This window comes from Lucilia cuprina, chromosome 4 (genome assembly GCF_022045245.1).
Source record: "Lucilia cuprina isolate Lc7/37 chromosome 4, ASM2204524v1, whole genome shotgun sequence".
Taxonomy (NCBI): domain Eukaryota; kingdom Metazoa; phylum Arthropoda; class Insecta; order Diptera; family Calliphoridae; genus Lucilia; species Lucilia cuprina.
In genome coordinates this window covers 40,035,822-40,107,719 of record NC_060952.1, presented here as the reverse complement: position 1 = coordinate 40,107,719, position 71,898 = coordinate 40,035,822, and the positions used below count along the sequence as shown (strand labels likewise).

At 29.7% G+C, this 71,898-nt stretch overlaps 10 protein-coding genes across 12 annotated transcripts in view; 2 read left to right on the top strand and 8 right to left on the bottom strand.

The window, feature by feature from the left end:
* Positions 1-415: 415 nt before the first annotated feature.
* On the bottom strand, positions 416-1,685 carry LOC111684544. The gene is made up of 3 exons (XM_023446732.2): positions 1,528-1,685; positions 978-1,466; positions 416-909 (listed from the first exon to the last, which is right to left on the bottom strand). Exons 1-3 carry the CDS (start codon positions 1,579-1,581, stop codon positions 589-591), a joined length of 864 nt encoding a protein of 287 aa, XP_023302500.2. The 5' UTR covers positions 1,582-1,685; the 3' UTR covers positions 416-588.
* A 7,047-nt stretch (positions 1,686-8,732) lies between these two features.
* On the bottom strand, positions 8,733-9,706 carry LOC111684541. The gene is made up of 2 exons (XM_023446730.2): positions 9,194-9,706; positions 8,733-9,131 (listed from the first exon to the last, which is right to left on the bottom strand). The coding sequence occupies exons 1-2, from the start codon at positions 9,677-9,679 to the stop codon at positions 8,790-8,792; spliced, it is 828 nt and encodes a 275-aa protein (XP_023302498.2). The 5' UTR covers positions 9,680-9,706; the 3' UTR covers positions 8,733-8,789.
* Positions 9,707-13,752: 4,046 nt separating this feature from the next.
* Positions 13,753-14,874, bottom strand: LOC111684546. Its single transcript, XM_023446735.2, has 3 exons — positions 14,750-14,874; positions 14,184-14,642; positions 13,753-14,114 (listed from the first exon to the last, which is right to left on the bottom strand). The coding sequence occupies exons 1-3, from the start codon at positions 14,810-14,812 to the stop codon at positions 13,770-13,772; spliced, it is 867 nt and encodes a 288-aa protein (XP_023302503.2). The 5' UTR covers positions 14,813-14,874; the 3' UTR covers positions 13,753-13,769.
* A 3,538-nt stretch (positions 14,875-18,412) lies between these two features.
* Positions 18,413-19,615, bottom strand: LOC111684545. Its single transcript, XM_023446733.2, has 3 exons — positions 19,497-19,615; positions 18,927-19,412; positions 18,413-18,869 (listed from the first exon to the last, which is right to left on the bottom strand). The coding sequence occupies exons 1-3, from the start codon at positions 19,578-19,580 to the stop codon at positions 18,534-18,536; spliced, it is 906 nt and encodes a 301-aa protein (XP_023302501.2). The 5' UTR covers positions 19,581-19,615; the 3' UTR covers positions 18,413-18,533.
* Positions 19,616-23,323: 3,708 nt separating this feature from the next.
* On the top strand, positions 23,324-24,548 carry LOC111684547. Its single transcript, XM_046950054.1, has 3 exons — positions 23,324-23,444; positions 23,529-24,014; positions 24,082-24,548. Exons 1-3 carry the CDS (start codon positions 23,382-23,384, stop codon positions 24,415-24,417), a joined length of 885 nt encoding a protein of 294 aa, XP_046806010.1. The 5' UTR covers positions 23,324-23,381; the 3' UTR covers positions 24,418-24,548.
* A 4,807-nt stretch (positions 24,549-29,355) lies between these two features.
* LOC111683419 lies at positions 29,356-30,490 on the bottom strand. Its single transcript, XM_023445488.2, has 3 exons — positions 30,376-30,490; positions 29,821-30,306; positions 29,356-29,750 (listed from the first exon to the last, which is right to left on the bottom strand). Exons 1-3 carry the CDS (start codon positions 30,433-30,435, stop codon positions 29,415-29,417), a joined length of 882 nt encoding a protein of 293 aa, XP_023301256.2. The 5' UTR covers positions 30,436-30,490; the 3' UTR covers positions 29,356-29,414.
* Positions 30,491-36,817: 6,327 nt separating this feature from the next.
* Positions 36,818-37,793, bottom strand: LOC111683414. Its single transcript, XM_023445483.2, has 3 exons — positions 37,677-37,793; positions 37,135-37,611; positions 36,818-37,075 (listed from the first exon to the last, which is right to left on the bottom strand). The coding sequence occupies exons 1-3, from the start codon at positions 37,728-37,730 to the stop codon at positions 36,890-36,892; spliced, it is 717 nt and encodes a 238-aa protein (XP_023301251.2). The 5' UTR covers positions 37,731-37,793; the 3' UTR covers positions 36,818-36,889.
* A 3,151-nt stretch (positions 37,794-40,944) lies between these two features.
* LOC111683418 lies at positions 40,945-42,131 on the bottom strand. Its single transcript, XM_023445487.2, has 3 exons — positions 41,971-42,131; positions 41,415-41,903; positions 40,945-41,354 (listed from the first exon to the last, which is right to left on the bottom strand). Exons 1-3 carry the CDS (start codon positions 42,022-42,024, stop codon positions 41,010-41,012), a joined length of 888 nt encoding a protein of 295 aa, XP_023301255.2. The 5' UTR covers positions 42,025-42,131; the 3' UTR covers positions 40,945-41,009.
* Positions 42,132-52,707: 10,576 nt separating this feature from the next.
* LOC111683420 lies at positions 52,708-53,459 on the bottom strand. The gene has a single exon (XM_023445489.2). The coding sequence runs from the start codon at positions 53,338-53,340 to the stop codon at positions 52,936-52,938; it is 405 nt and encodes a 134-aa protein (XP_023301257.2). The 5' UTR covers positions 53,341-53,459; the 3' UTR covers positions 52,708-52,935.
* A 5,720-nt stretch (positions 53,460-59,179) lies between these two features.
* LOC111683416 (autophagy-related protein 16) overlaps positions 59,180-71,898 on the top strand; it is a 203,784-nt gene continuing 191,065 nt past the window's right edge. For 2 of the 3 annotated variants that reach the window (XM_046949855.1, XM_046949853.1), the window contains exons 1-4: positions 59,180-59,745; positions 60,056-60,338; positions 60,471-60,633; positions 69,476-69,564. In XM_046949855.1, the coding sequence (XP_046805811.1) occupies positions 59,646-59,745; positions 60,056-60,338; positions 60,471-60,633; positions 69,476-69,564 (635 nt within the window). In that variant the 5' untranslated portion in view covers positions 59,180-59,645. The remainder of the gene's footprint in view (positions 59,746-60,055; positions 60,339-60,470; positions 60,634-69,475; positions 69,565-71,898) is intronic. The other variant, XM_046949854.1, reaches the window with a different exon arrangement.

Below are 71,898 nucleotides of genomic sequence, written 5' to 3'. Positions count from 1 at the left end.
CCTCTGAATCTTATAAAAGTAGGACGTAGTTATAATTTAAGCATTATACGCGTCAAAGCATTTTAAGCTTTTGTGCTTGTAACTTTTAGCATACAAATACATTGATTCTACTTTTTTGAAAGACGCAAAGAATGCGATAATGCGTTTTATCCAGCCTTACATGTAACGATTTCACCATACAATAACTCGAATCCTTTATTGAACTTTATCAAAGTTCAATCCTTTGATAAAGTGTCAGTTGATCTCTGGATTAAAAATTGATTATCCTATTAGCTGTCTTTTGCAATTAAACTAGAATTTTGTGGATTTTTTTTACAACTGCTCTCTTTTGATAAGTTCAGTTCGATACGGAAATTAGACATTTTTGGTCTATAGTTTCCCACGAACACTAATAAATAAATTGAAACCACCCAAAACAAGTTGTATAAAAATTTAAAATAAAAATTTTATTTAAAAACTCAAGCCTAAAAACTGATTAAAATAGCGCACATGTAAAATCACCAGTAATTAATAAATTCCATATACACATAATCTATAATTATCTAATATTATTTAAACATAATACCAAACAGACTTAATAACACTAAACTAATACAGTTTTATTAATAAGCAATTAATTGACTCATTGCGACCATAAAATGGATTTGTCATCGAGAAATTTTTATGATCGACATGAGCTTGACGCATATAGAAAACATCGGAACAAAAATCTTCACTATTATTTAAATTCTCCAAACATTTATTAATTAAAGTATTGGCCTCCGCCACCAAAGATAAAGTACGATTTTGAGCCAAAAAACTGCAATCTATGGCCTTTTTTATAAAAGTATTGGCGCTACATTGAGCAGACTCGATTTGTGTGTTAAAGGTTTTCTGATTACTGAGTGTTACAACATTAACCGATGAAATCTGGAGAACAAATAAATATATAGTTTAATGGACATAATTAAATTAATTCGTAAAACTATAAAACTTACCAAACCCGTTAAGCAATTGGTATAATTAAAAGTCATCATATTGGCATGTTTTGTGGCACAATTTTTAATTTCCTTCTCAAAATTATTTCTATAATAATTTTGTAAATTATTTCTAGTTGTTAGGGGTGGGTTCAATAAATTATTCAATTGATTTTTGGCCGTGGTAACGCAAGCTTGCATTGAAGTTTTGGTGGCTTCAATTGTGGGTATTCTAGGACGATATTTAGTTACACAATGTTTACTAAAATCGCTTAAGATTTCCATGGGATTAAGTAGTTCATCATTGATTTTCAAACTATCTACTAACATTTCCAATTGAATATCGAGAGTGTTGAGGCGTCCATTAAAAAGTTGCTTAAAAATTTCCATTTGATGATCAAATTCTTTAATCGTTCTGTCATATTGTCTTTTATTAATGCTTATATAATCATCACTGCGAAATGAGGAGTTATAAGAGGTATTGCTACTGAATACTTCACAGTTATTAAGCTACGAAAATATATTTATCTGTTAACAATTGATTTTTTTACAATATTCTTTTTTATTTCACCTTTAAAATTGCAAATAGTCCACAACACACCAAAATTAGTTTATAGTGCAGCATTTTTTATTTTAAATGTGACTTTATGTCTTGAAATATTCAATTAAAACTGAATGCTTTCTCAAAAATAATTCATTAAATACTGTAAATAATAAATTATAAAAAAAAACATAAAAATCCCCTTAATGTCTTGTGTTATCTGTTTCATGAGCCAACGAGAGTAATCTTGAGAAAGCTTATTTCTCCCCAAATTGTATTCTTATCAGTTTCTTAATGAAAGCGAAAACTTTCAATTTATTTAGAATTTGGAATTTTATTACAAATGCTATTTAGAGGACGTAGGTCGATTTGTAAGTTAATTTTGAATGTTTTAATACATATATCAATAAAGAAAGATTAATGGAGTCGGTTTTACCGACCTATCACATTCTTAAATTTACATTATTTAAGTCATTACTTTAAAACGATAATGATTTTATGAGTAAGTACTTACCACGCTCGCTTACAAATAAGTAGTCAGTTAAGTACTAAGATATATAAATCTTTTCGTTTTTGTTTAGAAGTAAGCACTTATGTACATGGTAAGCTATTAAGTAATGACAAGCAAAAAATCGACAATACTTGCAATTTTAACATACCTATTAGCATACTTATAAATGATTGAGGCGAGGATCCACGGGGGGAATGAAATTTCCAACGTGACCTATTTCAAGCTATCACATTCTTAAAGTAAATGATTCAATTATTATTAAACAAATTTATTTCATAGTAAAATCAACAACCAAATACAATAAATATAATATTGTAGTTTGAAACGCCATCTATACGTGATATTTACGATTAGTGTATATAGTAACGAAACTCCAATAGTCAATCAATTATTCAATAAATAATTAATTTTATTATTGTACATTTTAAGCCCATTATTAGAATTTTTATCAAAAGCGTATTTACCTGTTCATTTGGGTGGACCGAAGAACAGCGTTTTTAGGAATCCCATAGAATCTCTATATTAAACACTACAAACACCTTTTAGATTAAAAGGTATTCATTAGAATATTCAATTATTCTAGGTTTTGTTTTATTCGGTTTATTCGACAAATAATTATTTGGGGTTTTTTAGTTGGCCGGTTAATAATTGGATAATTCAAAATTATTCGGTTAATCGAATAAAAGGCAAATTAATGTATGTTGTTCTAATAATTATTTCTTTTCTACAATATTTTTCTTCCAATAACAAACAAAATTATAATTTTCTACTACTTTCAATTCAATTCTATTAATTTTTATCTCAAATATTAAAAACTAGCATACCCTGTGTGCTTCGCTACCCTTAAATTAAATACATTCAAAATTTTGTTTACTTTTATAGAAAATTAAAATTTCTTAAACATTTTTTAATGTTTCAGTTTTATACGTTCAGTATCATCGGAAAAACGAAAAAGTACAATAATCTCCTCAATAAATTCTCATTTAATAAGGACCGTGTGTTCCGGTTAACCATTATAAAGAATCTAAAAGCTACTATTTGAAGAATAGAAAAGTACCAAATAGTTCCCACTTACAGAATACTATTCAGTCAAGACCATGTATGTTAAAATTAATGTTCCTAGGTTGAATATTTTAGAAAATTAAAAAAGAACAATTTATGAGATAAAAAGTACTAAAAAGTTGTCTCTTAAAGAATCTTATTCAATGAGAACTGTGTATGTTTAATAATCATGTATTTTGAGTTCATATTAAAGAACATACAAAGAGTATCATTTGAAGGAAAAAAAGTACCAATATACCAATAAATTTTATCTAAGTGGAAAGTACTAATAAAAAGAGTACAATTTTTACCCTTTTTGTTTAGAAATATACTTTTTCGAGAATTAAGTTTACAAAATATTTCGTATTTAAATCTATATATCACAGAAAAAACTCAAACGCTTCAAATCTGCATTCATTTGTTACAGAAAATAGTGCTTTCAAAAAGTACCAACCAATAATGAAAAATTTCCCGTTTTTTCTTTTTGGTACTTTTTCCCCCAGTGAAATAGCAAACATTTTATTACAATAAATATTACAGAGTTAGTCCCTAATTTAATAAGAATAATTCAATAAACCGAAAAAGTTTTCTTAATGTGATAAAAAAGTACCATAAATACAGTTTTCTCCCTTTTACACACAAAAAGGAGTAAATTTTAAAAAAGTACGAAACAAGTGTCTCATAATTTTAAAGGTTGTATCCAAAATATTTAGAAAAATAAGATTATGTTAATTAGTTCAATAGTTATAAAGGTCCAAAAAATGTACCAAAATCACCTTTGTTACACATTTTGACCCCTTAAAAATACGAATTTCAAAAAAGTACCAGACACCCATCTGCTCATTTTAAGAGTAGATACAAGTGCATTTAAAATTTTTCTTGTATTACTAATATTGTGTAAGATAATTAAGAAAACCTGTTTTACCCGTTTTCCCCTTTTTACCCGTAAATGTTCAAATTTTCAAAAATCCCTCCTTAGTGGTTCTACATAAATAAAAACACATTTACTGTTAAAATTTCATGATTCTAGGTTCAGCAGTTTGGGCTGTACGATGATGAATCAATCAGTCAGTAACGCTACTCTTTTATATATATAGATTATTTATTTTCATTTGAAATCCTCTCTTATATAAAGAAATTATGTTTATTAAACTTATGTTTTGGAGATTTATCAACGAGTTCCAGAATTTATACGTTTCAATGAACTAGTATTGCTGAAGAACTTATTAGAAATACTTTAGAAACAAAAGCCTGTTCCTATTTCAATTAGCCCCTATACAACTGAACCCGCCAAATAGGGTTTTTAAGTTCATAATTATGTTTAATATACTCGTATCTCAACAAAAAGCAGCAAAACCAAATTCTATAATTAATTAAAGGCCTCATTTGACCCTTGCCCCTATAAAAAGCCCCTTTCAAAATTTAACTTAAATGACCATATTTTTATTCAACAATTCAATGACTTACATAAGTATATCTGAGGCAAGGTACAATTCAACTTAAATGCTTTATTATAAAAACTAAATCACGTTTTATTCGTATACAGATGTTTTTTTAATTCGATGATTCTCTACATAATTGGCTGCAAACCCATTGGAAAAAAATAAAATAATGTTATTGATAACGACCACACATTACCAGATAACTTACTACCAAAATTTTAAGATTTTTTGTTGGGTATTTATTTGCATACATTAATAGATAACAAATTACCTAGAAAACTACCGATTTAGGTCACAATTTTTAAATAATTTCCTTGAAATTGTATAATTTTTTTTCAACTTTTAATACCTTAATGCCACAATTGTGCGAATGGTATTATGTGTTTGTGCAGATGTTTGCGACACCCAAAAATGCTGGTTTTACGTTTTTAACTACTCCCGACGAAAAAAAATCATTACTCACAAAAAAGACTGTAATGCCAAGAAAATTTGACATAAATGAGTCTTGCTTAATTCTCCCTACCAAATTTTATGAGGATCGGCCCATAATTGACCCTCAGTTATAGTCCCTCCAAAAAATAATTAAAATAAATAAATAAAAATAATTAATAACATTAGAGGACCCAAGATATCGGCGAGATCCGAATAATTCTGTTAGACATGTTTTCGAGAAGAAAATCAGCAAAATCGGTCCATAAATACCGGAGATATGAGCAAAAATCCGAGACAACCTCTGAAAATTTCATAAAAAAATTTAGATTTTTTCATGCTCAGACAGAAATTGCAAAAAACAAAAACAAAATATTTAATAATACAGTAAATTTTGTTATTGTGCGCATGTTTATAAAAACAAGACAAGGTATTTTTCTATATTAATGAACCCGGAAACATGAAATTAAGTATGTAGCGCCCGGATTGGACAAGAAAAAATCAAAGGATATTTTTATACCCACCATCAAAAAAGATGGGGGGTATATTGTTTTTGTCATTCCGTTTGTAACACATTGAAATATTCGTCTAAGACCCATAAAAGTATATATATTCTGGGTCCTTATTAGATTCTAAGACGATCTAGCCATGTCCGTCCGTCTGTCCGTCTGTCTGTCTGTCTGTTGAAAACACGATAGAGTCCAAACAGAAGTAGCTAGCGAGCTGAAATTTTGCACAGTTACTTATAGTTGACTCAGTTCGTTTGGTATTGAAAATGGGCAATATCGGTCCACGATTTCGCCTAGCCCCCATATAAGGCCCCTCTTAGAAAATGACATTATCGCCCATAACTTACTAACAAAAGCATCAATAGCGGTATAATTCGGCACAAACATGTTTTATGGGGACATAAATCTTTTCGTAGAATTTTATAAGGATCGGTCAATAATTGACCCTACCCCCCATATAAAGTACCCTTCGGAAAATGACTTTATCGCTCACAACTGACTAACAGAAGCAGCAATAGCGGTGTAATTCGACAAAAACATGTTTTATGGTGACATAAATCTCTTCGTAGAATTTTATAAGGATCGGTCCATAATTGACCCTACCCCCCATATAAAGTCCCCTTCAGAAAATGACTTTATCGCCCATAACTGGCTAAGAGAAGCATCAATAGCAATGAAATTCGGCACAAACATGTTCTACGGGAACATAAATCTCTTCGTAGAATTTTATAAGGATCGGTCCATAATTGACCCTACCCCCCATACAAAGTCCCCTTCAGAAAATGACTTTATCGCCCATAATTGACTAACAGAAGCATCAATAGCGGTATAATTCGGCACAAACATGTTTTATGAGGACATAAATCTCTTCGTAGAATTTTATAAGGATCGGTCAATAATTGACCCTACCCCCCATATAAAGTCCCCTTCAGAAAATGACTTTATCGCTCACAACTGACTAACAGAAGCATCAATAGCGGTGTAATTCGGAACAAACATGTTTTATGGTGACATAAATCTCTTCGTAGAATTTTATAAGGATCGGTCCATAATTGACCCTACCCCCCATATAAAGTCCCCTTCAGAAAATGACTTTATCGCCCATAACTGGCTAAGAGAAGCATCAATAGCAGTGAAATTCAGCACAAACATGTTCTACGGGAACATAAATCTCTTCGTAGAATTCTATAAGGATCGGTCCACAATTGACCCAACCCCCCATACAAAGTCCCCTTCAGAAAATGACTTTATCGCCCATAACTGCCTAACAGAAGCATCAAGAGAGGTTTTATTTCGCACAAACATGCTTTATGAGGACATAAATCTCTCCGTAGAATTCTATAAGGATCGGTCCATAATTGACCCTAACCCCCATATAAAGTCCCCTTCGGAAAATTACTTTATCGCCCATAACTGGTTAAGAGAAGCATCGATAGCAGTGAAATTCGGCACAAATATGTTTTACGGAAACTTAAATCTCTTTTTAGAATTTTATAAGGATTAGTCTATAATTGACCCTATCCCACCTATAAGGTCCCTTTCAGAAAACGACTTTAATGCTCATATCTACCTTAAGAAGCATATATATAACAATAATATTCGACATACAAAAGTTTTATAGCAACTAAAATCATTTTCATAAATTTTATAAGGATGGGTCCATTATTGTCTGACCCCCCAAATAAGGTCCCCTTTAGGAAATGAATTCATCGCTCATTACTACAAAATTCTACATAAACAAGTTTCGTGCGAGCCAAAATCTCCCTATCAATTTTTATAAGGATCGATCCTTAAAATCCTTTTCTCCCATATTAGGTCGCCTTGACTTTAATGCTCATATCTGCTCATAACATATATATAAAGCAATAAAATTCGACATAAAAAGTTTTATAGGAACTAAAATCATTTTCTTGAATTTAATGAGAATGGGTCCATAATTGAACCTACCAAGGTCCCCTTCTGAAAATGATTTTAAGACTTATTACTGACTCAAAAATGTGAGTACATCAGTAAAATTCTACATAAACATGAATGATTTGATGGTGGGTATATAAGATTCGGCATGGCCGAATTTAACACTCTTACTTGTTCGTTCTGCAAAATGAACTTTTAGAATTTTCTGTAATATTGAACCTAAAAACATAAAAATAAGTATGTAGAGTTGGAATTAGGTGTGAACCGGGAAAAGTGATTTTTTCTACTATTGAACCTAGAAATATGAAATTAAGTATGTGTAGTCTTAATTATGTGAGAACCCATAAAAGGGAACTTTTTGGTATTTTTTCGTTTTTCAAAGAGTACTTTTTGAACATGGATTAGACGAGAACAAATCGATGGGGATTTTTTGGTACTTTTTCGTTCTGCAAAAGGTACTTTCTGATTTTTTAATAATATTGAACCTGGAAACATGAAATTAAATATGTAGAGACGGAATTTGGTGAGAACCGGAAAAAGTGAACTTTTTGGTAATTTTTTGTTTTTTAAAAGTTCCTTTTTGAATTTTTTATAATATTGAACCTAGAAATATGAAATTGGGTATGTGGAGTCTTAATTAGGTAAGAACCCCAAAAAGGGAACTTTTGGGTTCTTTTTCGTTTTTCAAAAGTATCTCTTTTGAATTTTCTATGATATTGAATCTAGAAACAATAATTAAAGCATGTTGAGCTCATAGAAAGTGGTGTAATAGCGGACTTTTTAGTACTGACTGTTTTTAACACACCATGGTGAAGGGTATATAAAATTCGGCACAACCGAATATAGAACTCTTACTTGCTTTTTTAATTTTCTTTGAATTTTTTTAATCCTGTTATAAGCAAACACTAATGTCACTAGGTTCCTGTCTTATTGTGAGTATCGGGCGGTGTAAAAGATCAATCAATTAAAAATTAAATTACTAACGAATAAAAATATATTATATTGTCTTCTTGACATCTTCTATGTAACGCAATACTTTATTATGTTTTAGGTCCTTTTGAGACGGTAACACGTAATGTACCGCGAAATACAACTTTCTGATAGTTATATCACATCGAATCACGTCTTATTCACGTATACATTAGTATATAGTTAATACTGTCACTATCCATCTGGAATTTGTTTAAAGATTGAATATTTTGTTATCAACTCGGTTTCCACCGATCTACCATTGACATAAACATGTTCTTTATGCCTAGTTTATGGACTAGGTTATAGACATGAAAATTCCAGTTTATACTGTATTAAAGTTTTAACAGATAGATAAATTGAAGGTCGTCTTAGAAAATCTCATGGCCAATACCCAAAAAAAAATCTTTTTATGCAATTATAATTTATTTTTATAAAAAAATTATTTTTATTACAAACACAACTTGATATATTTATCTAATTTAATGTCTTCAACAACAAACAATCAGTCACATCATAACGTCCATAGAAAACATTACTCATTAATGGATTGTTATAATCGATCTCAGAACGTTCCAAAAATTTAACAGCAGAACATGAATAACCTTGATTTGTGCAAGGTTTGCAATTGTCAAGGCCCTGTAAGCATCTATCTGTCAAGATATTGATCTCAGCTATGGCAGAGGTTGCTTGATTTTGTGTGGAATAACTGCACTGGAAAGCTGTATCGGTATTGGTATAAGCTTTAATTTGGGCGGTTTGCATTTGTTTGTCAAATGTCTTACGATTGTTGGCTGTATAAGCATTAGCATTGGATACCTTAAAGAGAATTTAAACTTATATTATATGTATATATGAAAAATGTATTTTTTTCAACTTACTGCATTCATTACACATGTATTGTAATCGCCAATTTGTATCTTACAACTTTGTAAGTTACCTTCGAATTTGTATTTATAATAGTTATCTAAGGATGTTCTAGTATCAAAAGCTGGTACCACCAAATAATCAGTTTGGCTATTAGCGGTAGTATAACACAAATTGATTTTTTGTTTGGTAATAATCACATTGGGTAACTTTGAACGATACTTTTGAACACATTGTTGACTTAAGATTTCAAGGCTATTTAAACGTTTCTCTGTCTGACCAATACTATCGACTAGCATGTCCAGACGTTTCGGAATCACCTGTAGACTAGCCTTATATGTTTGTTTAAATACTTCTAATCGCTGATCATAATCTCGTATATTTTGAGCATATTGCTGTTTATTTTGATAAATATATTCTTCAATATTGTTGTTCACTTGTTGAGCATGTACACTTGCCACAGCTCCAATAAGCAATGCTATAGCCACAATCTTATACATACTATTTTAATACCTTATAGTGCGTGTTCTTCACAAAGGGTTTTTAATTACTGAATTAAAAATAATATAGTTTGTTTACTTTATAGCCGAATAAATTTTAAAAACTATGCCTTTTTATCAGTAATACTTTGTTGATTTCTTTATCTTCATAGTGACGTTTTCCAATGAAAATTTTTTACTTATTAGCCATTGGCCAGTTTCTACTTTTATCATATCAGTAAGAAAAATATTAATTTAATACATATTAGTAACACATGTTGGACAATTTTTAATTAACAACACCGTCCTTTACTCAAAGTAACGAACTAGATATTAGTCTAAAACTATAGATTTAATGAGATTTTTGTAAGAATCAGCAAACATCAGAAAAACACTTTTGACATTGTTTGAGCTGTAAAAGTAATTTAAAATATTTAAAAAAAAATGTAGCCAAACTGTGTTCACAGTTTTTGTAATTTCGTGATTCTGAATTATTTTATTCTATTTCGTAAGGATCAGAAGACATCAAAAACGCATATTAAACATTGTTTGAATAGTAAAATAATTTTAAAATATATTTCGAAAAATAAACTTCTCTAAAATGTTAAAGATCTATAAAAAGGACACAGAATCACCAAATGAAAAACTTAAAACGCAGTTCTGCACTATTAGATTTATAGTTTCAGACGTATGTCAACCGCTACAAGGAAAAAGGTTGTAAGCAGTTTCCTTATTTCCATGTGGTTGTAACTGCTAGGGTCCATTAATTTTTTAGTTTCAGACGTACATCATCCGCTTCAACGTGAAAGGTTGAAAACCGTTTCTTATTTCCCGTTTTTCGCAACAGCAATGACCCATTATTAACCCATATATACTCTACATAACATATTTTTATTATACGTTTGTGCTGCACTCTACGGGTTGCAATTTTCAGAAGAGTTGGTCCATACTCTTCTTTTGGACCAACGCTATTGAAAATTATTGAAGTCGGTACATTATTTCTCCTAGTCCCCATACAGCCTTAACTCCCGAATGGAGCCTTTGAGCTCATAACTAAGTTAAATATTCTATTATGTCAACAAAAATCTACAATACTTAGTTTTATAGAACTTTAAATGAATCTACCGATTTTTATAATGATCGGGACTCATTTGACCCTAGCCCATATACAAACTACCCTTCTGAAAATTACTTAAAGGTTAAAGTTCACTTTTAAACACTAATAACACGATTAAATTATACATAAATAACTTAAATTACATTACCAAAATTTATAAGGATTGGCCCATATTTACTCCTACTTCCTTATGAGCCCTCTTGTAGAAAATCTCTTTTTTGTTAACAAAATAGACAACAAGTAAAAAATATTCCAGAATAAAGTTAAAAAAATAAAATTAAATGCATTTTTAACAAAAATAATCAACATTTTTAACATACTGACTTGTGTAGGGTATCATATGGTCAGCCATGCCTCACTATACATTCATTATATTTTAGCTATGACTAATTGTAAACCGATACAGATCTAGGTTATTTAGTTTCTTTTGAGTGGTGGGAAGCACCGCACAGTACGTTGTCCTATAGACCAAAATCAAAAAATTTGTTGTTAAGAATATTAATAAAATATATTACATTAATATTGAAAACAAATTGAAACATTATTTTAAATTATAAATAAATATATAAATATTACATCTTGTATAGACAGATATTATAAATGGTTACAAACAAGACGAATATAAAACTATGATGTGTTAAAAAACAGTCAGTACGAAATTTATTATAAAAAATAAAAAAACCGAAATGCAATACGGTAAGGTACTAAAAAGTCCCCTTTTATGGGTTCTTACTTAATCCAGACTCAACATACTTAATTTCATGTTTCTACGTTCAATATTATAGTTATTTCAAAAAGTACCTTTTGAAGAACGAAAAAGTACCAAAAAGTCCCTATTTATGGAGTACCTTTTGTAAAACGAAAAAATACTAAAAAGTCTCCTTTTATATCTTCTCGTTTAATCGGGACTCTATAAACTTTATTTCACGTTTCTATGTTCAATATTATAGAAAATTCAAAAAGTACCATTTGTAAACGAAAAAGTACTAAAAAGTCCATTTTTGTAGGATTTTACCTAGTCAATCCCCTACATGCTAAATTTCATGTTTCTATGTTCAATATTATAGAAAATTCAAAAAGTGCCTTTGTAGAACGAAAAAGTACCAAAAAAGTCCTCTATTATGTGTTCTCGCCTAATCCGGACTCTACATACTTAATTTCATATTTCTAGGTTCAATATTATAGAAAATTCAAAAAGTATTTTTTGTAGAACGAAAAAGTACCAACAAGTAAAAGTGTTATATTCGGCTATGCCGAATCTTATATAACCATCATCAAACCTCGTTTGACTCGAATGAAACTTAATTATGTCGGATATCATCTATATACTCGTATATTTAGGCCAGTTATAAGCGTTAAACTAATTTTCTGAAGGGAACCTTATATAGGGGGTTAGGGTCAATTATAGGTCGATCTTCATACAATTTCGTAGACAGAATTTGGTTAGTATTAAATTTACTTGTATCGAATTTCATCACTACACTTGTATTTTGAAGCCATTAATGACAATTGCAGTCATTTTCTGAAGGGGACCTTATATAAGGGGTAGGGTCTCTAGACCAGACGTCGGCGCTAGTATTGTTCTGACAACGAAGATTTTCGGCAAATTACATGTACACAACACGATCGCATACGAACCTCTAAACAAGAGTATCAAAAATACAAATATTTTATTTACTTAGTTGCTTGACAGCATTCAACAAAGCAATTTGATGTCGCTTTGTTAAAGAAATTGCAAACACAACTTAAAAAAAAAACAAAAACAACTTGCAAAAGCAAGAGCATAATTTACAAAAACAACGTACACTCTAAATAATTTTCTAGAATGCATAACAATAATAAAAGTAAAAGTAAATAAGTTAATCTTGTTTCATAATTTTTTTGTACATTTTAATTTGAAATGTTGTTTCTATGTGAAGAAATTATCATTCTTAAGTACATTGATTACACATTGTTTATAAATATTCGCATTTTACAATAATGCAATTTAATCTTCAAAATTAAAAATAACCAAATATTTTTTTCAGTGCAATTTCAATGAAAAAATGCCAATAGTGTGTGTGTAGTGGTGATTTTTTTATCCGTCTCTCTATCCGCCGGTATATGCTCTAGGCCCTCTAGCTCTTTTTATTCGGACTCTATCGTGCTTTCAACAGACAGACAGAGAGACGGACAGACATGGCTAGATCGGCCATGTGTTACAAACGGAATGACAAAAGATGGGGGTATCTTTTTGATGGTGGGTATAAAAAAGCACCAGACACCTATTGCCTATGATTTCAAACATATGACGACATAAATATTCTTTTTTTGATATCTACATTTGTTTAAAAGATTTTATAATACCAAATTTATCTTCGCTCCGATTTTTCTGAAAAATTGAATTATTATTAACTTGGTAAAGGCGTACTTGTGTACTAAAATTTATTTTTCTACGATGACTCCTTCTTTTGTCCATTAATGGTATGGAGGACAACGTACTGTGAGCCGGGACTTTTAAAAATAAATTAATGAGTAACGACTATTCGTGTGCATAGAAAATTTATTTACTGGCCATTTTGTAATGACTTATATAACTTATTATTTGTAAGCAAACGTGGAAAGTAGTTGTCAATTCAATCGCAAAATTTAATAATCAAAATGTTGGAATAATGTTAAAATCTAACATGAGAGAACGTGACTGATCTGAGCCTCTATAAGTGTAGAATTATTCTCCGAAAATCTTTACAATCGTTATACATATAAAGGAAACTGTCGCCTACATAAAAACTCTTAAGGTTTTGTCTGGTCTAGTGCCGGTCTTTCCCGTTATTAGTATTAACACATACATACATATATATTGCTGTTTTTACATATTGTGCATTATATAGAACCCAAAATATACTTCTAATATGTTTCTAATAAAAATATGGTGCTTTGTAATAGTTCCACAATGCAAATTATATTTAAATATAAACAAATGTTACAATTTATTTAATTACAATTTTAAATTTTCTAATTATTTATAATTTTCAACATTAAACAATTTGTAACATCATAACGTCTATAAAATGGATTATTCATAACATGACTAGTATAACTTATATCCGAGCGATGGATATAGTCGACATCTGAACATGTATAAACAGATTGATTGCATGATTTACATTCATCTTGTCCATCTATACACTTGTTGACCAATATATTAGTTTCTGCGAGAGCAACGATTGTACGAGTTTCAGTCGTATAACTGCAATCCAAAGTTTGCTTTATATTATCATTTCCCGAACACTGAGCAGCATCCATTTGATTAGAGAATGTCTTTTGTTTTTCAATAGTATATTTATCGGTATCGGTTACCTAAAATTTAAAGGTTTATTTTTAAATTAAATAAAATATATTTTTTAAAACTTTACTTATAGTACACACCACTTTTATAACACATGTGGTGTAGTTCAAGGGCTGGGTGTTATATGTCCTTCTGCAAATATTAACATCTCTTTCGAAGGAATTTTTATAATAGTTTTGTAGAGAATTTCTAGTATTAAGAGGTTTAGCCAATAAGTTAGAAACATTGTTTTTGTAGGAGTTTTTACAGTCCATCATGTTCCTTTGAATACTACTAGTAGTTGGTAGTAAAAGTCGATATTTATTAACACATTTCTTACCCTGTGGACTTACAACTTCTAGAGATTTTAATTTATTTTCAGTTTGCACAATACTATCGCTCAGCATACTCATTTGTCTGTTAAGGGTATCAAGACTTGCTGCATAGGTTTGTTTAAATAAATCCATTTGTATATCGAAATTTTGAATATTTAAGGCATATTGTTGTCTTATCATATTGACATAGTCATCGGGTCGTAGAGTTGTATTGTTGTTGTTTAGCTTTAAGAACATAAATATCAAGAAAGTTAATTATTCATTGGTTTAATCAAGATTTCATTGAGGAAGGTAAATTTTTTATATACATAATAAACAGTTCCAAAATTTACCTGTCCATTTGTAGCAGCTATCAGCAACACCATTAACAAGATTAGCGATTTCAGTTGAAACATATTTTACGAAGTTTGCTTTTCAATATTTCGTTTGTTTCTTTCAAATGTCTTTAAATAACTGATTAGTTTTTAAATATTTCAATACTTTTATATTAAGTTTTTTTTATAAAATATTGACCAAACATTTTTTGCTTACTATATTACTTATCATAACTATGAATGTTTCAAACTGTCTTTGATTATTATTTTTTTTTAAGTTTTCCAGTGTAAACTTGTATTAATTTGATGGTTTTTCTTGGACTTATCAATAATTGTTATAATTTGCACATGTTTGATTATGATTTATTAATCTATTAATAATTAGTATTATTATTGTAAACTTTAAGTACATTTTGGGAATTTGTTTATCTATAGCAAAGTTTAATGTACTCTAGTGCAAAACTAAAAACTATATTTCTAAACATTGATAGAAATATGTTTTATTTTTTCTTTGAAATGACTAAGTGCTGTTTTTAACAGTTATTAATCTGATAATTCTCCTATGGAATATAATCAAATCAGTTCTTTTTTCTGTGAATTTTTAATTGATATAGACATTGATAAATTTATTTTAAATAACATAAGCGTGACAGTAAAAACCTGGTACAACAACATACTTATAAGTGGCAGCTACTTACCGTCTGCATTACTTAAAAGTATTCTAGTAATGACTTTATTTTAATCTGACATAATTATTAATAGTAATTGCTTATCGACTGCATTACTTAGAAGTACATTACTAATAAGTTTTTTATAACTTACCGTAATTCATGTTTGGGTTTTTAATTTTATTTGCAAATTTGCTATTGAAAATGGCTGAAATCGGTCCAATATTTCGCATAGCCCTCATACAACCGTGTCCCCCTAATTATCGTTAATTGGTGGTTTGTTATGTCAACTAAATTCGGCAAAACTCATTTTTATAGAACTTTAAATTATATAAACTCCCCTTCAGCAAATGACTTAAAAGTCAAAAATATACATAAATATTTTTGAAGTAGCTGTAAATTCCTCTACCAACATTTATAAGCATTTATAAGGAAGATTTTTTGAAAAGTTCAGATTTAAGTATTCATCAATGTTGTTATTGTTATTTAGCCGCTGAAATATGTATAAGAAATACCGTTAATTACCTTAAAAGAAACATTTAGAACTATTTGCTGGTCAACAATTTATACATGTTTGAAATCATAAATAAGTTTATGACAATTTTGTCATTAGCAAAAAAATGAGCAAAATTGTTAAAATTATATATTTTTAGATTAATTGCTCATGTTTGCTCATATTTTTTTTTTTTTTCACATTAGTTTATTATTGCACTAGGGGAAGAACGATTTGAATATATGACTATAATTGATTTTCAAGTTCTTCTTTGGAAAATAGATTAGGACGTAATGAATTTGTCCATGCTTTTTTTCCGAAATTCACTTTGATTAGAAAACTAATCAGTAATGACATAATTTTAAAATACATTAATATATAAATAGGTTCGCGTAAAATTAAATTCTCAATATGAGGCGTATACTTTATTTGTATTTTATTCTAAATTTTATAAAACTCCATAAAATATACAGTTTAATCAATTTCTTATTATACCCTACACCACCATCAGTGGTGATAGAGGGTATATATAACTTCGTCATTCCGTGTGTAACACCAAGAAATATTCATCTGAGACCCAACAAAGTATATATATTCTGGGTCCTTATGAAATTTTGAGTCGATTTAGCTCTGTCCGTCTGTCTGTCTGCCTAAAACACGCTCACGGTAAAACAACAAAATTCACCGAAAATATTTATTGTTATCCTAAGCAGTTTGGTATTGAAAATCAGTAAAATTGGTTCAAATATGAGAAAAAATTTCAGACTACCTTGAAAAAAATTACGTTTTTTTGTAATTCTTAAGTGCGTTTCTCAGAAACTACAAAAGATATTTCGATGATATTTGTCACACATATTTTTTTCTGTTAAAAATCACAATAATTGATTCACAATTTCTCATAGCCCCCATACAAAGATATATATTCCCGGAAATTAGTTTATCGTTAATAAATCCCTCATATATCAGCAAAAAATTTTGTATATATGTATATAATGTGAATAGAAATCATACTACTGATGAAGATCTCAATCGGTCCACAATTGGTCATAGCCACTATATAAGGCCCATTTCCGAAAATCACTTAAAAACTCATATTTTATTGAATTATAAAGCTATCGGTATAAAATTTGACTTCAATATGTTTCGTATATATATAAACTATTGTACCATATTTTTTGGTATCGGTCCATAATTGGTCATAGCTATTGGAATAAAATTCCATTTAAATATATTTCCCATATAAGTTCCACCTCCGAAAATCACTTAAATGAACATATTTAATGGATTAATTAAGCTATTTTAATAAAATTAGACACAACAACGTTTTGTCTAAATATGAATCACCCTACGAAATTTTTCCGGACCAAACCATTTTTGGTCATAGCTCCCATATAAGATTCAATTCCGAAAATCGCTTTAACGCATATATTACATAGAATTTTAAATTTATATTGATAAAATTCCACTTGCATATGTCTTGTGTACTTTTAAACCATTCTACTAAATTTTTTTCCGGTTTCGGTTCATTATAGGTTATAGCTGCCATTTCATTAATTAATAAAGAATTGGGGTGAAATTTGACTTAAATTTATTATGTATGCACATAAATCATTATACGAAATTTTTCCATTTGGTCACAACTCCGATATATGAAACATTTCCGAGAAATACTTAAACGCAAATTGATAATCAACGTTTTCGCGATAAAATTTTACATAACTGATTATGAATACCACATAATTCACTATTAAATGATAATATTTCTCTAGAATTCGATATGAGTATGTTCTGTGTATATATAGATATTTCAGCTAAAATGTTTTCGAACTGATCATACTTCATACGTTTTAAAAATCACTTAAACGAATTTAGTTCATTATAAACTCAATATAAATTTTTCTGGACCTAATCAAAATTAGTTTCACACATACATAAATGTTAGTACCCTCATTACGAAAACAAAACTTTTGTCGAGTTATCTATGAACTAGATACTTAAATGGGTTTTAGTAAAATGAAGTTTGCTATTGGAGGGTATTTAAGATTCGGCACAGCCGAGTATAGCACTCTGCTATGAACAATTATGGATTGATCCAGAAAATTTCATCAAATTATTTAAATGTATAAAACATATTTAGTTTTAACTTTATTCCGATATCTTTTCATATCAATGAAATACTTATGTGCGTTAATTTTACTTTCAGAAGTAGTTCATATACGAGGAATATGACCAATTATCCACCGATATCGATGTTTGATTTTGATCACAACGGAACATTTCAACCAATAACTATGAAGGAATTTTTAAAAATTGAATTTTTTTTAATTGAGAAATTACAAATAGTTTTGCTAGTAGGAACAGGATATCAGTTTAAATTTAATGAAAAATGGAATTATTTGAAAATTATTGAAAAAATATATCAAGTTTGATTGTGTAAGTTTCAACAAGTAGTCAAGGTAATTATGTGGAAAATTTTATTAACAAACATTTTGCTACAGTTAGAACAGTTCAAATCATTTTATTATGCTTAATTCTAAATGAAGAGTTTTAAATTTCTCCTAAACTGGTTATGATTAATTTTTTTGTAAACTTTTTTCAGATTTATAGCCTTTTAGTCACAAAATCGATAATAAGATTTTGTTTATTTGATTTTTATCATTAGACAATTTTTGACATCATTGCGTGCAAAGAATGGATTTCCCATAACTTTAGAGCTAAAATCAACTTCACTACGATCCATTAAGTAAACATCTTCACATGAGTTACCGGTACATGTCTGTTTACAATTATCTAGACCCGCCAGACACCTATTAATTAATGTGACAGCCTCAGCAATGGCTGAAATTGTTTCACTTTCAACAGCAAAACTACAATCCAATGTCTGTTTTAATATTAGATTACAGCCACACAGAAGAGTGTCTATTTTATAAGCAAACTGTTTTTGATTGACGATCGTATAAGTGTTAGTGTCAGCGACCTAAAGGAAAATATGTTAGATTGGTTCCAAGTAAAATAAATAAAAAAAAAAACTTACCACTTGTGTTATACAAAGCGTAATGTTATGGGGACTTTTTGCATTTAACCTTTGACAGCTTAATATATTAGTTTCAAATGTATTCTTGTAATAGTTATCCAAGTAATTTCTAATCTGAATTACATCAACCAACAAATTGGGCAATTTGTGAACAGCCTGATTTATACAATTAACCATTCTTGATCTGGTATTAACAATTTGAGGTATAATATGACGATATTTATTAACACATTCCTTGCTAAATTCACTAATAACTACTAATGGATCTAATTTTTCATCAGCCTGTTGCAGCTCAAAGATCAACAGTTCAAGTTGTTTATTCATTATTTCAAGACTTGCCGCATAAGTTTGATTGAAAATTTCAATTTTTATATCGAATTCACGAATAGTTTGTTCATGTTGTTGTCTATTCAAATTGATGTAGGCATCAATGTCCATTGTTGTATTCTGAACATAATTATCCGGAAAAATTGGTAAAAACGTAAACTAGAAAATAAAAATTACAAAAAAAAATACACAATCGTAATGATATTGAAACATAAAATATTTTAAGATCAAGACAATAATTACGTTTCTGTCCTGGTCATAATCTGGATTTCCTTTTGCTAAAGGTGCAGTAAAAATAAAACATACTACCGCAACTATTTTATGCATCTGAAATTTTTTCTCAAGAAGTTTGTTATACCCAAATGTCTTTTAATAACTAAACGATTTTTGAATTAGATTGGTACTCTTTTAAAATTATTTAACAATTTATTTAGTATTCGTTTCGTTAAACGTGAATCATTTTAAATTTTCTATAAAAATTTAATTTTACGCTTAATGTTTTGGTTTAAAATTACAACGTGTAGTTGAATTTAACCCAGGAAAAACTTACATTGAAAAGCTAAAAATATCGCTTTACACTACTTCTTCATTAGCATTTTAAGTCATTATTTTAACACGTGCAAAAAATAACACATCTTTAAAATTTAGTTATTACCAGGGCAAGGACCTCTATGCAATTTCATGTAAGTAGTCCGTAGTTCAAAATAACTTTTAATTAGTTTTCTTTTCGAATTAAAGAATTTGCTACAAAATGGCTTCGATTTGTTGTTGCATATTTTTGCATATTTTTTTTATAAATACATAAATTGCATATTTTGCTTTAAATTGCATACATTTTGCATATTTCTAACATTTTTATAGCATATTTTGCACATTATTTTAATTTTTCTAAATCAAATTGTTTTGTTTTCTCTGTATTTCATATTTTTACAACAAATTTGACATTGCATACTTAGATTTTTTTTAATTAATATCAAAAAATTTAGATTTAATCACAAAATACTAGGTTTTTTAAAAGCAAATTGTGCGGAAGGTATTTTAAGTTTGTGCTACTATTTGTAACGTCCAAAATATTGGTCCTTAAAGTATCTGTCCATCTGTGTGTCCATAAAAAAGATAACTTGATACAATTTTGTTCTTACATCTCTCTTACGTCCATAACTCATTAAAAAACATTAAGTGGGATTATAGTACATAAAGCTGTCCTTTTAAGCTTGTATGTATATATGTTGCAAAAACTTAAGATCTGAATATTTTTTGGTGCATATTTTTCACATTTTTAGTGCATATTTTTCCATTTTATAGTACATATTATAAGCGCATATTTTTAATTTTTTAGTGCATGAAAATCTTTGCCCTGGTTATTACATAGGCTTGTGATCATTTAAAATTCAATCATTTTGATATGATCTATTTTGGTGATATGTCTCAAATTTTATCCACTAGAAGTAATAAACTTATTAAAAAAAAGTAAAACTGTGCTAAAAATTCTGCCGATCAGTATAGTTTGTACTTAATTCGATAATAACTGTTGCAACAATATGTTGTGATTAATATTCGTACTAATAATTTCAATTGAAGTGTTTATTATCAAAAATCTAAGGTTGTGAAATGAAATATTGAATAAAAATTACGTAATAAATGGTTTAATTAAACCGGTATTGTAATTTTATCAACACAAACATGTATGATATTTGGTGGAATCCCATATTGATAAAAGTTTAAATTTCAAGAAATTTGCAATGAAATAAATTAGAAAATTCTAAAAATAGTTCAATAATATTTTTTTAATACAAAAAACAAAAATATCAGAAAATACAGGAAGTAGTAGGTTCGAAAGTTAACCCCTTTTAAAAGAAAAATCTATAAAAAAATATGTTATAGAAAAAGTTTATTATTACACCAATTTATTGGGGTTTTTGTGAGTTTGTGCTGATGTTTCTAATGCACAATAATATTGGTCATATGCCCACCTTAAAGCAATTTTGAAGATAATTCACATGATCTTCTATTGTCCTAGGGACGAAACTTATTGAAAATGGTTAAGATTGGTCCATTTTTCAACTAGCCCCCATACAACTGAACCTCTGAATAGGGTTTGTAAACCTTTTAATGAAACTACAGGTCACAATTTTGGATATAATTCAATAAAATTTGACATATGATATTCAAAGAGTAAGCCCACTGAAAATGGTTAATATCGGTCCATTATGGCCTTTAATTCCAAAAGGGTTCATAATTATGTTTAAAATATTCGTATCTCAACAAAATACTGCAAAACCAAGTTCCATACTAGCCTCATGAATTTTATAACTATAGGGCCTCTTTTAACCCTGGTCCTTTCAAAATTTGACTTAAATGTTCACAATTCTATTCAACAATAAATAGCTTATGTTTGTATATCAGAGGCAAGGTACAATTCAAGTTAAATGATTTATAATGAAAACTAAATCACACTTTAATTTTTGTAACAGGTTAGGGTGTTATATTGTCGGCCTTGCCCGACTATAATTTCTTACTTGTTTTATACTCTAGTTGGAAGGTAATAAGCATATGTGCTAATGTTTATAACGCCAAAAAATATTAGTCCTGCACCTTGAACCGGCTCAAAATCACCTTCCGACACAAAGTGCCCTTCAAAAAAAATCATTTAAACTTACATAACTTATCAAATAATAATAATATCCATTTAAATATGATACACATATTACAGAAATGTTATTTTAGAATTTTTACGATAGGTCCATATTTATTCAGAGTTATTGTACAAGTCCCCCTTTACATTTAAATGAACATATCTCATTTCTTAATTTTGATATATATATACAACATTTAGAACAAATATTACTTTTATATGCAGAAATATTACTGTAAAATATTTTCCAATTGGTCCAGCCAATATACAGGGTCTCCTTCTGAAGATCACATAAACGTACTTATACATGTAGGGGGATCATACACCATAAGGGCAAAACTTTCAAACAAGATTAACTAAAAAACCGACTAATCGATTTTATCAAAATATAATAAATTATTTTTGTTTATCATTATCTATTATCACTGAAAGCTTGAAGGATTTATTTAACATATGATAGTAGGCAGACGTGATAAAATAAATTTTTTTTGTTAACATTTTTATTGAAATTGAAGTTGAAACTCCAAAATGTCCCTGGGGCACTTGCGCAAATACAAATAATTCCTGTATTGTAGTTAAAATATTGAAAAAATCTGCGAAAAATTGTCTCACTCTTTCTCTTTTCTGTTAAATTATGTGAATTTATCAATAAATATTTGGCTTATTATACTTTGTTTAATGTATTAAAGTATAAATCATCAAAATAATGGGCTTGTGCGGTATCGGCGTTTTTTTCAGTGCGGAAAAGTTAAAAAAATTATACATTAAGATGACATAGGAAAGATTGAAATGTATTAAACTGAAGCCAAAAAATGGCGTATAGTCCCCCTTCTATCCAACTCATTACCAAATATTGATATCTTTAAAAAAAATTTACACAAATATAAGTTTTGCATAAGAAATTAAAGATTTTTTGACGGAAATCACTTAAACACACTCCAGTCATAAAGAATTTAGAATTATATACTATTTCATATAGGTAAAGATTTACTCTATTTTAAAAGCTATTATTTATGGACATGAAAGACTAAAAATAGTTCAATTATTCGACTTTCAAGGGGATTCCTTAGAAACTTATTTTGTTGTTTACCGAATAGTGATTAAACGTCATTTACTTTTAAAATAATTAATAAACCACTTATTGTTGAAACACAATTTTCAATTAAATCTTGAAACTAAAAAAACTAAGTTACAATTATCGTTAATTTAATATGTATTTAGCAAGAAAAAAATTATCAATTAAAACAGGAGCAAATTAGGCAATTAGTACACATAATTGATAAGACAAGAAAATCGCCTCGGTTAAAAACATGTTTCAGCAGATATACCATCGATTACAGTGATAAGGAAACTGTTAAAAAAGGTAATATTTCAAAATTTTTATATAAAAGAACTAGGAAATGTTTCGAAATTAGTTTAGTTATTTGAGAACTTTTGCAAATAACAAGCGGTATAATAAAACTGTAAACAAACTAAAAATTTTAATTTCGAACATGTATAAAAAATTAATTTCGACTTTATTCCTAATCATTTTGGGAGTTGTGGCAAATGGAGAGGTAAGATTAAAAACTAATTTTAAAAAAAAAGAATAAAATTTAATTATTTAAATCGTAATATTTACATTTTAATTAATTTTATAGGTGCAAAATGTTGAACCATACAACTATTCGTCCAATTCCAATTCGTCCCTTCGCACAGAAGTCTACATTAATATGAATAGACAACAATATGCGAAAATTATTGAGGGATACGATATACAAATGGAGCTTTTTAAACAATCGTATGCAGCAAGTCTTGATACCATTAACATACGACAGGACATGTTAGTCGATACGCTGGTTCAAACTGATGCTGAATTAAATCCCTTAGAAATTCTTAGCAACTTAAGTCAGAAATGTGTTTCGAAATATCGCAGCTCAATACCAACCGTGGCTGTAACAAAAAGAAATATTAATAACTGTATAACCACTGCATCCCAACAAGTTAATGGTATGCTTAGTATACCCCTTAACACGAGAACTTCCACAGAGAGCTATTTAAAGAATACTTTTGAAAGAGATATTAATCTCTGTGGTAGAACATATTCTTTATTACCTTTTAACTACACCATGTGTGTTATAAATGCTGTAAGTTTGTTTTAAAATCAAAACTTTATATAAAGTGTTCATGACTCCAATATACATATATTTTCAGGTTGATGCTGCTAACATTTATGTATTCAATAGTCAAAAGAATTTTGCTAATCAAATGGATGTTGCCTCATGCTCGTCTAAATCTAATATCAAGAAAGCATTGGATTGTAGTTATTTAGTCGAGAAGGAGGCCATTTCTGCAATTGCTGAATCCAAAACTTTAATTGACAAGTGTTTAACGGGACAAAATAAGTGCAAACCATGTAACCAAGGATTTACATGCTCCGAAGTTTATTATATGCAACGTTATGAAGTCAGTTATAGCAGTAAAACTATGGATAATCCTTTCTACGGACGTAATGATATTAAAAATTGTTTAATGTTGAAAATACAATAAACATATAGTATTTGTTAATTTGTTAATTAAATATGTATAAAGAACTTAATAAATTGTACATATATCATTGATATTTAGCATAAATTAAAAATTTTGTATTATAAATTTTTAATTTAAATTGAATCATAAAACGGATCTAAACTGATGCAACACTTTTTAACCACTACTTTATAAAAAGTTTTTAATGTTTATGAACTATTTCGTTAGTTTTCCTTTAATTGTATTCATACTGGTCGTTTATGTTTCAGCATTTTTAAAGTGGGCGTGGTCAACACAAACATTTTGCTTAAATTTGTTCTACTTAAGCCGACTTTACACGATCACACAAGTAATATAATCTGTCGAAATTTTGTGTAGAAGAGTACGGATGGGATTGTCTAAACGCAATATACAATGGAACCATCACATATTGAGAGAGAATACAGAAATGATACAAAAATCATTTTTTGAAATGATTCAAAAAACAAGCAGATTGCATTAGATCAGGGATGTATTTTTATGTAAACACATACAAAAAAGTGAAACAGCCATCTTACTTTATTATTATTTTATACTAATCGTGTAAACACAAAATATATAAATCATATGATTTTTATTCTCTTTTTTGTTATACGGATGGAATTTCATTTTACATTTTCATTATACTTTACGTACGTAAAATGTGATCGTGTAAAGTGCCCCTTTAATGTTAATAAAATTTATAATTAAACTGTGATCAAAAGTTTTAAATTTAATTTTAATAAAACTTATTATTCCTTAAAGTATACCGATCGACAAATAATCACTTTCTGAGTGATTTCAAGTGAATTGAATGTCCGCAATTCATTTATTAACACTGCAATTGAAATGAAATTTATCACATACAAATATTATATAAATACAAATCTATCCAGTCCATTTTATCGGGATCGGTCAACACTTGCTCCTATTTCCCATATAAAGCATATTTTAGAAAGTTAGTTTTTCTTCAATGAATTACTTAAATAAATCGGAATCAAGATAATATTTAAGATATTTACATTATTATGAAAAATAAATCACATTTGACATTCACAACTGGTGTAGGGTACCATATGATCGGCCTTGCCCGACTATAATTTCTTACTTGTTTTTACTATGAAGAAATTCATTATAAATTTCTTAAAAAATATATTGGATTATTTTGATTGATTTTTAAGTATTTCACTATCGATCATCAACCCTACCACAATAAAATTACTATTAGTAAATGTTGATAAGAAATATTCAAAAAGCTATAAATAAAATCGTCACAATCGGAAGTGCCATAAAAAATTTTATTTTGTTAAAAGTTAGACAGAGTCTAAAATAGATAGTTGGCTACCATTAAAAGTGTGTATATGGTGGTATATTGATTTTCTTATTCGTTTTGTAACACATTAAAACGTTGACTGTAAAACTGCAGAAGAAGAATACCGTTTAAGACAGACTTACTACATCCAATTTGTATTTCTTACACACCGATGGTAATTTTTGTACATGGTTTTACTGGCCCATGTACTAGTACTATGCTCAAACACTAAAGAAATCGTGGGACTCAAGTATACAATCAAGTTGACTAAAATATCAAAAGACGGGGGAATTATGGTTCACTACAGTTCTATAGTAATATAATAAAACATTATTACTTTCATATTAACAATATCGTAATATCCCATCAAAAATTTAGATTAAGGTAATTAATAATTAAATAAATAATATTTAATCTTTGTAAAATTAAGAACTGATTTTTTGTATTGGAAATCCCCTAATCAAAACGTGTGCTTTCAGTAAATTAACTTAGTTAATAATAGTTTAAATTTATATTTACATATAAAAATAAAATGAGATGAAATTTTGCACAGATATTTTATATTGATGCAGTTTGTTTGGTATTAAAAATGGAGAATTACGATTTCGTCTAGCCCCATAGGTGGATATTAGGCACAAGCATGCCTTATACGAACCTTAATCTTTATGTAAACATTTAAAAGGATCGGTTCATAATAGATCCTACACCCCCAAATAAGGTCCTCTTCAAAAGATTACTGTAAAGCTCATTAAGTACAAGCTTAAAAATGAGAGTATATCGATGAAATTCGACATGAATAAGTTTTGGGCGAATTCTCTACCAAATTCTATGAGGATCGACCCATAACTGGCAGAGTCGAATATAGTTCCCTTGACTTTAACGCTCATTGATAGCTTAAAGAAACAGTAAACCAAATTCGTTCTACAAAATTTTAAGAGGATAGCGCCACAATTGACTTTTATCCCATTTAAGGCCTCTTTTACTTTAACGCCCAATACTGTCTTGAAAATATGAGTACATAAGTACTTACTTATATATGAAAATCGATATTAACAAATCGTACTTATTCTACGAAGATCGAGCGTAAATTTGTCTAATTAATGAGAAAATAGTTTCGATAATAACAAAAGCATAAATTTTTTAATATCAATGATTATTTATGATGATTTAATGGTGGGTATGTAAGATTTGACACAGCCTAATATAACACTCTGACTTATTATTTTTAAATTTCTTCCAACATTTCTCAATCAGATACAAAGGAAAAAGTTGAATATGAAAATATTAACTGTCCTATAAAGAAGAAGGTTTTTTAGTTAGAATTATATATCAAGTTATATAGAGATCGATCGGTGTTGTTATAAAATATGTTAACAATAACTTTCAAACCCATAAAAGTCATGCTGTATTATATACTAGACGCTCTCTTGTAGGGTAGCAAGAGAGCGTCTATCTATTTTAAAATAACGTCATCAATCTTAAGGTTTACTTTGATTTATTTTGTATGTGTTTTACTACTAATCATCAAAACCCTAGATTGTAAAATGAACAATTAAAAGTATTGATAACATATTATCAACAACTGATAGACGAAACCGACATAATGTGAGGTATTTTGATGGAATCCCCTTCTGATTAGAATTATTGAATTATATACATATGTAAACAAATTAGACAGAGTTTATATATAGAAAATGACAAATAAGATTTGAAATAAGATTAGATTTGATTAATCTAATATCACGCATTATAAGTTCCGCCCATTTTATGCCAATTACCAAAAATAATTTAAATATTTTTTTATAACTCTGTTAGTTAGTCAGTTAATTAGTTAGTTAGTTAAATAGATAGTTAGTTAGTTAGATAATTAGTTAGTTAGTCCCTCATAAGAATGCTTCTACTTTTTTTTCAAACCATATATATATATATAATATTATATATATATATATATAAATATATATATATATATATAATATATATATATATATATATATATATATATATAAATATATATATAATATATATATATATATTATATATATATATATATATATATATATATATATATATATATATATATATATATAATTTTTCTCGAAAACTATGCAAACTATGCATCCCATACAAAAGTACATATTCCGGAAAAATGGGTTTTATGTTAATAACTTCGGTCGATATCTTCAAATTAAAATCCCACGTCAATAGAATTCACTCAGAGAAAAATTTCTGAATCGGTCCATAATTAGATATAGCTCCCATACAAGGATCCCTCCCGAAAATCACTTAAACGCACACAACTCATTACCAAATATTGATATCCAAACATTTAACAAAAATATTGTACGATCGTTCCATATTTGATCATAATAGGTCCCCTCCAGAAAATTACTTAGATTGCCAATATTTATTACCAAAAAATTATATAGATACAGAATTTTGAAATGTTGTCTTTAAATACATAAATGGACATAGCTCCCATACAAAGTATTTTTCTTAAACGCAAATTACTCATTACCAGGTGAAGCTGTTGATACAGAATTTAGTACAAATATTAGTTTTGTATACAAACATTCTATTTCAAGACTTTTTCACGTTCGATTCATAACATGAGTGTGTTCGCTCCCATACAAGGTTCCCTTCAGAAAATCACTTAAACACACATTACTTGTTACTAAATTTGTTACTAAATTTCGGTATAAATACAAATTTTGACTAAAATATAGCTTTTATGTGCAGAAATTTAGCTTAGCCCCTATAAGCGCTTTAACCGTATTTAAAGAGCATTATTAATTTGTGTAGAACAAAAATTGGAAAAGTGTATTTGGAAAATCCTTAAATCTTTCACACACATGCAAATTACTAAATATGTTCAATAAATCTTGAAATTGTAATAGATTTTAATATAGCTGGTGGAGGGTATTTAAATTCGGCTCAGCCGAATATAGCTCTCTAACTTGTTTCTTTATATAAAATAATGCTACTCGGGAATTTTTCTACGATTGGACCATAATTGGTCATAGCTCCCATACTAGATGCTCTTACGAAAATCTCTTAAACGCACATTACTTGTTACCAAAGAAAGCTTTTATATAAAACTTTAATTAATCGGTTCATATTAAACACACATTACTTATTACTAAATAATGATATAGATACAAAATTTTACTGAAATATATCTTTTATGTACAAAAATTTTACTTAAAGAATCTTTTACGATCGGTCTATAATTGGTCATATCTCCCATACAAAATCCTGCCCCTAAAATCACATTAACCATATTTAACTAATTGCATTCATGTAAATTATTAAATATCGCTAAAGCATATATTAGGGCGCTATAAAAATATGAAAGGAAAATGGCATTTGTAATGTTAAATAAATTTTGCAATTGTAACAGATTTAAGATATTTAAATCTCGGGGATTTTCTATTTAAGACATGAGAAAACTTATTTCTACAAATATTTGATCAATTATGTAATAAAAAATTGGCTGGTGGAGGGTATTTAAGATTCGGCTCAGCCGAATATAGCACTCTAACTTGATCGGCCTAAGATGTAATTGGAACTTTGTTATTAATGGATAAAGTGTTTAGAAAATTATCGCAAATAATAAAACAATTTTACACAAATATAGAGTTCTATTTAGCATTTATTTTAAGTCTGATAAAATAATTTAATACTCAATTTTCTAATGAATTCGTAGCATTAGGCAATTTTTGATATCACTACGCCCATAGAAAGGATTTTCCATAGTTTTACTACTATAACTGACTTCATAACGTTTCATATCATGAACTTCGGAGCATGCATAAGTTTGTTTACATTGTTTGCAATCATCTTGACCTGCTAGACATTTCTGAATTAAAGTTTCGGCCTCGGCAATAGAGGAAATGGTCTGCTTTTCAACTATATAACTGCAGTCCAAAGCTTTTTTGATATTAGCTTTAGCTGAGCATTCGGCAGCATCCATTTGTGTGGCAAAATTCTTTTGATTGCTGATTGTGTAAGTGTTAGCCCTGTCAACCTTAATATATCGAAATTGCAGACATTAAAAAATAGGTCATTTTTAATACGAAAAGTAAAAATTAACTTACCACATCTGTAACACACATTGTGTAGTTTAAAGGTAATGTATTATATGTTTTCTGACAGGCGGCAATATCTCTTTCAAAGGTATTCCTGTAATAGTTATCCAATGAAGTTTTGGTATTTAAGGGATTACTAAGCATACTATTAAGTTGTTGGTTGGCCGTGTTAACACAATTGTTTAGTTTAGTTTTGGTAGCAGCCACGGTTGGTATTGAGTTGCGATATTTGGAAACACATATCTGGCTTAAATTACTTACAATTTCCAGGGGATTTAGTTTTTGTTCAGTCTGAACGAGAGTGTCGATTAGCATGTCCTGTCGTATGTTAATCGTGTCAAGACTGCTGGCATATGATTGTTTAAATACCTCAATTTGGGTTTCATAGTCTTGGATATTTTTAGCATATTGTTGTCTATTCATATTGATGTATACATCAGTACGTAATGTTGTATTATATGTAATCACATTAGTGTAGAGTTCTACATTTTGGATCTATAAGAATGTTAATTTATGGCTATAAAAGTCAGTTATTTAGATAATTTATTTGTTATTTGAATTTACCTCTACATTTGCCATCGTCCCCAAGACAATTAGTAATAAAGCCGAAATTATTTTAAACATTTTAAAAAGTCTTCAGTTTTTAAAATTTGTTAATACTCTACGTTCTTTGCCAAAGTTAAAAATGAACTAAACTACTTTCGAAACCATTGCCAATTATTTTATATTAAAATTTGTCAATAATTTATTTTGACAAAATATTCCTTATCAATGTTATCGTTAGTATTTCTTCAGAAAAGATTTTTCAACTAAAGTTATTATTTTTTTATCAGTTTAATTTGTATAATTTATTTTTATTGATAAATTGGTCAATTTTTCTTGGTATCGGTAGGTATTGAAAGATTATAATGAAATAACTGCTATAAAACTTTAAGCATTTCGACTTAACATTGAGTGATATCTTAATTTTAACAAAAAAAAGAAAAAATAATAGAAAACTGAAGACGGACGATTTGGACCTGAGGTAACTTTGCCTCTAAGCTTATATTCTATATTATTAAAACATTGAATGATATCTTAATTTTGACAAAAAAAAGAAAAATAATAGAAAACTGAAGACGGACGATTTGGACCTGAGGGAACTCTGCCTCTAAGCTTATATTCTAAATTATTAAAAACGCGTTAACTAATGCCGTCACGGTTTTGAAACGCAGTTATTTGACTATAGTCATACATATACAAAGGGAAAAAGAAATATACACACCTGTTACCGAATTAACACCAAAATATTTATAATTTTTCAATAACATCTGTTGTCAAAGTATATACATACGTACGATTACACTATTCAATTTTGACAACGTTGCGTACAATCTAACAATTCGTTGTCGAAATCTAAATTTTATACACATCCGTTATAACAAACATGATAAGCCTACTATTGATAAATTAAATTACATTAGCCCTTTCGTTGGCCACTACTTTCGAGTGGCCTGGTATCCATAAGATTTATTCTGACATCGTCCATGTGTTCGCTGTATTTTACAAATGTAATGTAATACGAATTAAGGATTGAATGTCGAATTATTGTATCATGTGAACGGGGCAGTTCCAATTAAAGAAATATATAATTGCTTTCCGATTAACAAAACAAACAATCAGCAGGGACCTGTCCAAAGCTCGTCTGCGACCAATTTAACCTACTAGCTTTTTTGTCCTACAAGGAAGTGAATTGTTACCTATGGGACAGTAAAGACCCGTTAAGAAAGACGAAATAGAGCCAACCAGGTGGCGTCAGACGTAAATGGAAATCATTGTCTTTTTTGGATGCATTGACTTCTTTATCGAACTGACCAGCTGGCCACAAGAGGCATACATTACATTAGAGTGGCCCGTTTGTAAGAAGGAAAAATAACGTGTCGATGTTTCCAACTGAAATTAAAGTCTAACTGATTATAAGCGTTTCTCAAAAATTTTGTCCTGGAATCAATATTTTTTGGAGAGCTCGATCAAATGATAAAAAGGTCCTTTTTTGAGGTTTTTATGATTTGTTTTTATATTTTTTCCATAAGGAAAGTTATGAAATGTTGTTATTATAAGATATTTCCTTGATATGCGCTCAATGGTAATCTCTTTGTAATCTCGTACTTATACAATTGTCCAATTCACAATCGATCTCGTATTGTTGTAGCGTTGTATGTATTTTTTATGGTATATCAACAATACTATATTTTATTTACTTCAAAAAAAAATAATAATAAATACTCTGGAAAAGACAGAAGTGAGCAGGATGCTGTGCACAGAAATTTCGTCAAGCTGTGAACTGCAATATAATTATTTTATGAAAAAAAAAACAATCCTCGCAATTTAATACACCGTTGAGGTATTAAATTACAAAAAAGATAATCGAATATAAATGGGGCTGACACCTGCATTTCAATAAATATATTAAGTTAAGACATGAACCCTTAAACAACATCACTATAATGGCGACATCTACTTGTGGAATTGATAAAAATAGCACACTTATACACAGTGTAACCAAAAAGTGCTTTTTGAATGTATGTATGTATGTATGTATGTATGTATGTATGTATGTATGTATGTATGTATGTATGTATGTATGTATGTATGTATGTATGTATGTATGTATGTATGTATGTATGTATGTATGTATGTATGTATGTATGTATGTATGCATGTATGTATGTATGTATGTATGTATGTATGTATGTATGTATGTATGTAAAAGAGATAGATAGTTAAAAGTTTATACAAATGTTATCTATAAGAAAGGTCTGTTTCGTATTGAAAATGTGCAATATCGATCCACGTTATCGTGTAGCCTCTATACAAATTTCGCTTTGGAAAACAGTACTTGTTTAAAAATACCAGTATAGCGATGTAATTCCACATAAACAAGTCTTATGTGAACTTGAATGCTTTTGCCAAATATTATGACAATCGGTCCATTTTTGAGCTTACCCTCTATATAGGAGTAGACCACTGAAATGCGACAAAAACCAGTTTCGTATAAGTTAAAAAATCTATCCACAAACTTTTATGAGGATCGGTCAATAATTAACCCCTCCCCCCCCCCCCCCATATTTGCCCCCTTCAGAAAATGACTTATTACTGACTTAGAGATGCAAGCACAATGAAATATTAATATTTCTTTACTAACTTTTGTGAGGATCGGTCAATAATTGACTCTAGCCCCCATGTATGGAAAAAATGAATTTATAACTTAAGTCTTTATTTAATGTTCTCTTTCAAGTATTATGCAGAATACCCATCAAAAAATAACTTCCAAAGAAGCGAAAAGAAGTAAAATTTACTCAATGAAGACCTGAAGACTTGGTGATTTTAACACAGGCTTGTCATAGGAGGGATGTCCATTTTATTTAATTCCAAATTTACTACTTCAGTAAAATATATTGAGTTCAAAGGTTACAAATATATTGAGTTCAAAGGTTACAAATATTAGTTTTTGCCAAATATCTTGCTTAATATGCGTTGGACGCATCATTAGTTGTTTTTGAGCTATAGTGCAGTATTTTTCCAATGCATTAATATTTTCAAATCTTAATAAAGATTGGACTATTAACAAATTAGGCCTAATTTTTACGTCACGCTTATACTTACTTTACGTCAAGCTTATACTTACTATACGCTTATACACTTTTGCACGCTTTATTCCCAACATTACACTATGGGTAATAGAGTGCCCACAGTGCAATGTCTGCCTATCCATAATTTCAGATAGTATCACAGGTCCTACTTATAATAAGAATTAGATGAAAATTGGCTGTCACATTCCATATATTTAGAGTATCATTTCCACCAAATTTTATTAAAATCGGACTTTATCGTTCAATATTTTGTAACAACTTTTAAATTTTTAAAAGAGTAAAAAATACAGGCCTGTCACAGAATTCCATTCCGATTGAAAGTGGAATTATAAAAAAACTTTAAAAAATTAAATCTTTAAACTATTGTCAATAAGAAGTGGTTTCATTCTGAAAAAGATTACGTTTTCCTTTTTTGATGAAGAAAATTAGGAAAGTTAATTTCATTTTCGATCGGAATGGAATTCTGTGACAGGCCTGATATTGTGGTTTTCATTAATATTGGAAACAAAATAAAGTAAATATATTACTGACTTTAGATTATGACACTAATTTTTTTTAAATTTTATTCATAATTTTGACCTGTGATCGGCAATTTCGGATAGACGGACATTAATCTATGGACCAGAGAGTGATTCTGTGAAAAGGGTATAACAGAAATTAATATAGGTCGCTACCATACTTAAAATAGAAAATTCAATTCTCTCAAATTATAATAACATCAAAACGCATACGATGCATAATAAGAAAGATGTTCGCTAGAAAAAGATTTTTGTAATCTTTGACCTCAAATATCTCTTACTAAATATGCCAAGAGGAAGCTATGTGCCAATCTTCATTTAGCTATCTAAAATTCCACAGCAAAACCCTTATCTTCTTCGGCTATATTACACTCTTACTTGGTAAAATCGACAGCTTTATATTTGATCGAAAATTTCAAGATTTTTTAAATATCAGGATATAGTCGGAAGTATTCAAAAAACCAAGAAAATACATTTAAATTCTAGTACGAGAACGACTTATTGTAAAAACGTACAATGCAGACGAGTACTAAAACGACTTATTGAAAGAAATCAAAGAATACTTCAATTATTCTGTAGAATTGGGTTCAGAAAAGATTCAAGATTTTATTCTGATAATCATTTTGATGTTCTTAAATAATTTCATTTTAGTTATTTAAGAATAATTTAAAATATTTTATTATAAATACTATTTACAATCATTAATAATAATTTAAAACCAATAGAAAATAAAGTAAATATTTTCCTTAGGGTAACGTTTCTTAAAACTGTTAATCTGAAATTTGTAAAAAATCATAAACACCTTAAATATGACCTATTTATTCTTTGGTCCAGCTCAGAACAAAATTTTTGCGAAATGGTATTATAAAATATATTAAATTTGCATTTCCAACGGTTAATTAAGCATCTTCAAATAGTAAACAAGTAAAAAGTTATAATCGGGCGAGGCCGGTCATATAATACCCTACACCAATTACAAAAATAAAATGTGATTAAGTGATCGCAATAAAGCATTTAAGTTGAATAACACCTTGTCTCTGATTTTATGTTCAATAAAATTGTGTACATTAAAGTCATATTTTAAAAGGGTCTTCGTATAGGGTCTAGGGTCAAAAAATTCATCAGAATCATGAAGGCTAGTATAAAACTTGGTTTTATAGCTTTTTGTCGAGATACGAGTATATTGAACTTAATTATGAACTTAAAAGCCTTATTCGAAGGGTTCACTTCAGTTTAGGGGCTAGGCCAAATATTGGACCGATGTTACCTATCTTTAATAGGATTAGTCTGTAGCACAATAGAAGGTCATGTGCAAAATATTATGAAATTATCTTCAAAATTGTACTTTCATTACTTTTCAGGGGTTTAGTTGTATGGGGGCTAGGTGAAATAATGGACCGATCATAACCATTCTTCCCACTAAAGTGGTGTAGGGTATTAACATTTTTGACTATATATGTATTTAATATATATAAAATAATTTTTGGTGTGATGTTGTTAATAGAAGGGATTCATTATAACTGCTTTTCGACAAATGAGAAATCATCCACAAAAATTGGATTGGGACTGAAAAAGATCTGAAGAAGTAATGATTTTAACACAGACTTGTCATAGGAGGGATGTCCTTTTTATTTGGTTTGAAATTTACTACTTATGAAATCATTCTCTAGATGTAATTTTTATGTTCTTTTCTTGGAAGTTATAAGAAATTGTAGTTTTGTATAAAATGGTATTATTTCGGATGTCATTAAACTTTCACTTAGTTTTACATTTGAAGTGGTGATAAATGTTATTCTTTGGGAAGTATTTAATTTTATTTTTGTTGGGATTTTTTATAAGAACTAAAATCTCTCTGCGAAATATTAAGATGATCTGTCCATAATTTATTCTACCCTCCATATAAAGTCTAGCTTTAAAAAAGTGCTTTAACTCTTTCTCTTGGTGTCCCAAGATTTTTTTACATTTTTCTCGATATAGAGCGGTTTTTTTGAGTTCACAACTACAGTAAAAGGTTATTTCTAAAGAAAAATAAGTTAGTTTTTAGAATTTGATGTCACTACATGCTAAATCCTTCTATATCCTGCGATATCCTTCGAAAACATGTTTTTTTTAATTTTTCATCAAAAATGATCAATATACGTCAAAATAAAGTGTGAGGAGAAGTCATATCCTTAAAAAGTCCAGCGGTTTATTTTTGTGCTTGAAAGGGTTAACGCGCATAACTACAACTTGCTTAAACATTAAAGAATAGAAAAGAAACTCGACATAAATAGGTTTATATTCTATTTTAGTTCCTCTAACTTAGAGGAACTTAAATAGATATACACAAAAAAATTTACGAGGAACGCTTAATGATTAACCTCATTTCCTTTAAATTACGAGAATAGCAACATAAAAAACAAGTTTTAGAGGAACATAATTCTCCCTGTAACTTTTTTTGGGGATCAGTCCTATTCCCTAAAGGGAATAGAAGTATAGCAATAAATTTGGTTATGAACCAATTTTAAAGGATCTAAAATTATCAGATCATCTTAAAAGGTTTAGAAATCATTCATATTCGACATAACAAGTTTTATTGAAACCAAAGACTAAGGAAGGCGGTCCAAAACTGGCCACAAGTAAATTTGTGGTAACCAAAGAATCGACTTATATAACACCGACCAACAAAAAGAGAAAAAATCCGTTAGATATAAACCGTCTGAAACTATAAATTTAATGGAGAATAAATGCGTTTTTAGTTTTTCATTCCGTGATCCTGTGTCCTCTTTAAAGGACTTCAAAGTTTTAAAAACAACATTTTTCAAAAAAATATTTAAAAACACTTCTACTGATCAAACAATGTCACATTTGATGTCAAAAAAAACAAAAAGATTTGGGAAATGAAAAATATAGGTAAAACTTCCTTTCGTGTATTATCTACAATCTCTTTTATTCCAATTGACATTTATTAATCAAATTATTGACGTCAACAATTAATGAAATTGTACGCTTTTCTATCTGAAAACTACAATCAAAAGCTGCTTTAATTATAACAATTGATGAATGAACGGCTGCATCTATTTGTGTTGCAAAATTATTTTGATTACTGGTAGTAAAAATGTTGGAATCGTTAACCTTTAATAGAAAATAAAATAGTATAATATTGAAAATGCAAAAATCTTTCAAATACTCACCACACTTGTAACACAATCATTGTAATTAACCGATGTATTGTCGAAAATCTCAGAACAATCTCTAAGTCGCTTATCAAAATAACCGTAATAATAACCTATTAAATAAATTTTGGTATTTTCAGGATCATTTAATAAATTACTATGCTGATTTTTGGCGTAATTTATACAACTTAAAATAGATGTTTTAGTGTCTGCAACTGTAGGTATGGTAGAACGATACTTGGTGACACATTCTTTGGTAGAGTCATTTGAATTTTCCAACGTATTTAAATGTTCTTCGTTTTGCAGCATACTATCTGTTAGCATTTCCTGCTGTATATATATTCCATCTAAACGTGCTTGATAAACGTCATGAAAAGTCTTTAATCGATTATTATAATCTTGCAACATGTTGGCATATTTTTGACGGTTTTGATTGATATAATCATCAATGTTAGCCACTGATCTGCTTTTATAATAAGTGGTTTCATTTTCCATCTTTAAGGTTTATATTCAAATTATAGTTGTAATAGTTATTCTTATAAATTTAACAAATAACTCACCTGACCCTTTGTTAGGACTATAAATATCAATATTACGGCAAATAATTTAAACATTTCTTAATTGAGTTTTAATACTATACATTCCTATGGTCATGAAGTCTATAAAGTTAGTTCTTAAATTTTTCTCATATTTATACATAAAACATTTAAAATCTTATCTTTTAATTGGAACAAAATTAATTTAATTATCCAAAATAATTATTTATCTTTTCAACGATTCCTTTGTATTTTAGCTTATCAATAAAACTGATTGATTGTTTATGTTTATGGTGAAAGTTTCACACCAAGTAAGTAACATGTTTTTCTTATACGTGAGTTAAAAGTAACTAAACTTATTAACAGAACTATAGACTTGAATGTCATGTTGGTAAAAACATTTTTGTTAGTTGCGTGGTGTAAACTTTTCAGCATCTTATATATGTAGATAAATTGATACATTTGTATATAAATTATTGGGAAATGACTCATGTTTCCCATGTAACAATAATTTTTAATGTGTCTGATGTTATTTTATATGGGTGTATCGATTGAAGGAGAAGTATACTGGGTTAAATGGTGAAAGGTATCTTATACAAGTGATACTATTGAATTTCCTTTCTTGTTCAGGTATGTTTCGGAATAACTCTGTTTCTACCAGGTTTGTTCTCTGTGAGTTGATATTTGATGAATTCGTGTTTCGATGTACAAGAGGCGTGGTTGTAAACGGAAATAATAGTTTTGCATCTCGGAAGGTAAGCAATGACCAAAGATTAGATAGCTCGAGTACTTGAGCAAAGTACTTTGAGCGGTACATAGTCGATAAGGTAGCTCTCCCTAATGATGGAAAAGACAACCTTGTCCATATTGAATTTCATTTTGATACATATATATGGCAAATTATTAACGTTTTCTGAAACTAGGAACCATTATAGCCCAATATTCACTATAACTTCAGACAAAATGGCAAAAGCAGTTATATGCATGCCAATGTAGGAAACGTTGAAACACTGATGCCTTAGTCAAGCGGAACATTAGAGCAAATATCCATAAGAATCCGTTGCTACTCAGATAGCTCTACCATCGTTTACCTAATAACAACTATATCATCTAAGTAATAACAGAATGAATTTAGAATACTGATAAATTTGTGTACATAGATAGAACTTATTTATTTCAAATTTTATCGCTATACCCTTATTTAAAACTCTTTTCTGAGGGGAACCTTGTATAGTCATTTTCAGAAGGGACCTTATATCTGGGGTATGGTTATTTATAAGCCAATAGATTTGGCACGTTTTGAAAACGTGGACCGATATTATAAATTTTTAATACCAAACAAACCTTGTCAATAGAGAATACTTGTGCAACATTTCAACCGCCTAGCTATTTCTCTCCCCGGGGGCATGTTAGCTTGGCGAGACCTCCGCCTTGGTGTTATTGCAAGCCCGGGATATAAAGAGGTGGCCAATACCTCCAATCTGACCGGGTTGAAAAATTGGTTACAGTCTACTGTTTGGCTTAGTCCTTGTATAGATTGCCAGAGGTCAGACCAGTGCACCGCATAATCTGGTACTACGGGTGGCCTGTTGTCCGCAGGACTATGTCCTCGCTGGTCAGTGGGTTGAGGTTCCTTCGGGATCCACGTGGTGGCTGTGGTTTAAACCCAAATTCGCGGGGAGAGTAAGTGGTGGTTAAAAGACTGAAAGCATTATAATAGCCAATATTGCGGGATAAGTTCGGTGATGTTGCCGAAAACAACAGATACCCCACAGTTGAATGACTGTGGGACTAACCGTTGGTAATGAGTTGGTATTAAATGTATATGGTACTGGATGAATGTGAGGTTCGGCGGGATATAAAATTGAATTTTTCTTCCTTATCCAGATATGTTTAGAGTTTACTCTGTTCATATCAGAATTACCACAGTGTGTCCCTGTGAGTTAGAACAATGTCCACGGCTTATTGATGGATCGTACTGCGGTCTAACGGTTACGTGTCTAGGTGCTGTTGCCGAATCCAATGGTCAAGAGATTAGATAGCTCGAGTACTCCAGCAAAGTACTTGTGCATGGACCGGTCAGATCCAATGTACAAAAATTGCACCTGCGTTCTTCATTGAAGAGCAAAGGGGCGATGGTAGACCGTTCTCAAGTCTACCAAGTGGATAAAAAAGACCACCGTAAGATAACGCCGTCAAGGCAGGTGCTCACGTTAAAACTCTCGACATTCCTGTCTAGCTATTCCCGTGTGGTCTCTATCGTGATTTCAACAGACATGGCTAGGACCTAGAATATATATACTTTTGTGGGTATATAACCAATATATCGATGTGATACAAAAGGGATATCAAAATGAAACTGTGGCTAGAACCACAAACGAAAAGCCCTTTTAAAAATGAAGAAACCCTGATGTTATTATGATGGTCTGTATTCTGGGTGGACATACAGGATTACGGGCACAGCTATACAAAATTTGTACATGCGGATTCAGACGAATGTTCAGCATGTAAAGAGAATAGTGAAACTCTGTACTACTTTTTTGACATTGTCAGGCATTTGCCGAAATTAGATCCAAATATTGGAATTACATTATTCATCAATTCTGTGCTTCTGAATATTGGGCGATAATACATTCAATGAATACGGCTTTTGTTTTTGCAAGCAAACATTTTGCATGAAATGAAGCGCACGACATGCCCGACAAATAGTAAGATCTAAACAATAGGACAGGTGAAGTGATACTTTGGGAACATTACGAAATGCGATCGGAATAAGCTATCAGATAATATTCCTTCATACCAACCAATATTTCATCAATAAATATTAAGTTTTCAACTAATATTGATGAAATATTGGTTGGTATGAAGGAATATTATATGATTGCATATTTCGATCGCATTTCGTTCTCAAGTTCCATGAATATTTTGCTTTGTGTTGAATTGGCTGTTTGACCGGTGTTTACTTTTGACTTCTAGTACCTATATCGAAATCTCATAGCTGCGTTCAAACAGCATTTTGGACATGCATAAAAAAGTCCTCAACGTCACTCACTCGAAATCACTACTTCCGAACTGTCCAACAAATTTTGGATGTTGAAAGCAATGTTTTCGTGAGCTTCAAAAGATATTGTTGAACCTAAGTCATAAGTTTTCCGCAAATTTGAATTTGTTATAAAATTTTAAACGGTATATATTTAATAGGGTCGAGAAGAATAAAACGTTAGGTCGTATAAAATCTGATGATAATATTCGACTTGTTTTGTAAAGTTGTTGAGAAAAAACAAACAATAAATTTTGCTAAGTAGCCCCTATATTATAGGCTTTCATTTAAACTTTATTAAAATAGAATAAAATAATTTAAGCTTTCTGATTTATTTCCAACATTAAACAATCCTTCAAGTATTCCCTACCATAGAAAGGATTGCGCATGGTTTCATTTTTATAATCTACTTCGGAATAACGCAAGTAAAACACATCGGGACAAGTATAACCTTGATTACATTGCCTGCAATCATCTTGACCCAGCAGACACTTATTGATCAAAGTATTAGCCTCAGCGATTAGGGTAATTGTGCGATTTATAACTAGAAAACTGCAATCTAATGCTTTTTTAATATTGGCATTCGATGAACACTCGGCTGAGTCCATTTGTGTAGCAAAGGTCTTTTGATTGCTGATCGTGTAGCTATTAGTAGTGGTGGTCTAAAAATAAGGGAATTCATAAACATTAAATTGCCAAAAGAAAACTATTCAAATACTCACCACACTGGTAACACAAATGGTATAATTCGCAGTTTTATTATCGAACTTTTTGCCACAATTCGTGATCTCCTTTTCGAAATAGTTGGTATAGTAGTTTTGCAAGGAATTCTTAGTGTTAGTGGGATTAGTTAATAAACTATTGACCTGATTATTGGCAGCATTTACACAACTAGCAATAGATGATTTCGTGTATGCCACCGTGGGAATTTTAGAACGATATTTGGTAACACAGTCCTTGCTGAAATCACTTAAAAGTTCTTGGGGATTTAAACGCTCTTCATTTTGCACTATACTATCGATTAGCATAGCTTCTTGTATGCCAACACCATCGACACGTCCTGCATAAAGTTGTCTGAATTTATTCATTTGATTCTCGTATTCCTGTAAAGTTTTGGCGTACTGCAGACGATTGAGATTGATATAATCATCGGTACGAGCTACTGAGCTTGATTGTTGAGTATTACTGCTTAAGGTGGTCACATTTTGAACCTTAAGGGAAATATTATTTAGAAAATGTATATAATTTTATGAGATTATTTTTTATCATTTAACTTACCTGACCCATTGCCACCGCCACCAGCAGTATTAATACTCCAATTATTTGGTACATATTTAAAATCAGTTTTAATACTATTCTTGCCAATTGTTTTAAAATCACTAAATAATTCTTAATTTTTCCAGCTTTTTATATATCACAGTTTTGAAACTTTTTCTTATCATTTAATATCTTAAACATCTATTTTTATAATTTTTCTGGTGAAAATTCTTTAAACTAATTCGGGTACTTTTTTTTAACTTCGATGCCATTGTCGGTTTGTTGTCTTATCAGTTTAAAATATTTTATTGCTTCATAAATATGAATTAAATTTAATAATTTGTTTCTGTTTACATAATTTTTTTCTTCTCACTTCCCATTGATAAATTCGCAAGTGTTTAATTGTTTAAATTTAGTTATAAACATATTTATTTAATATTAAGGTTTTATTGTGTTTTTTCTTAAAGATATATAAGTTTTTTATATATGGGAAAATATTTCACCTGTCTTATCACTTAAAATGAGGATAGTACGGTTTTTAGTAAAACTTTAGGTTTAGATAAACTACAGTTAAATATGCAATTTTTTAATGAAGCTTTGAAGTGTTTTTGTATATTTTTTAATTTCCAAAAATCTCGTCTTGGTGGATCTATATGTTGTGAGACCAATGACCTAGCTTCAACCATTTAGGCAGTACGGTAATGAATCAGTCAGTGAATCAGTTAATAAATTAGTTAGTCATTAATGTTAGAGCTTTTTATTAAAACATATACTTCTTCCTGTTATTTCAGTGTGGGTCATTTTTAAAACGTTAACGAAAAAAATGGATTTTAAAAAATGTTTCCCCATAGGATACACATTCCTTTAGAGTTTGCGAAAATACTTTATGAATAACAAGTATGAATTTATAGTTGGACATTGCCGACAATATGATACCCTACACCAGTCAGTATGTTAAACTTGTAAATTTTTTTTAAATATAAAGCATTTAATTTGTTTTATTGTGAAATTTTTTACTTATTGTTGACAAAAAAGAGATTTTCTTCAAGAGCGCTCATAGGGGAGAAGGGGTAAATATGGGCCTATCCATATAAATTTTGGTAAATGAATTTACGTCTACTTTAAAGTCATTTATGTAGATTTTGATCGTTTTATTAGTAATTTTAAGTTAATTTTGACCTTCAAGTCATTTTCTGAAGGGGAGTTTGTATGGGGGCTAGGGTCAAATGAGGCCCGATCACTATAAAAATTAGTATTGTCATTTATTGTTCTATAAAACTTATGTTTGCTGATTTTTGTTGACATTATAAAACATTTAACGTAATTGTGAGCCTAAAGGGCCGATTCGGGGGGTACGGTTGTATGGGGGCTAGGAGAAATAATGGACCGATTTCAACCATTTTCAATAGCGTTTGTCCTTGAACCAAAAAAAGAGTATGTGCAAATTTCATCAAATTATCTTGAAAATTGCGACCTGTAGCGTGCGCACAAGGTTTACATGGACACACAGACAGACGGACGGACATAGCTCAAAAAGTGATTCTGAGCCGATTGGTATACTTTAAGGTGGGTCTAAGACCAATATTTTTGGGTGTTACAAACTTCAGCACAAACGCATAATACCCTACCCACTATAGTGGTGTAGGGTATAAAAATGGAAACGTGAAAGTCATGAAATTCCAGTTTTGTAGTCCAAATTTAAAATTTTAATAAAAAATGTATCAAATTCGAAATGTCCTAAAACTAACAATCCGGGAAAAGAACGAAATTTTTACAATAAAATGCTTTTCGTAAAGATACACTTTAGAACAATATACAGTAGCGAGCACAAAAAATGCAATCTTAAAGTGGGGAAATTTTAATATAATGGTGGCCAATTCAAAATATTTATTAGGTTTATAAATCCTTACAGTTAAATATATCTATGATCAATAACATTATGTAAATATTTTTAATTAATAATATATTTTTATCTTATTTATTAAAAAGAGTGCGAATTTCATAGGAGCAATAAAAATGCAACAGATTAAAGCGACTTGAGTGCTTTCGATCGGTATCCTCGGTATATGCTACTAGGAGGCTTTTTATCCCGCAGATGAGGAAGCATGTTTTCTCCAAGGATTTCACAATACTTCTTGGATTCCATTTTTTCCTTCGATTTTAATTAAGGAACCTACCCCATCACGGGAAAACGCATCCACAAATACATGACGTAAAATAAATATTTTAGTAATTATTGATCCACCACCATGTTTTACGGTTGGAAGTTGATATCTAGGAGAATATCTTTTCCCATGAGGTCTGCGAACGTAATTTATCCCATCGGAGCCAAATAAATTAATTTTGCTTTCATCGCTCCACAAGACTTTAGCCCACTGTTTATTTGACCAATCCTAAAACCGTTTTGATGAGAGGTTTCTTTGCAGGCCGTCTCGCATGCATATTAGCCTTTTGCGAAATTAGCACCGTCTACTCTGGTCTTTCGTGGATCTTTTTTAACCAGTGCAATCATCTGACGGTCTTGGCGCAATGTAGTTTTTCGAGAATTACCATTACCTGATTATCTTTCGACACTATTTCCCCAGGAAAATAGAGATTTAACGCGATATACACCAAAGATGTGTCCAAATTCACGCATGGATTTTTCTTCCTCTAGATCTTTAATGATTGCAGTTTTGCTGTCAGTTGATAGCTGCTTCTATTACAAAACGCATATTGTATAACATCTTCAGGAATGTTTTCATTATAATTAAATGATAAACTTTAACTATTTTTATATTATGTTGCATTTTTTTGCTCGCTTAAAATTTGCACTTTTTTCATTAATTCGAAAATATTTTACTTTTTAAAACAGAATTTGGAACAAACTGTGGTTACTTTGAAGATTTATAATTAAAAGAATAAACAGCAATAAAAAAAATAAATTATTTACCGTTATTTTTAAACAGATGTTATTAAAAAATCTGATCTAAAACATTTCCAATATTATAAAACATATGGCGAAAGTATAAAAAAGTTTTAAAATTGCAAATTTTAAATGACTTCACAGAGGGAAAACCGGTAGAAAACTACCGAAATTGATATAATCTGTTATCAAAAGTGAGCCGTTGTAATTTTGACAGCACATCATTGTCATTGCAAGAACGCATTGTTGTCAATTCGATTACGCTTTGTGTCATTTTGTCAATGCTACGTTGAGACTTCGACATCGAATTGTTGTCATTTCGATTACGCTTTGTATAATTTTGGCAATGCAACGTTGTGACTTCGACAACGAATGTTGTCATTTCAATAACGCAAAATTCTGTTTGGTAAAACATTAATATTTTTTGTTGATTTTGATATCGTCGTGTATTTTTACATGTTTTTGTTAATTTGAGAACTATCCATATATACGTTGACAACGGATATTATTGAAAAATATATTAAAATCTTTGACAGGAAACAAAAAATGTTAAAGATCTACCCTCTGTGAAATGATTCTTTTCCATGTCATGAGTTAAAACTTGTCGCCATATTAGCCGTTTAGAAATGTCAGATCTATTTCCAAAAAAGTGTATATTCTGCCCCACTGTAAAATGGTACTTTTTCATGTCATCGGTTAAAAGGTGCCCACGTTGAGCTCCATACTAGCCTTTTAAAAATGCCACAGTTATTTCCAAAAAAAATTATATTCTGGCCCACTGTGAAATGGTACTTTTTAACGTTTGTATAAATATGATAGCAAATAAAGGTGCCAAACTTTATTGTTTATAAAAAAAATTCAAAAAAGATAAAATAGTTAATAAAAACTTAATTTAAAAAGTGTTTATTCGTATGTGCAAATATAAAAACATATTTATGTATAATAAAAAATACAAATATATATTCTCTAATTTACACATAATTAAAATTTATTTCTCATTTTGGCGTTATTTGTATTTTTTTAAGTTTCTATATTAATTGTTAGAATGTTGTATTTGATTTATACACCCACTTGTGTATGACACATTTTTTTAGTTTCCATAACGGTAAACTACAAATTAAACGTTTATTATTTACTAGCTATACCCAGTGTGCTTCGCTACCCTCATCGTAATGGAATAAAATAAATATCATTATTGTAAATGTATATATATCTGCAATATCAAAAATTTCCCTTTTAGAGAACTCTTTAAGTTTGATTTTATGATTCTAGTCTCAATATTACAGAAAATTAGAAAAAACAGTTGAAGAACGAAAATGTACCAGACAGTGCCTTTTTATATATTTTCATTAAATCAGGATGACGCATGTTTAATTTTCAAGCAGAAACCAAAAAAATCGCATAAAGATTTCTATACAATCAGGAAGCTACATGTCCAATTTAATGTTTTTAGGTTCAATATTATAGAAAATTCGAAAAGTATTAGTAAAAGAACAAAAAAGGACCAGAGTATGCTTTTTCAATTTTCGTTCAATTGGGATACAGCGTGTTTAATTTTATGTTTATATATTCAATATTTTAGAAAGCTCTAAAAGTACCAGTACCAGTGAAGTACGAAAAAGTACCAAAGGACCTATTTTATTTAATTTCATGTTCCTAAGTTCAATATTATAGAAAATTCAAAAAGTACCAGAAAATATTCCAGTTTAAATTTTCATTTACTCAAGTCCCTGATTGCTTTTAAAGATTCTAATTAACTCTGGGCTCCACATGCTTAATTTCATGTTTCTAGGATCAATATTATAAAAAACACAAAAAGTACCTTTTGAAGAACGAAAAAGTACCCTTTATAGGTTCTCACTTAATCCAGGCTCTAAACGCTTAATTTCATGTTTCTAGGTTCAATATTATAGAAAATTCAAAATGTACCTTTTAAAGAACGGAAAAGTACCAAAAAGTCCCCTTTTATAGATTCTCATTTACTCCGGGCTCTACATTCTTAATTTCATGTTTCTAGGTTCAATATTATAGGAAATTCAAGAAGTACCTTTTGAAGAACGAAAAAGTACCAAAAAGTCCGCTTTTACAGATTCTCATTTTCTACGTGCTCTACATGCTTAATTTCATGTTTCTAGGATCAATATTATAAAAAACACAAAAAGTACCTTTTGAAGACCGAAAAAGTACCAAAAAGTGCCCTTTTATAGTTTCTCACTTAATCCAGGCTCTAAACGCTTAATTTCATGTTTCTAGGTTCAATATTATAGAAAATTCAAAATGTACCTTTTAAAGAACAGAAAAGTACCTAAAAGTCCCCTTTTATAGGTCCTCACTTAATCCGGGCTTTACATGCTTAATTTCACGTTTCTAGGTTCAATATACAAAAATCCAAAAAGTACCTTTTGAAAGGTTTCAAAAAGTCCCCTTTTATATGTTCTCACTTAATCCAGGCTCTACATACTTAATTTCATGTTTCTAGGTTCAATATTATAAAAAATTCAAAAAGTACCTTTAACTCAAAAAGTACCTTTTGTAGAACGAAACAGTACCAAAAAGTCTCATTTTATAGATTCTCATTTACTCCGGGCTCTACATGCTTAATTTCATGTTTCTAGGTTCAATATTATACAAAAATCCAAAAAGTACCATTTGAAGAACGAAAAAGTACCAAAAGTCCCCTTTTATAGGTTCTCACTTAATCCATCCTCTACATACTTAATTTCATGTTTCTAGGTTCAATATTATAGGAAATTCAAGAAGTACCTTTTGAAGAACGAAAAAATACCAAAAAGTCCCCTTTTATAGATTCTCATAAAAAGTACCTTTTGCAGAACGAAACAGTACCAAAAAGTCTCCTTTTATATATTCTCATTTACTCCGGGCTCTACATGCTTAATTTCATGTTTCTAGGTTCAATATTATACAAAAATCCAAAAAGTACCTTTTGAAGAACGAAAAAGTACCAAAAGTCCCCTTTTATAGGTTCTCACTTAATCCATCCTCTATATACTTAATTTCATGTTTCTAGGTTAAATTTTATAGAAAACTCAAAAAGTATCTTTTGTAGAACGAAACAGTACCAAAAAGTCTCCTTTTATAGATTCTCATTTACTCTGGGCTCTACATGCTTAATTTCATGTTTCTAGGTTCAATATTATACAAAAATCCAAAAAGTACCTTTTGAAGAACGAAAAAGTACCAAAAGTCCCCTTTTATAGGTTCTCACTTAATCCATCCTCTACATACTTAATTTCATGTTTTTAGGTTCAATATTATAGGAAATTAAAAAAGTACCTTTTGAAGAACGAAAAAGTACCAAAAAGTCCCCTTTTATAGATTCTTATTTACTCCGGCTCTACATACTTAATTTCATGTTTCTAGGTTCAATATTATAGGAAATTCAAAAAGTACCTTTTGAAGAACGAAAAAGTTCCAAAAAGTCCCCTTTTATAGATTCTCATTTACTCCGGGCTCTAGATGCTTAATTTCACGTTTCTAGGTTCAATATTATACAAAAATCCAAAAAGTACCTTTTGAAGAACGAAAAGGTTTCAAAAAGTCCCCTTTTATATGTTCTCACTTAATCCATCCTCTACATACTTAATTTCATGTTTCTAGGTTCAATATTATAAAAAATTCAAAAAGTACCTTTTGATGAACGAAAAGTATTCTTTATAGATTTTCATTTACTCCAGGCTCTACATGGTTAATTTCATGTTTCTAGGTTAAATTTTATAGAAAACTCAAAAAGTACCTTTTGTAGAACGAAACAGTACCAAAAAGTCTCCTTTTATAGATTCTCATTTACTCCGGGCTCTACATGCTTAATTTCATGTTTCTAGGTTCAATATTATACAAAAAACCAAAAAGTACCTTTTGAAGAACGAAAAAGCACCAAAAGTCCCCTTTTATAGGTTCTCACTTAATCCATCCTCTACATACTTAATTTCATGTTTCTATGTTCAATATTATAGGAAATTAAAAAAGTACTTTTGAAGAACGAAAAAGTACCAAAAAGTCCCCTTTATAGATTCTCATTTACTCCGGCTCTACAACTTAATTTCATGTTTCTAGTTCAATATTATAGAAATTCAAAAAGTACCTTTTGAAGAACGAAAAAGTACCAAAAAGTCCCCTTTTATAGATTCTCATTTACTCCGGGCTCTACATGCTTAATTTCATGTTTCTAGGTTAAATTTTATAGAAAGCTCAAAAAGTACCTTTTGTAGAACGAAACAGTACCAAAAAGTCTCATTTTATAGATTCTCATTTACTCCGGGCTCTACATGCTTAATTTCATGTTTCTAGGTTCAATATTATACAATAATCCAAAAAGTACCTTTTGAAGAACGAAAAAGTACCAAAAGTCCCCTTTTATAGGTTCTCACTTAATCCATCCTCTACATACTTAATTTCATGTTTCTAGGTTCAATATTATAGGAAATTCAAAAAGTACCTTTTGAAGAACGAAAATGTACCAAAAAGTCCCCTTTTATAGATTCTCATTTACTCCGGGCTCTAGATGCTTAATTTCATTAACGAAATAAAAATTCTATTCCAAAATGTTGCAACATCGTAGTGGGAGCCCGTTATTACGTATTTATATGTATAAGTTGAAGAACGAAAAAATACCAAAAAGTCCCCTTTTATAGATTCTCATAAAAAGTACCTTTTGTAGAACGAAACAGTACCAAAAAGTCTTCTTTTATATATTCTCATTTACTCCGGGCTCTACATGCTTAATTTCATGTTTTTAGGTTCAATATTATACAAAAATCCAAAAAGTACCTTTTGAAGAACGAAAAAGTACCAAAAGTCCCCTTTTATAGGTTCTCACTTAATCCATCCTCTACATACTTAATTTCATGTTTCTAGGTTCAATATTATAGGAAATTCAAAAAGTACCTTTTGAAGAACGAAAATGTACCAAAAAGTCCCCTTTTATAGATTCTCATTTACTCCGGGCTCTAGATGCTTAATTTCATTAACGAAATAAAAATTCTATTCCAAAATGTTGCAACATCGTAGTGGGAGCCCGTTATTACGTATTTATATGTATAAGTTAATAAACCAAAATCAATGTTTTATGAAAAAAGTACCAAAAATAGGTACAATTTTCACCCCTTAAACATCCGAATAACCAAAAAGTACTAAATTTATATTTTTATTTTTTCGTCAAGTTATGAAGGAGTCAAAAATATTGTTTGAATGTTCACTGGTTTAAAAGATACATGGGGTGCGAAAAAAGTACCAAAATACAGTTTTTACCCGTTTATTCCCTAAAGAGGCCGAAATTGAAAAAAGTACCAGACACCTGTCCGCTTATTTTTTAAATGAACAACGATAAGCTTTAAACTATTTTTGTATCTTTTCTAGTTTAGGAGATATGAGGTTACCGATTTTACCCGTTTTTACCCTTTTTTACCCCCTAAACATTCGAATTTCCAAAAATCCCGCCTTAGTGGATCTATTTGGTGGGAGACCAACCCCCTGTCCTTCAGCTCTTTAGCTTTAACCGTTTAGGCTGTGCGATGATGAATCAGTCAATCAGTCAGTCAGTCAGTAACGTTAGAATTTTATATATATAGATTAAATAAATAAAAACGTACACAAATATAAAATTGTGCAACAAAATAAAGCGGAGTCTCCTTGAACAAAACTAAGCTACAAATGCATTGTGTGGGTAATTGGCAAATTTCAATTTCTTTTAAACATTATTAATAATATTTTATTATTTCATGGATTATTTTATGACATTTCTAATAAACAAAGTTAATTATAGTAAAATTTCATTTCGACCTATATAATATATATAATTTTACTCTGATAGTTATTCTTAATACAATATATTTTGTCCAATAAGTAATAAGCACGGTTCAGAAATAATCATGTACGAACTCTTAAATTGATACATATTTATTAATAGACATGCAAACATTTTCTATTGCGGATCCGTGCGATCCGCACGTACCATCCATCATCAGTACATAAAATTCAAAATACTACGACCACAGCCTATTAATTTTCGGAATAAGTCTAAAACTAATTGTTCAATGATCGGTACCTTACTAAATAGCCGTATATGTCGCGACACTTTTTAGTGTCGAAATATGACGTATCGAAGATAAAAAATTCCTATCCAAAACTCATGTCCAACCGGAATCTATGGTCAATGATATGGGCAGGAGGCTGGAGAATATGGAGGAGAAAATGAAACTCCTAATGGACTTTCATTTTCCAGCCGGTATATCGAATAACATAGATGAACCGATATTGGAGGAAGGAGAGGCTAACAAGTGGATTTATACATACAATCATTAGACGTGGCTGATAGCATACGAGACAAAGAATATGTCGGAAACTTTAAAAACGCTGATCCCAGATAGAATGTCTTGGTCTAGCGGAAAACTATAGCAATTACCAAAAGGAATCCGTTGCACGGATTGAAGACCCAGAAACAGAAATATACCATCATAACACAAGCCTGCAATAACGGAATATGAAAATTGGATGGACACAGTCCGAGCAATAACGGAATGTGTAAATTGGATGGACACAGTTCTTAATATATTTACCGACAGCCAGAATTACAGCGATATGATAAAATTAAATCTGAGACAGTATTCAATTGTAAGTAAGCTTTAACTGAATCATCTCACTGAGGTAAGTTTTAATTCATATGAGTACCAGGCCAGCCTCGAAATCAGTCAGCAATGAAAGGGCGAATGTAATAGCTTTGAAGGAAAGGAAGCTCGAAGTAATTAACCTGACGAAAAGTATGCCTGAGAGAATCCCATAAGACCTCATGGAACTATGAAACGGCGAAAATAATTTAAGGATTTCGTCCAGGAAACTGAGTTTTTGAACATTAAAAAATAATACATTCAGTAAACAGTTTTTTTATGCAAAGCAGCGAACTACAGACCCGATAGTGGCCATGTGTATTTTTTCGTATTTCGTATACATCGTCCTATCATCCTCACCTAACCTATGTACAATAAAGTGATTTTCGGATGTAAACCTTAAATCAAAGTTAAGACCAATTGTGGACTGATCTACGTTGTTAATATAATTTTAGTTCATATTATATACATCTCTGCAAAATTACATTTCCTGGACCTTTGTATAGGCTCCATATTGTGTGGGACTATGGGAAATTTTAGATCGATTGTTATGACTATTAAGCTAAATCTAGTCAGAATTTCACAGGAATCCGAAATATATATACTTTGTTGAATCTCGAGTGAATACCACGGATGGTAGATAGAGAATCATTTTGACAACAAATTCTACAGCACCAAGAGTCTGTCTGTCCATCCGTCCGTATGTTTGTTAAAATCAAAATAGATATTATTAAGATTGAAACTATAGATTGTTCTTGCTTGCTTGACAATTCTTCAAAAATATCGTAGAATATTGCTAAAAATTTCGGGAAAAAAGATTATTTTAAGAAAAAATAAAATATATTTATTTAGTTAGTTTGAAATGAGGATGTATACATATTAAATCCGAATAAGTACACTATGCCTCTATTGGGCCTGCTGTGCGTTCCTTAACCAGTGCCTTAGATGGGAATCGAACCCTTCACCTAAGGTCTACTGAAATCTGAATTACAGATTATTTAAATCAATCACTACTACCATTGCCTGCCGTAGCGTGAATAGAAAGTATTTGCTTTACTTATTAGCAAGCTGAACAAGTTTATAAACTAAACCCACACTTAACCCATACAAAAAAATAGTAACAATTTCCTCCTATGTAAATTTAAATAAACAAATTTAATTATAATTTATATTGCTTTTATTACATTATGTTGTAGTATTAACAATTTTATATATTTTTTGCGTTTTATATAATTTAAAAAAAAATAAAAATAAATAATTTGTCTTAAAAACTACATCATGTTAGGTTAAAATCTAATAATAAACTAATGATTTAAACAAAAAAAGTAACAAACAGAAACATGTTTTAATTAAAAACAAATTTTCAATATTCCCATTAGTATATAAATTAGATGTCGTATATATGTTATTCATGAACTTAAAAATTTGCTGAGTTTTAGCTTGCCTTACAGTCAATATCTAATTAACACGCTTGAAACGATTAGCTTCAGCATAATCACGGGGATCGGAGAAATTCCTTTCGGGTAATATGCGCACATCGTTGGGATCTGTCTGGAATTCACCATTCCAAGAAGTAGGCAAAATGGTGGGTTCGGTATTGTATTGAAAGTATTTGGAATCATCTGAACGATTACGTTCCTGTTGCATTAAAACTTCACCACTTTTTTTGAAGGTGCCATCCCACTCAGTGGGCAAAATTATAGGTTCATTACAATAACCATAGAAATTTTGAGTATCGGTAATATTTTGATTGTAACGCCGTACTTTTGATACATTATTTGTAGAACCGGGTGGATAAACAAATTTACCATTCCAACCCTCACATTTAATGGGTATATAATCGTCTTTCTTTTTTAAAGGCATTTTATTATATTTTATTTTGATTTTTTTTTTAATTTTATACGATTTCTTTTTATTTATTCCAATTTCACTGGATATTTTTCAACCGTTTCGTTTGCGTTTCAAAACTAGACTGTTATTTTGTAAGCTGTGTTCCGAGTATTAAAATATGAAATTTTATTTTCTTAAACCGGAATAATGGTTTAACTACTTTTTTTCTATTTTGTAAAAAATTGAACAAAAAACAAATCAAAATAATAATTTGTTTTAGACAATATAGAAAATATAACGATGACGTTATTAAATCATTTTTAATATACGCGCCCCCTTGAGTTGTTATTTTTTTATATATATAATTTGTTGTTTTCTTTTGTTATTGTTTTAATTTGTTTACTATTTACAGACGTTTTTAAAATCAGCATCAACAAATCTTGTTGAATATAACACTGACAGTGGCACTGTTTACCACCTACATTCATTTCCGAATTTTTAAAAAGCTTTAAGACAGACGACGACTGCTTCGAATGTATATTTGTTACGAAAAATTTCCTTTTATGTTCAACAATTATTTTAAAATGATGAAAAAAATTTATAGAAAAAAAGTTATTTTTTTAAAATTATTGCATAAATTAGTTACAAATATATACAAATGTATAATAAAACATTTCCGAAAGTTGTTGACTATTTGTATATCAACTATAAGAAAAAGATGACGTATATTGATTTTGTCACTCCGGTTGTAGCACTTTAAAATTTTAAACTTACTATATATTCTGGATCCTTATTAGAATGTAAAATAATCTAAGCATATTTGTCTATTTTACAGGTGCTGAATTTTTTCCGATATCGATTCATAATTTCTTCTAGCCCTTCTAGAGTTTAAGCTTTAAGCCCTCAAATCCTACAGCGGCGGCACTATGGAGCTTAAAGTGGGGCATGTTCAATTTTTAACCGCATGCCATTTTCTGTTAACCTTCCGATTAAAATTTTTCCTGGTCTCAAAAAATAGATAGATAGATAGATAGATAGATAGATAGATAGATAGATAGATAGATAGATAGATAGATAGATAGATAGATAGATAGATAGATAGATAGATAGATAGATAGATAGATAGATAGATAGATAGATAGATAGATAGATAGATAGATAGATAGATAGATAGATAGATAGATAGATAGATAGATAGATAGATAGATAGATAGATAGATAGATAGATAGATAGATAGATAGATAGATAGATAGATAGATAGATAGATAGATAGATAGGTAGATAGATAGATAGATAGATATACATATTTATATCCTTCACCACTTAAGTGGGGACGGTATATTGGGTTTATGCTGATGTTTGTACCAGCTCAGAATCATTTTCTGAGTCGATTTACCTATGTCCGTCCATTTAAACCTTGTGATCAAACTACAGGTCGCAATTTTTGAAGATAATTCGTTGAAATTTGTTACATGATCTTCTATTGGATGAAGCCTATTGAAAATGGTTATGATCGGTCCATTATTTCACCTAGCTCACATACAACTGAACCCCCGAATAGGGCTTGTAAACCTTGTAATCAAATCTCCAAAATAGTTATTTTGAAGATAAATCGGTGCATTATTTCACCTAGCCCCCAAACAACTAAACCCGCTTTTAAGCCTTGATGACCCTCATAATTATAGGACCTCATTTGACCTTAACCACTATAAAAAGCCCCCTTCAAAATTTGACTTAAACAATAAATGGCTTAAGTATATCTGAGCAAGGTACTATTCAACTTAAATGTTATATTAAAAAAACTTAATCATATTTTACGTTTTGTAACAGGTGTAGGGTATTATATGGTCGGCCTCGCCCTATTATAATTTCTTACTTGTTTTTATTATCATTGTTTTCAAAATAATAAATTTGTCAATATTTAAAACCCAATACTTTATTCAAGATTAGAGATGCTTTTGATATATTTTTTATAAGATAAATATATTTCATCTTTATTCTGTGATTCATCAATAATTTGTCTACAATGTAGACACGAAATCACAACCTAAACATTACATAAATTTAATAATACAACATAAAAAGTCATTAACACGTGTTGAAACTATTGTCAAAGCCATAATTTAAAAAGATAACACAATTTTCTAATGTTTTTAATAATCTTAACAAGAATTTAATAAAAAGAAATATTTGTTTTATTTAGAAATAAACATCTTCCTAGTAAAGTATTGACTTTGTAAATAATACAGTTTTGTGTTGTATTAATAATACAAATGTTTACATTAAGGTTATTAAATAATTTGGCTATAAAAAATATTTAATAGATTAAATAACAAAAAAAAGCACTGCTTTGTAAATTGTTGTCATAATACCAGGCAATAATTTGACTTTTAATTAAATTCCCAAGAAATATATACATATGTATGTATGTGTATTCTTTGATTAAATAAATTTTTTAATTATTAATAAATTTGTTCGAATACATTTGCCTTATTTGGATGCGTCAGTAAAGTAAATACATAGTACCTTCATATGTACTTGCATATGTAAATATTAATATCAAATATTGTCTTTTTGGATCGGCTATAGTAATTTTTGGAAAAATACAATTTATCGATTTTTAGTTAGGATACACAGAAACTATAGTCAAGTCTTAAGTCTAGTCTTATAGACTAGTCTAGTCTAATTTAAACTAGTCTAAAAAATTTTTAAACTTAACTAATATAGCGCAATAAGTAATGTAAAGGTAAAGGGTTCTATAAACCTACTTTCGAATAATTGAACAATCGACTTTTTGTCAAAAAAGTCGAAGTCGACTATTTAGTTCCAATAAAGTCGCTAACTCGACTATCGTCTATGAAATAGTCGAAAAGTCGACTTTGTACATAAAAGTTGATAAAAGTCGAAAAAAATGGAGAAGTCAAAAAAATTCATAAAAAGTCAAAAAGTTGAAAATAGTCAAAAATATTTGAAAATTTAAAAAAATGGAAAGAAGTCAAAAACTCTAAAATATTCGAAAAAAAACTCGAAAATAGTACAAAAAAGTCAAAAATATTCGAAAATTTTATAAAAGTGGAAAAAAGTCAAATACTTTAAAATATTCTAAAAAACTTAAAAAAAGTAAAAAAAATTGTCAAAAACTCGAAAATAGTAAAAAAAATCAAAAATAGTCTAAAATTTTAAATATTGGAAAAAGTCAAAACTCGAATATAGTCGGAAAAAGTAAAAAATAGTCGAAAAATGTCGAAAATAGTCAAAAAGTCTAAAAATCGGACTATTTAGAAAATGCTAAAAGTCTAAAAGTCGACTTTTAACTAAATGAAAAGTCGAAAAATCGACTTTGCATAAAATGCAAAAAGTCGAAAATAGTCGTAAAATCTCGACAAAAGTAAAACAAGTCAGATTTCTATATTCGGCTGTGCCGAATCTTATATACCCTTCACCAAGTATGTTTTAAAATATAGTTATTATATTTCTTGTACCTCTGCACACATGTCACACATAACATACACACAAACAAATATAAAATGTAGCAGAAAGAAATATTAACCGTTGTACTGTAGTACCACCGTTAAACTGTATTACCACCCTCAAACAAATATGAGCTTTATTACCAACATATTACTGCTTTATCTCCTTGTTGTTATTTTTATGCTTTTATTAATAATATGTTGAGGAAATTTTCAGAGGTAGTCTCAGATTTTTACCCTTATCTCAGTTATTTATGGACCGATTTTGCTGATTTTCAATATTAAACTTCTCGAAATCATGTCTGACAGAATTATTGAAGATTTGGATCTCGAGGATATCTGGAGTCTTCAGAAAATTTATTTCAACAGACAGACAGACAGACAGACAGACGGTCATGGCTTAATCAACTCCGCTGTCTATAAGGATCCAGAATATATATACTTTATAGGGTCGGAAAATTATATTATAGAAATTACAAACGGAATGACAAACTTATATATACCCTTCTCACGAAGGTGAAGGGTATAAAAATAGTCGAAAAAGGTCGAAAATAGTCAAATAGTGGGAAAAAGTCGACTATTTCTAAAATGCTAAAAGTCTAAAAGTCGACTTTTAACTAAATGAAAAAAGTCGAAAAATCGACTTTGCATAAAATGCAAAAACTCGAAAAGCTGAATTGTACCTTGCCTCAGACATTGTTGAATAAAACTGAAGACATTTAAGTCCAATTTTGAAGTGTGCTTTTTATAGGGGCTAGGGTCAAATGAGGCCCTATAATTATAGAGTTCATGAGGGTCATCAAGGCTACTATAGAACTTGGTTTTGCAGCTTTTTGTCGACATACGAGTATATTAAACATAATTATGAACTTAAAAGCCCTATTTGATGGGTCCAAATGTATGGGGGCTAAGTGAAATAATGCACCGATGTTAACCATTTTCAATAGGCTTTGCCTACTGTAGATGATCATGTGCCAAATTTCTTCGAATTATCTCCAAATTGCGACCTGTCCCAGCAAAATCTTTACATATCCGGCAAGTAGGCAAGTAATATTGGAGAAAAGTGTAAGTAGTAACTTTTTGAGTGAATAACTACTTATTTTTGTTCGACGATGGCCAAAAAATAACTGGTTACATACAAATCCGCTTACCCGACTTTTTCGGACTTAAAACTCATTTCGCAGTTATTTTCATGTTTGCTAGTCTATTCTCATACTCAATGCCCCATTAAAAAGTCGTTTTATCATTCTATCTAGAATAGTTTTCACACAAATGTAAATATCAACATTTCTTGAAATAACTTCCAAAATCGACTACCGTTAGAAACACTAACTAATACTTCATTAGACATTCGCTATAGACAATTGACTATAAATTCCATTCAAAAAAATTAATTTATTTTATTGATAACGAGAACTCATTACCAAGTAATGTATGAAATAACTACATTTCCTACAATACTCATTACCAAAATTTGAAAATATTTTACTGGGGTAGTTTGATTACAAGTTTTAGTTGTATGGGGGTTAGGTAAAATAATTTACCGATCTTAACCATTTTCAATAGGCTTCGTCCCTGGGACAATAGAAAATCTACATGATCTTTCTTCTCGAAAGCATGTCTAACAGAATTATTGAAGATTCGGATCTCGCCGATATCTGGGGTCCTCTAAAAACTGACTTCAACAAACACACAGACGGACGGACAGACAGACAGACAGACAGACGGATGGACATAGCTTAATCAACTCCGCTACCTATAAGGATCCGGAATATATACACTATGGGGTCGGAAAATGATATTATAGAAATTACAAACGGAATGACAAACTTATATATACCCTTCTCACGAAGGTAAAGGGTTTCAAAAGACATTTTTAAAATGTCTATGGTCAAGAACTGTTTTTGAATTTGTAATCCTATAATATCGTGCATCAGTATTTATTGGACTTAAACGAGACCATATACACATGCTACTTGTGGTCTTATAAAGTAAAACTGCAGCAAAAATTCACTTTTTTATATAAAGTTTTTCATTAACTTAGAGGCGAAGTGTCGCATTAAAAATCTTCCATAAGGAATATACATGTTTGTGTGTTGAACGCCACAAAACATGCTGCCGCTCCGAAATTGCATGCAAAATTGTTCTAATTTTTTCAAAAATATACGTCTTTGTGTGTTGAATGCAACATTTCAGCAAGAATTTTACACACGAAATACAATAGAAAAATTATGGTTGGCAACACTATGGTTTGTGTCTATACTAGATAACAAAACACAATTGTCTTTTATTGTCTTTAGATGTCACTCTCTGCTATTGGGAAGTGTTTGGTAAAAATTCTTATAAGAAATATAATGACAATCAAAACAAAAACACCAAACAATAGAAGAAAACAACAACAAAACTGTCCGTCAGCCACTGTGATGAAATGTCAAAATATAATCAAAATAAAAATAAAATAAACCTGCTGCTGCTTAAATTCGTATCATATTTTTGCCTAAAAAGAATATAATAAAGAAAAAAGAACATTTGTTGTTAAATTGTTTTATTTATACATTTAAAGATCATAAATTTTGTGCTAAAACTAATGAAATATTACCGTAAGAAGAAGCAGCAGCAGCAGACAGCCGTTTAATGTTTCTTGTGGCCAAGTTTTGTGTAAATAAATCGGTGCACGGAGTTTACGGAAAACGCGGAATAATAACTATTTAAAAATAGAAGAAAGTTCGGTAACGGGGATACAAATAAAGATATCAGTGAAAGTGTTTTTAGTGTGTTAAAAGCAAAATACATAAAAAGAGTTCCTCAATTTGGATTGAGGTAGCTTTAGCAGTTTGCAGAATCTTCACAATTATTCATTTTTTACCATGGCCAATGAGGATCAGGAGTGGCGTCAGTCATTGTTACAATGTTTGCGGGAACGTAATCGTAGAGAAGTGGTTCCCTTTAAAGAAATCATACAACAGAGTAAGTTTGTCGCACTTTTCCTTTAAGTTTTTGTTGTTGTCATCATAATATTGGCACACAGATGTTGTGGCTTATTTAAATGAGTTAGTTGTTGGAGTAGTTTGTGAAATGTAAACGAAAAGAATTTTGTGTGGTGGGGGTCAAGGTCGTTTGTTTATATTGTGTATATTTTTATTTCAATTTTTATTTATGTTTGTTTTTGTTATTGTATTTTTTATTAAGTTGTAGTTTTTTTGTTTATTTAATTTATTATTATTATTTTCTTTGAGATTTTATAGATTTTGTTTTTATTTGTTTTTTTTTATTGCAGACAACCGCTTGATGGACAATGTGGCCCAATTAAAATCTGATAATTTAAAAATTTCGGTGGAAAATGAACAATTACGCACCGCCATCTCAACAGGTGGCGGCATGGGTGGTAAAGATAGTACTGCCGCTCAATTGGCTATTGCCGCCCTGGAAAAGAAACTCTTGGCCCAACAGGAAGAGCTAACAGAATTGCATAAACGCAAAGGAGAAAATTCTCAATTAATTGTAGATCTTAATATAAAAATGGAAAAGCAACAACAAATAATAGCCGAAAAAGAACACAGGTAGGTATTATTTATTTATTTGTTTTGATTTAAGGTGAATGACCTTGTTTTTATTATACATATTTAAAAACAAGTTAGAAAATATATATTTTTTTGAATTTTAATGATTATTTAATTTTTGATTTATTTTAGTCTTGCTGACCAACAAACTGCCAATAATTCCTTAAAAGCTGAAGTTCAAATGCTTAAAACCAGTTTAGAAGAATTGAAAAATCTTAATACAACATTAAGAGATGAATATACCGCACTGCAGTTGGCATTTAGTGCACTCGAAGATAAATTAAGAGGGGTACAGGTGAGTAAATGAATAATTTGTTTATGTTATTTAGGAATATTGTAATAAAAAAGATATTTAAACATTTGCATTCTGAGAATAATTTTGTTAATCAATTGCTTTAAAAGTTCTTTTAGATATGATAATATTTGAGATTAAAGTGTGTCATTATACTAGCAAAAATTCTGCTAGTCTAAAATTGTTTTGATTACTGATATTTTATGGAACTTAAAACGTTTTCGAACACATATTTTTAAATTTAAAATGTAGCTTTTACAGTTCCTATAATTTAATTGTCAGTTTTCTAGAATTTATTTTCTTAAAATAAATGTTAGTTTTCTTAATGAAATAAAATAAGTTTTTTATTTATATCAAACAACAAACACTAAAATTTAAAAATTGTCCGTGTATAAATCATATTGCGCAAAATTTATATATAATTCCAGATAAAAAAGTTCAGCATTCAAGTAAGTTTAGTTTTTGTTTGGATAAAAAAGAAGATTCCGAATGCTATTAAGTTTTAAAGACTTTAAAATTGTTAAATGTAAACTGTTGAACTTCAAAAAAAAAAATGTTTTATTATGTCTTATCACTGATAGCCTTTTATTGTAATGTATTTTTGCATATAATTCCAAATATTCCAAATTAACTCTTGTCAACAAAAGAGCAACCTCACTACGCTTCTTCGCGTCAAAGCATTAGGCGCTTTTTATACCTATTTCGCGTTGTACACTTCAAAAGAATTTAAAATGTCAAAATCAGCTGACATGTTCGTGCGCTGTTTGTGACGCTTATAAAAGTAGAAAGTAGATCTACTTTAAGCATTCTACGCGTCAAGGCATTCTACGCTTTTGTGTTTGTAACTTTCAGCATATAAATACATTGATTCTACTTTTTTGACAGACTCATAGAATGAGTGAAAGTGTAGAATGCGTGGTGTGGATATCCAGCTTAAGAACTTGAGCACTGCCTACATTAAGCTAGGAAGTAGAACTCGATATAATTGATTACATTCAGATTCTAGCCGAGTTGTTGTTCACAGCTTTTAATCACTTTTAAAATCCTTTACGAATACAACATCATCCTTAAACTATGAGCTTGCGAAGTGGAAATGTTAGATTCTTTCTCGATTACTACTACAAACTGGAAATGTTTGTATTTCCTGAAAATTTAACGAACATCTTCATTATAAAGGCTAAACTTAATATTTAATGCATGTATTAAATATTATTCTCTGCATTAGTGATATAATTAGTTATGATTTCCATTTCTTCCTCATTTCTAAAGTTTCTTAAAAAGTTATTGTAGAGATGGCCATTCGTGGTTTCCTTGATTTGACCAGAATAACTGATAACTGAAGTACATATTGTTCTATCGATTCAATATTTGTACTCATGTCAAAATCGATCTTTTGAAATTAAAAAAGTTATATAATCTGTCTGTTGTCGATTTCTTAGAAAGTGCCACTCCTTCTCGAAAACATATAATAATTACATTTTATTATCTTATAAATAAACAAGAGATCTTTGCGTATCGTGTCCCACTTTAGTAACTGGTATGTACACTTGTCACCATTTAAAAATGAGAATTAAGGCTTTTTTAGATTTATTAGTTGTAAATTATTCAAAAGATATTAGCGAAATTGCTAAATCTATGTCGTTTTTAACCAAAAGACAAATTTTATAGAAATAATCCGCTCATGTATATTATGTTCTTATTTAATTGTTGTCTCAACTTACTACTGTATTGTTTCCACAGACGAAAACTGTTAAGCATTGCACGATATCCTAGAATGTCAACATATCCTTTGCTGTTAACCAGCAATCAGTTAACCAGAAGATTATCCTGTTAAAAGGTAGATTTTGAACTTAAAATTTTCACTCAGTCTTATTCTTGTAAGGTTTAATAAATGGTAATATTTCCAAGCCATTGAGTTTATTTAGAATTCTCATTGCAAAATATTATTAAAGTTTCTCGAATTGTGTTAAAATCTATATAGACTTTAGTCTATATTGTAGCATAGAACTGACATTAAAGCTATTTAAATATTGTACTTTACCTTTAAAGTCTAACTAATAATAAAATACTTGTCACACACTTTACAGTAGTGATTATGGTTAATTACATACTTTTACTTTATACATATTTGTTTTATTTTGTAAAAATTTACCACATTTTTATGATACGACATACTCATTTATAAATGCAGATAAACTTTAATAACTTTTAAAATAATAATAAATATTATTGATAAAAAAAAAAAAAATTTTTAGATATTTATAAATTATCATTTGCTGCATATGACAAGCATTTTACAAAATTTATGATATCAATATATGAATGAATACTACGATGTTGCCAATTGTTGGTGTCTTATCAATAAAACAAAAACTAATATTTACATACATATATTTTTTGAAGCAATATCATTTTTCTATTTTATATCAATATAAATACAGTGATGATGATTTAATGATCTTACGCGCCCTCCACTTGAAATAATAAACAATCTGTAAATAAATTGTACGAGCAGCGTAGTGTTGCAATCATATTGAAATGATCAATTTGTTTTGACTTTAACATTTAGAGAGACCTGCTTAACAATTTCATTCTAGTAGTATGTCTTTAGCAAACTGCTGTTGCTACTGTATTTCTTATCAATTTATAGTATATTTCTAAATATAGTTAGATATATTTATTTTTATAAAATATGTTTTTTTTTGTTTGTATTGCTTGTATACAATTAAATTGTTTCTATTTCTATATACACAACATCATTATTAAGTTCTAATAGCTTCGTCATCGAACTCATCACTCGCCTAGTCAATATTCAATTTATTGTTTATTGTTTATTTTTTATTTTATTTTTTTTAATTAAATATTGCGTACACCCGTTTTCGTTTAATGTGCAAATAGCTTCCATTTAAGATTTTTGTAAAATTTATTATTCTCCAAATTGTTTTTGTTTATTGACATATAGTTTAGATAAAAAAAATCAACAAAAAGTAATAGTGAAATTTAATAACTACATTTTTTTGGCTTTTAGCCAAACAACTTAAGTCTACAGTAATTGACTGGGGCTAAAGATAAGTAAATTAAAGTAAATGTATGTTAACTTATAGACAATCATAAATAGATTTTACTATGTTGGTGTGTTTAGAGCGGCCAGATGTTTTAAATATAATCTATATTTTTTTTAATTATTCGTCTAATGTTTTTTTTTCGCATTATAGAAAAAGGTTGCAAGGACAGAATTGAATTTATTTTTTAAAGAAATCTGACATTTCTAAACGGCTGCTACAAATGGATTAGACTAGACTATAGACTAGAACATAGACTAGACTATAGACTATACTATAAACTAAACTATAAACTAGACTATAGACTAGACTATAGTCTAGACTATAGACTAGACTATAGACTAGACTATAGACTAGACTATAGACTAGACTATAGACTAGACTATAGACTAGACTATAGACTAGACTATAGACTAGACTATAGACTAGACTATAGACTAGACTATAGACTAGAGTATAGACTAGACTATAGACTAGACTATAGACTAGACTATAGACTAGACTATAGACTAGACTATAGACTAGACTATAGACTAGACTATAGACTAGACTATAGACTAGACTATAGACTAGACTATAGACTAGACTATAGACTAGACTATAGACTAGACTATAGACTAGACTATAGACTAGACTATAGACTAGACTATAGACTAGACTATAGACTAGACTATAGACTAGACTATAGACTAGACTATAGACTAGACTATAGACTAGACTATAGACTAGACTATAGACTAGACTATAGACTAGACTATAGACTAGACTATAGACTAGACTATAGACTAGACTATAGACTAGACTATAGACTAGACTATAGACTAGACTATAGACTAGACTATAGACTAGACTATAGACTAGACTATAGACTAGACTATAGACTAGACTATAGACTAGACTATAGACTAGACTATAGACTAGACTATAGACTAGACTATAGACTAGACTATAGACTAGACTATAGACTAGACTATAGACTAGACTATAGACTAGACTATAGACTAGACTATAGACTAGACTATAGACTAGACTATAGACTAGACTATAGACTAGACTATAGACTAGACTATAGACTAGACTATAGACTAGACTATAGACTAGACTATAGACTAGACTATAGACTAGACTATAGACTAGACTATAGACTAGACTATAGACTAGACTATAGACTAGACTATAGACTAGACTATAGACTAGACTATAGACTAGACTATAGACTAGACTATAGACTAGACTATAGACTGGACTATAGACTAGACTATAGACTAGACTATAGACTAGACTATAGACTAGACTATAGACTAGACTATAGACTAGACTATAGACTAGACTATAGACTAGACTATAGACTAGACTATAGACTAGACTATAGACTAGACTATAGACTAGACTATAGACTAGACTATAGACTAGACTATAGACTAGACTATAGACTAGACTATAGACTAGACTAGACTATATAGACTAGACTATAGACTAGACTATAGACTAGACTATAGACTAGACTATAGACTAGACTATAGACTAGACTATAGACTAGACTATAGACTAGACTATAGACTAGACTAGACTATAGACTAGACTATAGACTAGACTATAGACTAGACTATAGACTAGACTATAGACTAGACTATAGACTAGACTATAGACTAGACTATAGACTAGACTATAGACTAGACTATAGACTAGACTATAGACTAGACTATAGACTAGACTATAGACTAGACTATAGACTAGACTATAGACTAGACTATAGACTAGACTATAGACTAGACTATAGACTAGACTATAGACTAGACTATAGACTATATAGACTATAGACTAGACTATAGACTAGACTATAGACTAGACTATAGACTAGACTATAGACTAGACTATAGACTAGACTATAGACTAGACTATAGACTAGACTATAGACTAGACTATAGACTAGACTATAGACTAGACTATAGACTAGACTATAGACTAGACTATAGACTAGTATAGACTAGACTATAGACTAGACTATAGACTAGACTATAGACTAGACTATAGACTAGACTATAGACTAGACTATAGACTAGACTATAGACTAGACTATATAGACTAGACTATAGACTAGACTATAGACTAGACTATAGACTAGACTATAGACTAGACTATAGACTAGACTATAGACTAGACTATAGACTAGACTATAGACTAGACTATAGACTAGACTATAGACTAGACTATAGACTAGACTATAGACTAGACTATAGACTAGACTATAGACTAGACTATAGACTAGACTATAGACTAGACTATAGACTAGACTATAGACTAGACTATAGACTAGACTATAGACTAGACTATAGACTAGACTATAGACTAGACTATAGACTAGACTATAGACTAGACTATAGACTAGACTATAGACTAGACTATAGACTAGACTATAGACTAGACTATAGACTAGACTATAGACTAGACTATAGACTAGACTATAGACTAGACTATAGACTAGACTATAGACTAGACTAAAGACTATTCTAAAGACTAGACTTTAAACAAGACTATAGACTGTATTGTAGACTAGACTATTGACTAGACTATAGACTGGGCTATAAACTAGACAAGATAGATTATAGACTAAACTACAGACATTTATAAAATATTGTGGGTTATTAAAAATTCCATCCAGTCAACTCTAAAATAAAGGCTGATATTTTTGCTTCTTCTGCGAGATATAAGGAGTGAGATCGAAAAATTCTTAACACACGTTTTTCATTACATTTTTCAACCAAAGTATTATTTGATTTTTTTTTGATCAAGTTACCTTTGAAAACCATGTCAGTTATTATGTGTGATGTCAATTATATTAATTTTTTGGTTAATCTGATTAAAATGAGTGACCAGAAAAAAGTGCGTACTGAAATTATTAAATATTTTCAACTAAACCCAACTTGGTCTTACAAAAAGTTGGCCAAGCATACAAAGGTCTGCCGTCAAACTGTTTCCAATGTTATTAAACAGTACCGGGAGAACTTGTTAGTTGATAGAAAACCTGATTCAGGTAGAAGGAATGGTCCACATGATGTTTCTAAAGCCAAAAAAAATAGAACGCATTTTCAAAAGAGCTCCCAACACATCCGGTGTAAAGCAGCTCGGTTAGCTCAGTGCTCGGACTATTTGGTACGAAAAGTTAAAGCTAATGCAGGTTTAAAAACATACAAGGCTCAAAAAGTTCCTGACAGGAACGCTGCTAAAAATTTAGAGGCCAAAAACAGAGCACGGAAATTGAAGTCAAGTTTTATAAAAAAATATTCTTGCTGCACAATGGATGACGAAACGTATGTTCTGGCAGATTTTTCGAAACTTCCAGGTCAAAAGTTTTATGTTGCTGATGCTCGAGGGAATGTTGAAGAAAAGTTTAGGACCCAAAAGCAGACAAAATTTCCCAGAAAGTTCTTGGTATGGCAAGCAATATGCAGTTGCGGCAAAAGAAGCCAATCATTTGTTACAACGGGCTCTATAAATACCGAAATTTACATCAAGGAATGTTTACAAAAAAGGCTGCTTCCATTCATAAGACTTCATAATGTGTCCACTTATTTTTGGCCTGACTTGGCATCCTGTCACTATGGTAAACAAGCCCTTGAGTGGTACAAGAACAATAATGTGGTATTTGTACCAAGAGAGGCAAATCCTCCAAACTGCCCGGAGCTAAGGCCAGTGGAAAGATATTGGGCTCTTGTTAAAAGAGAATTGAAGAGTACAAAAAAGGTGTCCAAAAGTGTGGTAGATTTTAAACGGAGATGTACTACATGTTCGAGCAAAGTGACAGAAAGCACTATAAAAACGTTAATGGAAGGGTTTCCGAAAAGGGTTCAAAATTTCATCACTAGTGATTAAAACTTTAAAAATATATTTTTTTTTTTTGTAAATTGTAATAATAATTTGAATCAAATAAAAAAAAAATAAAGCTGTAAGTTTAGTGGTTTCTTTTTTATAAACATATATGTATGTTAAGAATTTTTCGATCTCACTCCTTAATTGAAATTTTTCTGTTATGGTCACCTAAAATTCAGCATGTTTTTTAAGCCATTCAGGGACATTTTCCATTAAAAAATTGTTAATGTTTGTACATTAAATTGTTTCAAGATTGTATTACAGATAAAATTTGCCTTTTCAAATTTCTTTAACAAATAGAAAAAACTTTAAAATTTTTTGAAAATCTGAAAAATTTATGTTGAGGTAACTTTTTGCATGTCTTAGTTTTACAACCCAAACAACTGTATAATCTATTGCCTATAACACAAAAATTGTAATCATCTGAAAATTTCTTAATTGTTCTTAATGGCTGGTTAGAGAAAAAATATAAAAAAAATCATTGACCTCAAAACATTGTCTACATATTGAATATATTGCCTTACTTTTATTGTTGCTATCATAAAAGATGGAAATATACTTATTTTGATATTCCATTTGTAACATATTAAAATATTAGTCAGTATTGGGGTCAAATGAGAGCATTGCAATTGTCACACAAATATTTAATTCTAGTGCAGCTTGTTTAATATTGACAATGGATATTTTCGGTCCTCAAAATGTCAATTTAATAGCGGATATAAAATATTCAGTAAACAACACAAATATTTTTTGCATTTAAAAATCTTTAAGAATCTCAAATTATTTATAATTTGTTTAACAATTATGTGAGATTTTTTAATTAATAATTTTATTTCTTATTCTTAAGTGGGTGATATTTCTTCTTCTTAAAAATTTAAACCAATAGTATATATAATTTTATTATTGGTCTAAATTATATTAATTCAGGGATGGTAATATAAAATTTATAGTAAAATGTATAAGTTGCGCAGTTTTTACTGTGAAGTCATAACATTAACCAGTCCTGGAATGATAGAGTGAGTTGCAAAATATCAAAGGCGCTATTTCAAAAACTTGATATAGGGGCTTCCAAAATAATTATTGGACTGGATAGACGCAGTCTAGGGATTCTTATAGAAAAGAAAAAGGACATTGCTCAGTTAGGACCTTTGTCAGTTAATGGAACAGTAGTACATGTACTAGGCTAGCAGGTTACGCTAAGACGAGGATGAAGTAAGGACGATCGATAATATGTCAATGTCCAGGTTGAAATGCAAGCTAATAGGTTCCTTTGCAAACTGGGAAAAATTGCTAAACCGTCTGAGATATAGTCCTGTTCCCATACTTCTACTCAATTTATTGTCCTTTTGTAGAGTTTTGCTTCTGTGTCTTTAAAGGATGTCACCAATAGACCTTATGGCCTCCAAGTGGAAATGCATCTTCTTATGGTGTATAACCCTTCTAAATCTTAACCTCAGGTGTAGTGCAATTCAGTATAAATAGAAATTATGATTGAATTTCAATTTCAAAAATATTCGCCAATTATCCAACTCTGTAATGTGTTTTCCATCGTCTGTTTAATTTTAATATATTTTCATTTATATTTTAGCAATTTATTAATTCCCTCTAGACCATTAAGCAATTTTGTTGTTTAAAGAAATGACAAATATCGTATGGAAAGCGAAAATTTACATTATATTCGAAAAAAATATTTTTCCACAAAATGCACGTCTCACAATCAAATAAATAATGCAACAAACCAAAAATTTTATTAAAATTTAAATTAATTTTCAATTTCACATTGCCTTCAATCAAAACCACACGTTAATTGTTTAAAATAATTTTCTTTCTATAAACAAAATTTTCGAAAAATTTCTGTTTTTTATATGTATACGAAAATAAAAAGACGTTTTTCTTGTGTTTCTACTCAACAGGACGAAAATCGTTGCCTATTGGAACGTTTGATGCGTTATAAATCGAAGGATGCTGATAAATTGAATGAGGAAAACGAAAGCTTTTTAAGGTGAGTTAAGGTTTTCTATTTTTATGTATGGCTGTAACTGTGTGTCTTTCTGTTATTGCCTTTTTTAAGTGTGCGTGTGTTTTTATTTTAATTTTAGAAATTTTTTGAATATTTTTTATTTAATTTCGCTTTTTATTTTTTTGGTTAATTGGTTTATAAAAATTTGGTTTTATTTGTTGTATTTTGATTTAATTTTACCTTTTCCTTTATCATTTTTAATTTTCATCCATGTAGTGTTTTAATTATAAATTTATTTAGTTTTTTAGTTGAAATAGTAGTATTTTGTTTAGTGTCTTTAATTGGTTTTATTTTTCATGTAGTTTTTTTGATTGTAGATTTTATTTCTTTACTACTGGACGTGACCCCTAAGAATTTTAAGACATTTAAGGCCTTATTCATAATGAATAAGTAAGAGAGTTATATTCGGCTATGCCGAATCTTATATACGCACCATCAAACCTCGTTTGACTCGAATGAAACATACTCATGTCAAATTCCATCTATATACTCGTATTTTTAGGTCAGTTATACACGTTAAAGTAATTTTCAGAAGAGGACCTTAGAGGATTTATTATGGGTCCATCCTCAAAAAATTTGGTAGTCAGAATTTGGTTCGTATTAAATTTATTTGTGTCGAATTTCATCGCCATTAATGAGCGTTGCAGTCATTTTCTGAAGGGGACCTTATATGGGGGGTAGGGTCAATCATGGACCGATCCTCATAAAATTTTTTAGATAGATTTTGATTCGTATGAAACTTACTTATGTTGAATTTCATCTATATACTAGTATTTTTAAGCCAGTAACGAGCGTTAAAGTCATTTTGTGAAGAGGAACTTATATAAGGGGTAGGGTCAATAAAAATGGTGCCTTTCTAGGGGCCACTTTTCAATATTTCAATACCAAACAAACCTTACCTATAAGAAATATTTATGTGAAATTTCAACTCACTAGCCCTTTCCATTCGGACTCTATCGTGCTTTCAACAGACAGACAGACGGACAGACATGGCTAGATCGTCTTAGAATTTAATGACGACCCAGAATATATATACTTTTGTGGGTCTATGACCAATGTTTCGATGTGTTACAAACGGAATGACAAATTAAATTTACCCCCATCTTTTTTGATAGTGGGTATAAAAACCAGGTGATCCCAGACAGTATTATTCGATAAAAATTTGATCAGATTTGTTAAAGAAACATTCTTAATACAGTCCAGATCATAAAAGAGGATTTAACAATATAGTCCGCAATCTTGTAGAGTTCTTAAACATTGTTGTACCGATTATCATTCTTTGTCTAAACAACGTTTGCCATATCTGTTACGTTGTTAGTCCATAACATCGAACAGGCGTCCGATGTAATGACAGAGCAAGCGCATTTTGGATATATTGGAAGCGGTAATTATGAATACCTTGAGTTCCGATTTTCTCCCGTCCACTTGTCGAGTTTATCGTGTTCGATAACACTACCAAGGAAAGTTTTATATTATTTTAGAAAACAGTATAAGGTAAAAGTATTTGTTTTTGTTCGAGGTTCAGTTTGTTAAGCATAGTGCTAGCTCTTGCCATGGTTTCAGCAATTCTATTGCCATACGAAATCACGTGTTTCTTTACCCAATTTAGGGTTATGTTCGAATGTCTCGCATTCTAGTTGATTCACTGACAATCTCTAAATAACAGATATGATCAAAAATCCGAAACAACTTCTGAAAATGTTGTAAAAACTTAAGAATATTTGCATGCAGATGCATCAAAACAACAGCAACAACAATTTAAGAACATACGTATCTTTTAAAATCCATTTTTGACATATCAGGCAGGCCTCTTTCTTCAAAAATTCGAATATAACTATCTTCTCTGTTCAGATCTAAAACCAATTAAGAAAATTCTCGACGAGATGAATTATTAGGTCTCTGATTGGGATAAGAACAAAGTTAGAATGAAATTTCATAAACAGTTATTAAATTCGTGCTTATTTTTACATTAACTGTTTGAGAATTAGTACTTTTTGATATTTTTCTGTTGAGATCTAAAACCATCTAAGGAAATTCTTCGACGTGATAATTTCTTCGGTTTCTGATTGGGATAAGAATAAAGTTAGAATATTGATTTCATAAAACTACAGCAGTTATTAGATTCTTGTTTGTTTTTACATTAACTGTTTGAGAATTATTACTTTGTAATTTAGTTTAAAATTTTTGATGAATAATTTGAATATATTTGCTATCATTTATAATAAAAATCATATCAATAACTATTACGTTGTCACAACATTATTACACTGCTACTATATTGTCAGATATCTATTAATTGTTTGAACACATTTTATC

Coding starts and splice junctions, on each gene's coding strand:
- LOC111684547 (XM_046950054.1), top strand. CDS start 23,382: ATGTATAAAAAATTAATTTCGACTTTATTCCTAATCATTTTGGGAGTT. Junction 23,445..23,528: donor GAGTTGTGGCAAATGGAGAG/GTAAGATTAAAA, acceptor TTAATTTTATAG/GTGCAAAATGTTGAACCATA. Junction 24,015..24,081: donor CCATGTGTGTTATAAATGCT/GTAAGTTTGTTT, acceptor ATATATTTTCAG/GTTGATGCTGCTAACATTTA.
- LOC111684545 (XM_023446733.2), bottom strand. CDS start 19,580: ATGCATAAAATAGTTGCGGTAGTATGTTTTATTTTTACTGCACCTTTA. Junction 19,413..19,496: donor ATTATGACCAGGACAGAAAC/GTAATTATTGTC, acceptor TTTATTTTCTAG/TTTACGTTTTTACCAATTTT. Junction 18,870..18,926: donor CGCTTTGTATAACACAAGTG/GTAAGTTTTTTT, acceptor ATTTTCCTTTAG/GTCGCTGACACTAACACTTA.
- LOC111684544 (XM_023446732.2), bottom strand. CDS start 1,581: ATGCTGCACTATAAACTAATTTTGGTGTGTTGTGGACTATTTGCAATT. Junction 1,467..1,527: donor GACTATTTGCAATTTTAAAG/GTGAAATAAAAA, acceptor ATATTTTCGTAG/CTTAATAACTGTGAAGTATT. Junction 910..977: donor CCAATTGCTTAACGGGTTTG/GTAAGTTTTATA, acceptor TTTGTTCTCCAG/ATTTCATCGGTTAATGTTGT.
- LOC111683414 (XM_023445483.2), bottom strand. CDS start 37,730: ATGTTTAAATTATTTGCCGTAATATTGATATTTATAGTCCTAACAAAG. Junction 37,612..37,676: donor TAGTCCTAACAAAGGGTCAG/GTGAGTTATTTG, acceptor TAAACCTTAAAG/ATGGAAAATGAAACCACTTA. Junction 37,076..37,134: donor ATGATTGTGTTACAAGTGTG/GTGAGTATTTGA, acceptor TTTCTATTAAAG/GTTAACGATTCCAACATTTT.
- LOC111683420 (XM_023445489.2), bottom strand. CDS start 53,340: ATGCCTTTAAAAAAGAAAGACGATTATATACCCATTAAATGTGAGGGT.
- LOC111684546 (XM_023446735.2), bottom strand. CDS start 14,812: ATGTTTCAACTGAAATCGCTAATCTTGTTAATGGTGTTGCTGATAGCT. Junction 14,643..14,749: donor TAGCTGCTACAAATGGACAG/GTAAATTTTGGA, acceptor ATGTTCTTAAAG/CTAAACAACAACAATACAAC. Junction 14,115..14,183: donor CCACATGTGTTATAAAAGTG/GTGTGTACTATA, acceptor TTTAAATTTTAG/GTAACCGATACCGATAAATA.
- LOC111684541 (XM_023446730.2), bottom strand. CDS start 9,679: ATGTATAAGATTGTGGCTATAGCATTGCTTATTGGAGCTGTGGCAAGT. Junction 9,132..9,193: donor ATACATGTGTAATGAATGCA/GTAAGTTGAAAA, acceptor ATTCTCTTTAAG/GTATCCAATGCTAATGCTTA.
- LOC111683418 (XM_023445487.2), bottom strand. CDS start 42,024: ATGTACCAAATAATTGGAGTATTAATACTGCTGGTGGCGGTGGCAATG. Junction 41,904..41,970: donor TGGCGGTGGCAATGGGTCAG/GTAAGTTAAATG, acceptor ATTTCCCTTAAG/GTTCAAAATGTGACCACCTT. Junction 41,355..41,414: donor CCATTTGTGTTACCAGTGTG/GTGAGTATTTGA, acceptor CCTTATTTTTAG/ACCACCACTACTAATAGCTA.
- LOC111683419 (XM_023445488.2), bottom strand. CDS start 30,435: ATGTTTAAAATAATTTCGGCTTTATTACTAATTGTCTTGGGGACGATG. Junction 30,307..30,375: donor GGACGATGGCAAATGTAGAG/GTAAATTCAAAT, acceptor ACATTCTTATAG/ATCCAAAATGTAGAACTCTA. Junction 29,751..29,820: donor CAATGTGTGTTACAGATGTG/GTAAGTTAATTT, acceptor CGATATATTAAG/GTTGACAGGGCTAACACTTA.